The sequence below is a fragment of the Ochotona curzoniae genome, unplaced genomic scaffold, assembly GCF_017591425.1.
Source record: "Ochotona curzoniae isolate NIBS_2020 unplaced genomic scaffold, NIBS_Ocur_1.0 scaffold_2587, whole genome shotgun sequence".
NCBI classification, from domain to species: Eukaryota; Metazoa; Chordata; class Mammalia; order Lagomorpha; family Ochotonidae; genus Ochotona; species Ochotona curzoniae.
Genome location: NW_024467096.1, coordinates 8,150,857 through 8,222,379, shown reverse-complemented (window position 1 = coordinate 8,222,379; position 71,523 = coordinate 8,150,857). Strand labels below are relative to the sequence as shown.

The window sequence follows — 71,523 nt, the reverse complement described above, 5'->3', positions numbered from 1 at the left end:
TGACAATAAGAACATAAATTGGTACCCAAATGGGATGATGGTGCCAGCAGGTGAAGGCCTAGCTTGTTGCATCACTGCACCATTCCCACAGCTATGGGAAGTGAGATAGCGGATGATCAAATTCCTGTAACAAATGCTGTATTCTATCATTCACAATTTTTCTGCTTTCTTCATTGATTCCAAACTGGTGTAAGTGCCCATAATGTACATGATCAGACTTACTGTTCAGAGTGATTCTGCCGGATAGATTCCATTCCCCAATATTACAGATGCAGAAGCAGCCAACATCTCACGCTTAGGCTATGGAAACCAGAATCCGACCCCACATGTGTTCCTCTGCCCTGCTTAGGAGAAATGCAAGGTATTCGCCAAACTGCAGCAGGCAACACCTTCAGATAAACCATCCGAGTGGTTCCTGGAGGCTCTTTGACCAGACCTCCTATTCAATGGCTCTTCTTTCTGTACAGCCTATTTGGACTAATAATAAATTTCAAAATATGTTTAAGCCATGAAATGTTCCTAATATATAGGAAGCAATGTTATGGCACAACTTATTATACTCAATATCCCAATTGCTATATTTGCTGTAGCATAATTTTATTTCATATAAATATGTACACATAAATATGTATATGTGTGTATATATGTATATCATGATTAAGACATCAGTTAAGATACCTGCATCAGAATAGGTACTATGGTAGAGTAGGTAAAGCTGCTGCCCACCACACAAGCATCCTATATAAGTGCTGATTAATGTCCTGTCTGCCTCATTTGTGATCTCTAGCTCCATGCTAATGACCTAGGAAAACAGCAAGAGATGGCCCAAGTGTTTGGGTTCTAGCCACCCACGTGGGAGAGCCAGATGACATTCACGGCCCTTGGGTTTGGCTGGACTCAGCCCTGGCTGTTACAGCCATCTGCAGAGTGAAGCAAGGGTGGAAGATTTCTCTTTCTGTAATCCTTCTCTCTCCCTCTCAGATAAGTATTTGCATTTTGTATCAGATCGCCTGGCTTCAAGTTCCAGCTTCAGTCAGATTCCAGTTTTGTATAATACAAATCCCAGGAGGTCATGGTTCAAGTCCTTAGGTCTCTGTCACCGACATGGAGGACTGGCTGTACTTCCTGACTGCAACCCAGTGCCAGGATCTCCGCATCCATCCTAGCAACTTCTCTGAGAAAACATATTTGGTCTTCTTACAGCTCAACCTCTTGGTACCAGTCACCTTCCAACTCTCGGGCTCACTCTGCAAGTACATTCAAAACTTTATGTTGATCTTTTGCATGCTAAAGCTGAAGTATGGGCCTTTCCCTGAGAGAGTTACTCACTATGATGCCTAAGACCACCTTGATCTGGTTGCACTTTCAGCTCAGGTTCTGTCTGGGCTACCCATTGAGCTCTCCTAGTGGGAACACATTATTAGCGAGACCATCTTGGAAGACCATTGGGTTGTGTTCTCTAAAGGTGAAGACAAGGCCTCCTTTGTGTGAACCAACAATTCCCACTCCTTGGAAAAATTCAGAAATGTGTGCAGTGTAGACTAGAATGTTCTCAACAGCAGCACTTCAGATAGTTCCATGTTAGAAATAGCACCAGCTGGGCCCAACGCTGTAGCCTAGTGGCTGAAGTCCTCGCCTTGCACACGCAAGACCCAGAAGAAGCTCCCAGCTCCTGGCTTTAGGTCGGCTCAGCTCCAGCCATTGCAGCCACTTGGGGAGTGAATCAGCAGATGGAAGATTTTCCTCTCTGTTCTTCTCTCTGTATATCTGACTTTCCAATAAAAATAAATAAATCTTAGAGACAGAGACATAGAGACACAGAAAGAGACAGAAAGAGAGACAGAGACAGAGAGGAGAAAGAAAGAGAGAGAAAGAAGGAAAGAGAAAAGGAAGGAAGGAAGGAAGGAGGGAAAGAAGGACGGACCAGCTGAAAGCCAAATGGAGAGAGAAGTTCTGGAAGCACTCTGTTGGTAGTGGCAAAATGTGCCAACTGTGCCTCCCACCAGCAAGGAAGGCCTGCTCCTGTGTTGAGAGGGGGGAAGCCAGACCTGTGCAAGGAGGTCAAAGACTATTGGAATGAAATTGTGCAGGACCCAGGGCTACCCATGGGTGTGCGGGAGGGGAGGAAAGTAGAGAGGGTGTAGCCATTAAAGTCAAAATGGAAGTTATTTCAGATAAAGAAGAGTGTGAGTGCAAGGGTGGTATGGCTGTGATGGCTTCCCTAGGTGTAGGCTGTCTTTTATAGTAGCAATGACTTTTTAAAAATCTTATTTTTACTTTTTGCTTGAATGTCAGAAACTTCTATCCATTGGTTCACTACCCCCCAAATGGCTGCAACAGCCAGAGCCAGAGCTTAGCTGATGCAAAGCTGGGAGACGGGGACTTTCTCCGGGTCTCCCACATGGGTTCAGGGGCCCAAAGACTTGAATCAACCTCCTCTGCTTTCCCAGGCCATTGGCAGGAAAATAGATCTGAGGTGGAACAGCTTGGACTTGAACCAGCACTGCACGTGGAGGATTAACATACAAAGCTACCTCATCAGCCCAAGAAATTACTTTTAAAACATCACACATCATTGCACTCATAATTCTATATCAAGGGTGCAAAGAAAGCCTTGAGAAGCTCTTTGAGAAGGCCTAACTTCTCAAATGCCACGCTGGCTGTGACTTCTCTATTTTCTTCTATATTCACCCAAGAAACTACACTTTGTCCAACCTCAGCCCTTTGAACAGATTCATCATCTTTTTTGCAAAGAGGAGCATTAGCAGGTAACAGAATTGTCAAATGTACTACTAGAGGGTCTTATGCCTACTTTTGCTGCAGAGGGGGCCCAGGAATGGTCATCCCTTATGGCACCCCTGTTTAAATTCTGAGTCTCAGAATCTTGGGAACCTGGGGGAGTAACTGATGCCAGAAAGCACTTGGTCTAAGAATACAGTAACAACTATTTCACCATGCGATGTGTCTGTTTATTTTTCCTCTTGTAGAGGAAGAAAATGAGGCACAGAGCAGCTAACTTCCTTGCCTGTGACCCTCAACTAGCAAATTGAAAACCCAGCTGGTGAACAGAGACCTTTTGATCCTGCAACCTGGCTAGCTACCAAACCATTCCACTCTCCTGGCCATCATCTACAGGAGGGAACAGCACAAACTGAGAAATGTTGAACTTCTCCCTCTCGTCTGGTCAATATTCCTTTCTTTTCTCTTCTGCTGTCTCTTTATTCCATCCTCAGCTTGATATCAGCTGGCTGCTCCCCTCACTGTATTTTTTGCAGGATCTCTGCATGTGAAGTCTTTCAATGGCTTTGTCAAGTCCCTGACCGTGGCTGTGACCTGGATGGTTCTGCGTGGCTTGGTCTCCTGCCTTCCCTTACACACATCTGTGCCTGCCCACCTGCTCATGATCCCTGACTGTTCCTGGCTCCTCCACCTGCTGCAAGATCTCCCCAACCCTAGCGCTGTATTTTATTGGCTCTTTCCCCTGCTCACTTCACCCTCTCTTTGGTTCCATTCTACCTCCAACCCCCAGCATGAACAACAGATCCTCTGGCAAGCACTCTTGGTGCCTTCAGGCCAGAACCTCTCCCCACAGTGTCTGTGTATCACAGCCTGCCCTGGCCAGTATTTGCCCACCTGCAGCCCCCAGTAACTCTAAACTCTTAAGAATTGAGACTGACTCTTGTTTGCTTTTGGATACCTAAAGTCTGGTGTAAAACAACACTAGCGGTCCGGTTTCTATTCAGCAGCTCTGTGTCACGCACTTCAGCTCTTGTTCAGTGGTGAAGACTGACATGGCATCATGATCCTTTCTTGTGCTGGCAATTTGACCAGGTTCCTCCCAGAACAAAATGGCTAAAGCAGAATTCAGGTGCATGGCAGCCTTTCCTGGTTAACAGGAAGTTATTGATACAAGGAACTATTCACTGGGGGGAGTGTGAAAATGTGGCTGGCTGTCCACCTAAGAGAGAATTTTTTTCCTGCCCCATTCTGGGACTCCCAAGAATCTGCTAAGGTGAATAGGGACAACAAGAAGTGGAAAATTCCTCATCCACAGTTCACTGGGAAACTTGAACCAGAACCCAGTGCTTCCAGCACAGTCTGTCTCGTTTTGCCAGACAGACGCCCTGATTCTCCAGCGTGTTGGGAAGAGCAGCAAGCAGCTGCAGACACTTTCATGTGGCTCACCCCAACACAGCTTCATTCAAACCTGGCTTCGCCCCCAGGGCTTGAGGACTGTTTTTTTTCAAGGGGAAAGGCACGTGCATCACTGCTGGAGAAATAAACACGAGGAATTTCTTTTAAGCAACCGAAGCTTGCTTCCCTAAATAAATCATCCAGCATGATCCTGTGACCCAAGACCTGGAAGCGGTTTTGTCCTGGCCCTGAGCCGTGGCCTCCGCAGAGAGGAACTCTGTCCCATTTGGACACCCACGTGAACACACACGATGCTGCGTTTGCTCTCACTCCAATGGGCAGACCAGATGGACTTGCACGAGTCTACCAGCTGTGAGAGGCCGTTGTTAAGAACCAGGCAGGTCTGTAGCCACCTGGCTGCCTTGCAAATGAAGAAGGATGAGTGAGAGCTGTGCCAGGAGAAGCACGGAGACCTGCAAGCTCAGGCAAAGAGGCGGAAAAGATCCAACAAGCCTATGCCAGAGCCAGCAGCCATAGTGGAAACTGCCTTTGACAAGTCTCCTGGTTCACCAACGTCCAGATTGGACATCCTGCAGCAGGGGCTGCGTAGGCTTGTCTGTATATAACACCTGGGAACGGGACCCCATCACCAACCTAGTGTCTGGGGATTTCCTGGATCCCTGGATGGTGGTAACGAGCCCGACATCCAGGAAACAGGTGCTAAGCCCTCTGCTCTTATTGCCCAGATGCAGGCTGGTCCCAGCTTCCCTTCCAGGCTCCAATTACCTTCAGTCCACCCTACACTTGCCCAAGTTCAGACCACCCTTCTTTCCAGCCCCCTACCTGGATGTGGCCCTGGAGAGGATCTGGCCCTGCCCTTCCTTTTCTGTGCCTGTCCACACTCTTCCTTCCTCTGCTCCCCCATGTAGAGAGTGATGGCATCACAGTGGAAGCAAAAACACCTGCCTTCCCTGGAAGCCTGTGGCACTGTGTGGTCTCCAAAGGGCTCTGAGACATGATTAGGGTCTGAAAGTTTGGGACTCCAGACTCATTATAAATCAGCTTCTTTGGTTATTACATTTTTTCATGGAGACTATGATGCCAGGTATCTATGCATACTGCTGGTACATGCGGCTTAGAGAATTGCAAAACTGTTATAATCTGTTTCCTCCACATATCTGCGGGCAATTGTGGATTTAGACAAATGTCATTTGGCAGTCGCTTTGTAAGTGACATCTGCCTGAGGGTGGTCTGTCTGGCTTTGTGGGACCCAGAGAAGAGGGACAGAGCTTCCATGTCTGGTTCCTCACAGCAGAGGGACTGTCCAGTGGCTAGTGTGCCCCTGTTCCAGACTCTTACACGCTGCTCTTTACAGCCGCTCCAGGCCTGCGCCTCCTCTGCTCCAGCACTCTGCCTGGTGGACAGCGTGTCATGGAAGGAGCTCCAAGTTGCAGAAGAGAGAAGGGTCCTTGCAGAGTCTGCCACTTGCAGTGGAAGCCCCTTCAGCCTTTGGGATGTGGTCTGCTGTGGCAGCAGCGTGTGATAGTCAGTGGCCAGAAGATCCTCCTGGGGTTAGATCACAGAGTACCCAATGCTCTTCCCATTCTGACTGTATGATCAGAAGCTGGGCCTGTCACCTAAGCATACTCAGCACCAAGCCTGCCTTCCTCCTCTAAAACCTGGAGTTTTTCAAACCCCACCATGCCTTATCTCCATCATGCCTGCAGCCAGGCTTCTGGTTTGTGTACTTCCATTCCTCCTTTCTGTTCCCCAGATGAGCTTCTCCCGGTCCTTGAGAGCCTCTTCCACACAGCTCCTCCTGCTTTCTGAGCACTGCACTGCCTGCATATGACATTCCTCTTCGGGCGCTGACAGTGCCCTGCCCTTCATGCTGGGAGTGGCCGACACCATTAACCAGATCCTACCCATCTTATCTCAGCCCCTGGCGCAGGGAGTTGCTCATGAGATGCTACTGCTTTGAGCCAAGGAATTCCAAGGACAAGTTCTCCTGCATGAAAGTATTGACTTAAGCATTTTTTTAGGGTAAACTAGTGACAAGGACAGGGACCTTCTAGAAATTTTCAAATGACTAGGGTGCAGCGCCAGTGGCCTAGTGGCTAAAGTCTTCTCCTTGAACGTGCTGGGATCCCATATGGGTACCGATTCTAATCCAGGTGGTCCAGCTTCCCATCCAGCTCCCTCTATGGCCTGGGAAAGCAGTCAAGGATGGCTCAAAGCCTTGGGACGCTACACCCATGTGGGAGACCTGGAAGAAGCTCCTGACTCCTGGCTTCGGATCAGCACAGCTCTGGCCATTGCAGTCACTTGGAGAGTGAATCATCAGGCAGGATAGCTTCCTCTCTGACTCCTCCTCTCTGTGTATCTGACTTTCCAATAAAAATTAAAAAGAAATGGCAGGAGGGGCTACTGAAGGGACACAGGAGACCATCCTGAATCTCAAAGGACAGGAAGTGAGGATTCCTGCCTCTGTCCTTATGGGACAGAGGTTTCTCGTCACTGTAACTTTTTCTATACATCTCTTCTCTTGGCAGTCAGGGTTTCCCTATAATACTATGCATTTTGTCTCTTTCCTCATGTAGGCTTGCCTGTGATCCCTGCTTTGTCATGCACAGGCTTGCCTCTTGAACTATAACCTCAGGATCTTTCTGTTCAAGAATCCTGCTGAGTGTCTTTTAGCTCAAATTCAAGAACAGAGCTGATTGACTTGGCCAAGGCTATCCTTCAAAGTCATGTGTTCAGCTCTGGTCCAACGAATCAATCCAAAGTAGTGTGACTCTGCAGCAATCTGACATAGCAGACCCACCCACCCTTTCAGCCAGAGGCTAGAATCCCAGGGAGGACTGTGACCATCCCTACTAACTGGTTTTTGGTTGGGTTGCCTTCACGAAAGAAATATAATGCAGCAATGTCTACAAAAAAGCAGTGAGGGTGGTGGAGGCTGCCCTAGGGCTCCGCCATGGGGTTGCTCCCTGCCGTCTGTTGAGATGTGCATGGCTACTGCCAGCGGGCCAGCTGTGTGAGCAGAGGCCCACGTGGATCTGCAGCTCAGCCTTCCTCAGAATCTTCTGCTTGCATCTTTGTTTTCTTCCCAAGAGATACAGCTGACAGCTGCAGATTGCACCAACTTAGCACTGAAAATAGTTGGAAAAAAATAAGTCCTGAAAATTGTGTAAAGCTCATTTTAACTTTGAACTCAACCCGCAGTATGCTGAATCCAGGTGAGTGATATGTAGACACACCTGGCTGTAGCCAGCCCCATTTCCCTGATTGCCCAATTTCTCCTCAGCACTCATTTGTATGTTGCTCATCACCCATCTGATAAGTGTATTATATAATTAAGCCTATAATAGTTGCATCTGGACTGAGCATATATAATTTCCTTTTTGCCGTGATACCCTAAACAACACAGCATGGGGACTATTTACACAGAAATTTACGTTGTATAGGGCATCATAAGTAAACTAGAGATGACTTAATGTCTACAGGAGGATCTGTGCAGGGTATAGGAAGATACTGTACCTTTTATACAAAGGAGACTTCAGAATTCCCAGACTTTGGTATTCACAAAGAGTATATGTACATTTGACTGGATGGATATTTCTGGGCCATTGTCCCCATTACCAGTAAGTAACGTTAGCAGGATGAGAACTGGGGGAAAGGAAGAGAGAGAGATTCAGATCCAAGCAGCCAAGAGTGCCCTCACTAAAGCCCACAGGAGGGGCATGGGGCAAGGGGTTCCAGTTTAAATAGGTTCAGACTGGCTCCTCAGGTGGGTGAGAAGGTCCTGGTTTTGTTCTCCCAATAACTACTGGGTCAGCCTCAGCAGCCTAAGGCTTGCTCCTCCCTCACCATCTTAACAGAGCCCTTCACTGACCTCTGTAACATGTCTGTCCCAGACAGCACAGGCTGGGATGTCATAAAGCACAGCATAGATCTGACGGCTTCCAAACAGGGCAAGTTTATTTCTCCAAGTTTGGGAGGGAAATTCACGGTCAGGACGCCAGCAGGCCTGCATTTGGGTAAGGATGTTCTTCCTGATTGCAGGCTGCACACTCATGTTGTGACCTTCCATGGTGGCAAGATGGCTGAGCTCCCTAAAGTCTTACCAGGGCACCAATCCCACTGAGGAAGAGTGCACCTTCAGGACTTGGGTGCTCCCCCAAATAACCACCATCACATCAGGGGGTGATGATTTTAGCTTAATAATTTGGGGGATGACAGGAACATTCAGCCTATCGCACTGTGCAATTATTACCTGTTTTCTAGTCAATGGGTAAAAACGTTCAAATGGATAGTCACCCACAGGAGCACAGTAGATTGGTTGGTCGGGCCCCCAGGGTGGGTTTCTAAGAAACTTCTCATGCACTTCTGAATCTACTCTTTTAACAAAAAATATTTATTTGAAAGGCATAATTAGAGAGCTTTCATTTTCTAGTTTTCTCCACAAATGTTATAACATCCAGTGGTAGGCCAGGAGACAGGGGCATCTTTTAAATCCCCCATGTGGATGTAGGGCCCTAACACTTTCCTGAGCACCTTAGCAGGCAGCTAGATCATAAGTGGAACAGTCAGAACTTGAACCCGTGTGCCTATGTGACGCTGGGGTTGCAGGGTACAACACAGGCCCCCGCCTCCACACTGAAAACGCGTCTATCCCCTCTCACCTCCGAAGGGACATCTGTATGGTGACACGCTTCCCCTGCTGCGCACCCCACCGTTTTCTCCTGTCTTTAGGAGACTCATCCAGCCCAGTCACCAGGCCCTATCTGGGTTTCCTCATCCACTGGAACTTCTCAACCTCCCAGCAGAACCAGCCTCTCTGGTCTATGGCCTCTAACCTTTTCTTGTTTCTGTCAAGGAACAATGACAGTGCTTGTCATGCTCCCAGTGGGTCTCCTGATAAACCAGGATGCTCCTGCAGGCCAGAACCAAGCCTCTTTCATCCTCATGGTACTGGGCTCTCGGGATTTGTGGGACAAAGGAGAATGCAGGTTCTTACTCCTTATGGGACCCTGAGCCCTATCCTTGGGTCTCACTCTGTCCATCTGTGAAGTTTAGATGGTTTGCAAGTCTAAAAGATCTGCAGGAGAGTGTGAGGATGTGTTGGAGGGAGGTGGTTCTGTATGGTCCACGCCCCACACTCAGGACAACCTTCTGACCCGCCACAGAGAAGCAGGACACCATGTCCACATAGGCTTGTGTCCCCGCATACTGGCACCAGCTACATTCTCCCTGGACTGTGTGGCTCCCTCCTCAAGCCCAGGGCAATCACTTCACTGCTGCATCTGCTAGATACCTAAAGGTTGTAAAAGGAAGGACAGATTTAAAACCATTTTCTTAGGCTTCCGGTGTGGCTTGTCTCAGACCCATGCAAAACTCAGTGGTATGTGAAGCCATTTCCTGTCCCAGGCACCTCACTCAGCAGGTGTCTCAGCACCAAGCCAGGCTTGGCACGGGTTGTCAGAGGAGCACAGAGGAGGAGGGCCTGACTCAGACTCCAGCGAGAGGCTGGATGCTGAAGGTGAGCCCTGTACTGACTCACGAAGAAGAGTGTGTCATCAGATGCCACTGAGACCCTCAAGGAGCATTTGCTTGCAGTGAGTACAGCCTGGCCAGATACTGGATGCTAGCAAGGGCATGGAGCGCTCTGGGAAGAACAAACTGTCTGAGGTGACTGAAGGGCTAGATGTGTCTGCAAAGGCAAGAAACTAGAGCAAGATCAGGTGCTAGCCCAGGGGCTCTCAGGAGCCACGGCTCAGGAACTGCACCTACAGATGAAACTCCACTAAGAACTGGAAGTCAGGCAATTCATAGGCCCAAGAGCACTGCTCAGGCTCGGTCCATATCTTTCCACTCACCAAATAGCTCCCTCATCAGTGCCTCAGGCTCTGTGGTCCAGGAACTGAGCCGAGCTGCAGGAAGGCTTGCTGGGATTGTTCCCAGGCAGGCTTCCAAGCCTGGACAGCTTCTTCTTGAAGGTTCACCCGGCATTTGGCGGAGGGGCGGTCAAAGACCAGAAGTGACACCTGCAGCTCTCTCTGCTTCCTAAGCCGTCCCCTCACTGGGTTACAGGGTTCTTTTTTTGCTGTTCAGGGTTAGCAGAGCGCCTGGTGGGGAGGGAGCACATCCCAGCGCCAGATGCTGTCTTTGGGAGGCCCGAAGGCAAGGGCTCCATTGCGTGCGTGCTTGCGTGCAGGGTGTCCACTGCCCACAAGAAAGGCGCCAACAGGCGGCTGCCGAAGGGGAGCTGTCCCCTTCCTAGCTGGCGACACTGAACAGCGGTCCCGCTCCCCGCCCCAGGCAGACACACGCTCCGGAGCCACACAAAGGAAATGGCAAGAGAGTGAGTCACCGAGAGTCTGGTTGGCTGCCTGTGCGGCAGGCCCACAAGGAGAGCTTTGTGCGGCGCCCAGGCCCGGGATCGACCAGAGGGAGGCAGGCATTTCATCGCGCTGAGTAATGCACGCGCTGCGGAGGAGGCCCCGCAGGAAATAGGAGCGACTCCTGGGCCCCTGCTGTCTGCCAAGCACCGTGCTGGTGGGGCGCCTCCCAAGGGGCTTGGACAGAGCCACCTCCCCCTCCCTGCTGCTCTGCTGTAGCTGCATCCTGTTTCCCTGGTGTGAGAGGCTTGGGTCCTTCTGTTCTGTTCCAGCATGGAGAAGGTGCTTAGAGTTTGTGCATGGCTGGCTGGCTGGCTAGCACAATTCACTCTGGCAGTCGTGAAGGTGGGGCGCTAGCCCATGCCTTCATGTTCCAGTTGAGCAGCCAGAGATGGAATTCCCACAGTGACACCCTTCTTCTTCCTCCCCCACCCCGAGCAACTCAAGAGTTCATTTGCGCCCAGCTCCTGGGTCCTGCTGCCTTCTGCTGAGTGGCTGTCATCTGCTTCAGGGAACACCCAGAGGGCACATGGGGGAAAGAACCCCCGCAGGGAACCTGGCATGGGATCTGGTGGAGGAGAGAGTGAATCTAGGCCAGCAGCCAGCAAGACTCCAGATCTGAGTGTGCGTGCAGTCAACGTGGATAACACAGGTCGTGGGGAGTGCGTAAAATGGAGAAAGAAGGAGCGTTTGTTGGGCGTCTGCTGTTGGTCAGGCATGGATACTTAATCCTTTACTCAGCCCTAAGGGAGGCACTGGTGCAGATAAAGAAAGTGCTCTCTGGAATGTTCAGATGCCGGCTCTTACCAGGGCCTCCTTGCAGTGGGAGGCTGGCCGGATCATCAGGGGTAGGAACCATTCTCAGCCTGCAGACTTGCAAACTCAGTGCTCCGGGGCCCCAGCAGGCTGTGGACATCGCAGAACCAACTGAGTCAGCTTGCACTCACGGAGTTCCCCCACAGGCCAAGCCCCAGGACAGTCTGAGCTTTTCTCCCTCTGAGAAGCTGAGTGTTGAGAGGCAAGCAGGCTCACTGGAGGTGTGGAAGCTCAGCCAGAAGTTTAGAGCCAGCCCTGGGAGATCTGATCACCGATGAAGCCCACTTGTACTACCTGGATAGGCACGTATGTGGCTAAGCTCTTGGATGGGCGGCCCTTGGGCCAGGTGCACGGATGGATTCCTTCTAGGTGGCCTCCTATGCCCTGGCCAGCCGGGACCATTGTAGCTGGAAGTGAGACAACAGACTAGTTAAGATGAGCCACTGAAGTCACATGTTGCAGACCACAGCCAATGAGAGGCGGGCAGCCCACAGTCTCTGGCTTCTCCTTGACCTAGAGTGTCTCCTTGGGGTAAATGCTGTCCATACATGCCTGTAGTCACTCCTCGCCTCTGGTGTTTCCTCAACCTGAACAGAAACCAACTCTACTTTAAGGATCAAGATACCTTGCTACCATCTTCAAAACTTCCTATATTACCAGGAGTTTCATGATAAGGAGTCGAGAGGAAGTTCATTAGCTTGTCCCAAGTCACAGGATGGCAAGAATCAGTCCTACTGTGCCCTGCTACACATGCCCTTAAGACTGTTAACAGCGACAATAATAAAGACTGCGGAGAGCTCTAGAATTCTGATGTTTGATGGCTACCCAGGGCACTGGAGACGAGGGGCTGGTCTGCTCTGGACCTGGCATGTCTTCAGCCTGGAACAGGAGGGGCCACAGGAGCCAGTTACATCACCGACCTGGGGGACTCCAGTTGACCATTGGCACACCTGAATGGACATTCCTTACATAGTTGGGGCACAGACAGCCCCTTTGCCTGCCCACGTGTCTATAGGAGTATAAAACCCCTCAACACGTATCTCAACTGCCCTTTCGCCTCCCTCTTCCTTCCCCTCTGTGCGAAGGGGGCCCAGGAGCGGATTTTCCAACTAAGCTTCCATTACAACTCTGAACAACTTGCCGATATTATCCCACCAGCAGGCGGGGGGTCGGTGGTCATCATCTAACATTGTTATATTATTTCACATCAGGCTCACAGCAATATCATGGAGCTGTTCTTAGTCCCATTTTATAAGCAGGGCATGATAGTGCAGTAGCAAAGAAGCTAGATCAAGCTGAGTCTCTCCGTCAAGCTCTTGGCTGCCCCAGTCCAGGACAGAGCAAAGTGAGGCCTCTGCAATAACCAGTCCCCTGGGGAGCCCTTTGCCTGCCCCAAAGGAAGCAGCTGGAAGCTCACAGCCCACAGGGTTACCAAAGTCCAGAGTCTGGCCCCTGCTGCTACTGTTGGGTTAGAGATTAAGGTTTGTATCAACTTCCCGGAGAGTAACAGGTTCAGGCAGTCTGATAGATGATGACTCATCCCGCGAGGGGCTGAGCCAAACCCAATGAATTGATTCACCTGTGAGAAACACAGACCAAAGAAAGGTCTGTGTGATGCAGCTGCCATCGCCACGGCAGCCATGGCTTTCAAATCCTGTGATGGTAGCTGTGTCACTCTGCTCACTTGGATTCCCAGATTCAGCTTCTGGAACTGGAGGAGGGGCTCACACCAGGTTTGTGTGCCGTGTGGTGACTTCAATATGATGCTCCAATATATCCAAGACAGCAGTGGGTGCTCAGCAGGTGCTCAGCTGCATAGGAGACCATGCTTACAACTACCATGAGCATTATTGCCTGGGATTTCAGCTTAGACTCCTGGTAAGATCGCCCCATCCCAGGGAGTACATCTATCCATCATAAACAAATTCCAGCTCAAGGGCTGTTGGGAGAATCTAGATTAACCCCCAGGATGTAGGAGCCCAATGAGCTGCTTACCACTCACCCTTCCCACTCCCAGGGTCTTCCTCTCTGAACACCCCAATGCTGGCTTGGACTCAGAGCCTTGACTTGGCTTGGTCAGAGCTGGTCATGGCCCCAAAATCTCCTCCCGCTCACCTGCCAGCAATGTCACTTCTGATCCTGTGAGTCAGTCCTGAGTCTCAGGCTCACAGTCTAGGGCAGGAAACACTTGTTGCCCCTGCCCCAGAGGCTCTGGTCCAGGGTGCCTTCATGTGTGAGGCCTTCCCAGCTTTCAGTAACCCATGGTGATCATCCAGTGAGCACCTTCCAAGTGTTGAGACCCAGTGGGCTGCAGTCTTTCTGGAGGCTCGAGAGGAGAATGAGCAAGCCAAGAACCAAATGGCAGCCTCCAGTAACTGTAGAGACTGCAGCATCCTGGGCTGAGGGTTGATCAGGAGAGGTCTCCTGGGTCGGCGGCCTTTACTCTGTGGCCTGAGGAATGAGCGAAAGACTACCTTGCCAGGGGCTGAGAACAGAGGGTCCTGGGGTGAGGACCAGCTGGGCGGGACCTTGGTGTGTTTCTCATGCTCAGAAGGCCAGTCTGGAGCAGGCAGCGGGGAGGAGGGGAAGAGGAAGAGGCACACAGCTGGAGGCAGGCAGAGACCTGACTCCTCCGTGCACTGGACAGGTGTGGAGGCGGGAGGATTAGGCTTATGGCCTTTTTCTCTCTTCTGACATGAGGCAACTTTGGAAAATAGAACTCTGGACTTATGATGTATGTTATTCTATTTGAGCTGTTGTTTAAAAATGCCCTAAGTAAGAGATTTTTTGTTCTCAGGGTTGTGGGTGCTGGGAAATCCAGAATCTAGGTGCTGGTAGGTTCAGTGTCTGTGAGGACCATTTCCTGGCTCATGGACGATGCCTTCCAGCTCTGATTCCGCGTGGAGGAAGCAGGAAGGCCCTCTCTGGGATCTCTTGTAATCTAACATTCCTTAAGACCCAATTGCTTCCCCCAAACCCTGTCCCCAAATGCCACCACATTGGAGATTGAGTTCCAATATAGGAATTTTGGGGAGACACATGCAGTTCCGATGACAGCACATCACCCTCGTGTTAATAGAGAGGAGGAAAGACAGGCACGGAATGGAGAAAAGGAGGGGTACATCTCAGGAAGACACTCATCAGACAGGGTTGGTTGTTATCTTGGAGAGATGCGTGGTCTCAGTCTGCAGGTCTGTTAGGATACCACAGCTCAACGTTCACAACGCAGCATCCCATGTCAGGCCAGGTTCACACCACGGGTGGAGTCTAACTCCAGCGGCTGGTTTATTTTTAGACGTGATCCCAAACAAGAGGAAAGAGGTCAGGAAGAACAAAATGGAAAAAGGAAAGCCTATGTGAGAGGATATTACTAAGCTAATCCGGCCTGTAGGAGAGAAGCTTTACAGCCCTGGGGTCGCAAACAACTGTCCAGGGGTTTCTCTCACAGGTCACGGGTCCACCCCATGGGTTGCTAACCCCTTCCTGTTTCCCTGCTGGTCCATAAGTGGCAGAATAGGCAAATGAGTTTGCTCCAATATGCTACAGGCTGGTGGCAGAGAAATCCTAGAACAAGAGAAAAAATAAGGAGTCAGAAGCAATTGCAGCTGGAGAGTAAGGCCTGGCTGGGGTGAAACAGTAGACCAAGAGGGTGAAGGCAAACCTCCAGAGGTGCCCGGCCCAGCAAGCTGGGGAGGGGGTGGTCAGCCCTCCTGGGCCAGCAAAGCTGGGGTCCCAGCTCAGAAGGGAGTGTCCATTCACTCAGGAGACAGTTTCCAGTCAACAGGAGAGAGTCCTGACGGGGTGGAGATGGATGGGAAACTCTACCAATGTAAGATGCTGGAAAAACAATTTTCTTAGGAAGGCAGAAGTGGCATAAAAAAAGTTGAATGAAAGGGAGAAAACAGAGAATAAGGGAGGAAAAAAGGAAAGAAAAGTGGCAAGAATTTCCAAAGCCCCTTCCAGTTTTTAAAACAAGAAACAAAGCAAACAGGGGGTATTCTTTTTATAATAATTGAAAAGCCAACTCGCGCCTGTATAAAATACTTAAATACTCAGTGCTTAGATTTCTGTTCTCTTCCAGGTCTCTTGATTGTTGCCCTCGAGGTGATTACTGTTGAGTTTTTGTGTATTCTCCCAGTACGTTATGCACATGAACATTTATGCATGTTTCCTCCGGAAATCACAAGACATTATGGACCTTGCTTTTCCATTTTTTTCCTACTTTGAGAAACACTTTGTATGAGCATGCGTAAACCTACCTCCTGGCATGACTTCTTCCAAATGCAAGCAACCAATTTGCTTTGGAAGGAAGGGCACGTTTGCCATGCCCTCCTCTCTTTTTGTTTTCTCATTGACTGCAATGCCTTGTTAAATATTCTTATAAGTGCACACATTTGTAGGGTGAGAGTTATGTATCTTTCTAGGAGTAAAGTCCAGAATTATTCAAACTTGCAGTATAACTTGTCATGTTGCTTTTCAGTGATTCTAATTTAAATTTTTATTTATTTAAAAGACAAAGTAACAGAGAAAAAGTGAAAGTGGAGAAAGAAGAGGAGGAGAGAGGGTGTTTTTCTCTTGGTCCACTCCCTAAAGGCCCTCAAAAACGAAGACCGGATCAAGTCAAAGCTAGAAGTCTGGAATTCCACCAAGGCAGGAGGGAGAATCCCAGCTGCTTTTCACGATGCACGTGGGACTTGAATTTCAGCAAATGGGGTCTTGCCTCTCTCAGCCAGGGACACTTTGCCAGCCCTGGATCAGAAGGGAAGTAGCTGGAGGTGGAGCCAGATGCTCTAAAAGGGATGTGGGCATTCAGAGCAACAGTGTAACGTGTGTGCTGCAGCGCTCACTGGCCCTCGATGGTTCCCACCCCAGTGAGGAGAGAACTTCCCCACCCCCTCAGGGCGTTATGTTCTTTTTGAACCCAACAGAGGAACAGCCAAGATCAATGCTATATAATTTAGTTTAATTATGCTAACATTTTCACGCATATTCATAACCTAGTTACTGCTTCCTTTCTAAGAGTGGTCACTGTTGCGGGGTGCAAGTGAGATCATGCCAGACATGCCTAAGGTTTATTAAAGAGTCTTTATTAACCAAGCTTGGTGATAGCAGAGCACACTAGAAACAGCAAATCACAAGTCCATATGGCAAGCCAACCAATCATAACCCCAAGAGGAACAAATGATCATTACCCTGAAGTCCATCCATTAAACTGAAGACCTATGTCCCAGCTTCCCCAACAACATAAGTTATCCTAAGAGACATACAGTGAACAACCTGGACACACTTACAAAACTGCACACATTTACCTTTCCCTGGCTTCTCTGCCCACATTCCATTACTGCTAGGCCTCACCTCTCCTGGAACTACATACATCAGAAATACAAAGCACCTTAGCATTGCTATATTCACTGTCCCACCCAAGCAGTGAACAGAGGGTGAGGAATACAGACACACAGGAGCCACACTCAGGGGATACCTGTCCTCAGAGTCTGTCTGTAGGAAGCCAGAAAACAAGCTGGCACTGGGGAGGCCAAGAGTTGGAGTGCTAGAGTGACAGAAGCACATGACCAAGTGAATGAGCTGCTCCTTATCGTGAGCCTTTGCAGGGGCTTGTGAGGGGAGTGGTTACACAACAACACAATACCACCTCCTCTGAGGTTCCAGGTGATGATAGGTGAGCATCAGAGGTGGGCAGGAGGGAACACCTAAATGGTGGTAGGGGAGAGGCTGCCAAGCCTGTGATCCAGAACTAGCTGCCTGCCTCACCAGCCACTAGAAAGCTAAAGTCTCACACACACACACTTTGTATGCAGACTGTACTGCTATAAACCTTTGATAATATCAAATAAAATAAATCTTTAAAAAAAAAAAACACCTCTCTATTAATCTCAGGATCATCACTGAAATCTGTAGCAATCATCGAGCCAGATGACAGACAACAGGTGACAACAAGGGACAGAAGGTTTAACCTCTGCCTTAGCACTTACAAGTCTCAGAGCCAGGCTCCCAATAACCCAGGGAGGGAAATAACACCTCCCAAGTACGGCCAGGAGCCCTGGAGAGAACCACCCATCAGGGGCTAGGAAGACCTCCTGGAGGAGGCCAAATGGATGGGGTAAATAGGCTCTCAGTGTGTGTTGGGGGTTGGGGGTGGTGCTGCAAGCACCAAGGACCTAAGGTGACAGACAGCGCTACATGAATAAGGGGGAAATGGTATGGGGTGGGGTGGAGCTGGAATGAACTAGTCCTGACCCTCTTGGCTGGAGGCCAAGTGAGAATCTAGGACATTTCCGCTAAAATTGGGAAAGCCCCTTGACAACTTGCACAATCGAAGCAGTATGGTAGGATCACTTTTAAACCTCTACTAAGGATTTTGGACTTCATGCTGAGGAGTTTTCAGCAGGCAAGTGGCCAGTTACAGTTGTCAAGACTCAGGGTTGTAGCATCTGCATGATTTGCAAAGGTGTGGGAGGGGGCTGGCTGGGGATGGAGACCCTAACTCACTGGCAGCTTGCTGTGGACAGGTAAGAAGGTGAGAGGTGGTACCTTGAGCAGTGACTCCCACAAAGGGCACCGAGACTGATTGGATTTGGCAGGAAAGGAATGAAAATGTATTGCTTGATATACAGGGAAAGCTTCCATCCACCAAGGCACTTCCCAAATGCGGCAGTGTTTGGGGTTGGCCCAGGGCCAGAGCCAGGATCCAATCCAGGCCTTCCACATGGAAGATTACCTGGGCTCTCACCAATTGCCTCCCAGGGTATATGGGAGGAAGAAAGCTGGAGTCAGAAGCTGGAGCTGGGAATCAAATTCAAGCACTGTGAGACTGCCACTACAACCAGCATCCCACACGGGCCCCGCAGACTAATGGGACGATTGTGGTGCTGCTCGTCTCCCAGGTGGGATGGGCAAGCCTGGTAGAAAAGGCAAGTCAGTGGGAGCCCAGAGGAGGGAGCTGATGCTTTCTGGAAGAAAGCACTCGGAGAGGGGCAGGGGCCCCGAGATACTCAAGTGATCACATGCAGGAGACAGTTTGATAGCTGGGTGTGCAGCGCAGGGGATGCTGGTGACGATAACATCTGGGGACATTGTGGCCCCGAAAAGGCAACTGAAGCCATTAGCATAGATAAGGATGACCAAGGGTGTGGAGGAAAGCCCGATCTGAGGCTGCAAAGTTAATGTCAGTAACTAAAACAAGAAAATAAAACAAAAATACATTTAAGAAAATCTAATTCTACTTAGGATAATAACGAGATTATCCAGTGAAGTGCATGTGATGCACTTGAGTTGGCACAGACACAGGTAGCTCCCCTGTGGAAAGGGTCTGGGCTAGCTCGAAGGGTCCTCTAATATTCCCCCCAGCCCTGGATACCACAGGTCACATACTGTGAGTTCATCCCTTTGCTAGCTCAAAGCCTGTGGAGTCAGGAGGGAACTTCTAAGAGCCAAAACCTCAGAAAACAGCAGGATCCTCTCCTAAACTGCCTGGAGCGGGGTGGTAGGGAGGGGGTCATCTGTCCAAGAAGTGTGGTCTGTGAGGTCCCCGAAGGACACTGCCGCTTTACAACAACAGTGAAGTGTCTGCTGGAACAGCTCCTACCTGTGCAACCGCAGGCACCCCTGAGCAAGCTGAGAACAGCTGAGAAGTCTGCACACCACAGGCTGCCATCTCTGCAGAGGCTCCCAGGCTCGCTTAGCCACCCATCTGGGCTGGCTTTGGGGCATTCACTGCATGTTCTTCCCATCTCACAGGGTGGCATGAGTGGATTGCAAGGGGGACAGCAGGAAGCAGGAGGCAGCCTTGCCCACCAGCGCCAGAGCCTTCTTACTCATTGGATCAGTAGGATCAGTGCCTTCAAATGTATCCAGCACTTGACATTTTCATAGAGGTTTCACATACTGCACCTGCTTTGCCCAAAGCTGCAGAGCAGCAGTGGTTAAAATGGGGGATTGGAACTCAGGTCTTTTATTAATGTCATGCATCATTCATTCAATGATTGCCATTACCTGGGCACCCACTAGGTGTCCACTCTGTTAGACTTAAGATACAGGGATGTGTGAAATTCACAGACACAGTCAAGGGCACCTAGACAGTCATACCAGGTAACCTTCCATAACTTCCTTCTCCTGCTTGGATAGCAGCATCCTATACAGATCCCCGCCTTAGGACAACATGTGTATCTCTTCCCCTTTCCACTATTTCACCTGTTCTGAGCCCCCTTCTATGTAAAGCCCTCCTCATTCCACATTGGTTCTGAGTCTTCTTACTAGAATGTGCACTCCGGCAAGGACTCCTTTCTCATAGTGCTTTTGTCTGATGCCCCCACTGGCCTGCCCTTCCTCACCCCAGCAGGGCCCTTGATCTCCCACACGGTCCCTTCCATGAGCTCCTCTTCCCTTGACTGACCCTACCCTCCTACTCTAGGCCACTTCCAGCCTTCCCCTCTGAGATACAGGGGTGTAACCCCAGCTTTCCTGATGCCTTTAGAATGGAATTTTCTGGAAGATCTGGGGAGAAGAAGAGAACATATTCCCTTGACCCCTTCCATACACCAGTCTTTTCCTTTGTGCACATTTCCTTTGTCTCCAGGAGAACAAATATTCTCTGGCCAGATGAAATTCTCCAGGCTAGTGAGGGTCTCACCACCTTCCACCAGGGCCTCCAGCGCTCCTACATATGTATGCTGCTGCTGTTTTGAAAGAACTGGAGCTTTCAAGTGCCAGAGTTGTGTGGCGTCTGATGTGACATTGAAAGGACTTTGCTTCTCGCAGTCTCATTTTGTCCCTCTTAACCACAGGGCTCCCCAGCAGTGAGTGACTTGGGCTCAATGTTTCACATGGTTTGGAAGGAAACATGGTCTCCAGGCTGCTTAGAACAGCTCTGCTCTTGTCTTCTCCCCTTCACTGTCTGGATGAAGAGACAAACCTGGATGACAAATCCCACACTTAGATACGTGGGATTCCCTCTCTTCCTCCAACTTAGGCTTGTACTGAGCAATTCAGGCTTGCAATGCCTTCCTTCAGTTATCTGAAAGTAAGTCATCTCCCAGGAGGCTGCCCAGAACCTGGTACAAGCACATCTCAACCTCTGTAAAGGCCCCCTATGGGCACAGCGTGGGCTCAGCCTGGACCCCCTTCAATGATCTGGATGAACACTCTGTTCTTAGATTGTTCCCTCTCCCTTCCCACATGCCCAATATCTCAAAATAGAGTCTCTGCTTTGTTATTCACCTATTAACCAAGCCCTTAGGTGAGCCTAAGGACTGAGGGCTGGCTCAGCACGCTTGGCAGAGAGAGGCAAGGGCCCATCTGCTGAATTCCAAGTCCCCTGTGCATCCTGAAAAGTAGCTGGGATTCTCCTTCCTGCCACCTGTCTTGGCCTTTAGCCAGCCTGGAGGAAAGAGAAGCTTATTTTATGGTGAGTGAAGAGCTAGTTAAAAGGACATTTCAGCTACCTCCCAGCAGAAGACTTGCCTGTGGAGAGAGACTTATCAGACCAGGGAAATGTCTTCCCAGGAGCCTGGGAAACACATCTGAAATAGACACACCAGGGACCAGAGTGACCATTGGCCTTAGATAACCCAGCCCTATAACATTTCAGCATGCTAACTCCAGTGGGTGGGCTGGTTTCAAAGAAGAGTGATGATAAGAGCAAGAGCTCACCCTGTTGAGGAAGGAAGGGTAAGCTTCTGCTGCAGAAGGGGCTGAGTGAGCCACCAGCACCACTGATAGGCATGCGAAGAGTGTGACCCAGCTCAGCCGGAGCAGTGCTGGCAGGTGCTGGCCACGTGGGAATGACCCTGAGGGTGACTCAGCCCTCCCTGCTTGGGGCTAATCCTACTTTGAGTTCCACCAGTGTCTTCTGTGCCAGGGTACCCCCCTCCACCATCAGCAGCAGCATTAAAGTCCAGGAATCGAATAAGAAAGAAACAAAAAACAGAGGGGAGCCTGTGTTCTCAGACTGAGTTCTGGGAGGTGTAACAAAGGCTCAGCACAGTCTTGGGCAACAGCAGCACAAAGAAGAGCGTAAGCACCTCACCTCTCTCTGTCCCGGAGCCACCTCCCTCTCAGTTCTGTGCTAGCTTTAGTACAGGGCACCCTGCAGTGTTGGACACATGTTGTCTCTGAGCTGTCCTAAAGGGTGGGCATTAGCCATGTGTGACTATTGGGCTTCTGATTTTGTAACTAGCTGCACACTGCTGCATTTTAATTTTCCTTCATTCTAATTCCTTTACATTTCTAGAGCCATGGGTGACTATGCTAGCTGGTAATGCAGCCCTGAGCGATGCCCAACTCCATTGGGGATCATTATCATCTTGCTTAGCATTACCCATGATGCTCTGAACCTCTGAGTGCCAGAAGTTGCTTTGTAGGGGCAGGGATGGAAAAAACACTCTGGTGCCTTTCTCTGTGCCATGCTCTATAATCAGATCTCTTCTTTTTTCTTTTTCAAAACCAACTCATGGTCTTTAATTCCACTTTCCTGATTTCCAAGGGGCCTGGGAGTCTGACAGGGTCTGAGGTGGGGTGCAGTTGTCAGAGGGCTAGCATGAAGCAGCTAACCAGGCCTGGATTGGGCCCCATGGCTCCCTGCCATTGCCCTTTCCAAGGGCTGGAGCTGGTCCATGCCTTCAAGAAACTCATAGACCCTCAGCAAGTTAGAGAAATCCCTTAATCCACCTCGAAACCAAACACCTGGCCAGGCCCGGGCAGCAATTTTCTCTGACAAAGTGTTCCCCAACGTGAAATAGCAGAAAGAGCAGCAGCATGGTCAGCAGCTGGGAGCCTGTCAGTTCCACAAATCCTGGGCCCCCACCCAGGCTGCTGAATCAGAAATTCCCAGGGTGGAGCCGGCAACCCATGTTTTAATAAACCCACTCCGCTCTGATGTCCTCTGCAGTGTGAGAACCACAGCTGCAGAAGATTGCACACCAGTGACAGATGGGAGCAGAGAACAAGGGCGGACTTCTCAGAAGAGTTCAAAAGAACCTGCCCGTGTATATGCAGAGGAGTTCACTAGGCAAAGGAAGGAAGGGAGGAAGGAAGGAAAGGAGGAAGTGAGAAAGAAAGGCAGGAAGGAAGGAAGGGAGGGCAAGGGTGCCAGTCAAAGTCACACCTTGAACGGTCAGAGCTGTGGTCTGTGACCCTGCTCATTTCTGGTGCATACTGAATGTTCTTGGAATAACCATTTTTTGTTATTTTATTTATTATATTTTGTTAAAACACTATTGACATTCTGTGTTGTGGAGTCAATGGCCCTGCATTTTTTTTTTTTTTGCAGTGCATTCTTTAATGCATCAAACTAAATGGCTTTCTGGTTCAGAAACATGATTTTGGCTGCACTAAATTTGTCATTCAAAAGTGAATGAAAGATTATCTTTTGACAACTTTATGAAGTTTGATCAAGTTGACCTGATGAATTCACCCAGCTTCTTTGCTTTGAGTTCTTTAAAGAAGTGTGTAATTTCTAATGCAGACTTCTGTTCAGGGGAATCAACAGAGAGGGGCTGACACCCTGCTTTCATGTTCACCCTCCTCCCTGGACATTTCTCTTTTCCCAACAATGATATGTTTTTTCCTATCAGCTGTATGTCACCTGTAATCCATCCATCCACCCTCTTCCCTGAGCTCTCCCCACACCCTTCTTGATTTTGCAGTAGAACACCAGACAACCAACTTTGATCAAACTGTACCAAGTCAAGGGTGGAGCTATCAGCAACGAGAGCTTCCCTCCCTCCCTGCACTTCCTGTGCATGCATAACAGCCTGAAATCTTGTGCATTCCTGGAAAAGGCACAGGTCAGACAAAATAAAGCACAAGGGCCAGCTTGGCCCGTTGTATCAAACTCTGTGTGTGCTGCTTCTCATTTTCTTGGCTATCTTGTGGGAGTAAAGGTGCACAGTTGAAGTTCAACAAAACAATAACCTGCAGAGTAGAGACAAATCTTTATATTAAAAAAAAAACAACAAAAAATAAGCATCATTTATCTCAAGTTTATCTCAAGTCTCCTTTCTGATCTCTTAGCTTTCCAATCCCTTGTTACCAAGTTCCTGTATTAAAGCTCCTCTGTTTGAAATATCTAGAATGGTTTTTGTTTTCCTGGTTGAAAAACAATTAATAAAGTAATCCCTTATATCTTGCTGCAGTATGAAAACCTATTCTGATGTGTTTGGAGATACACACACACACACACACACACACACACACACACATATCTCCAAGGTACCCTTGTGAAAAAAAAATTATTTTCTGTTGGGTTCTTAAACTACATATAAGCTATCATGCTACTTGTTTCCTTATATTTCTTTTTTTATGCCAGAATTCGTTATACTAATATCTATTCTATTCATGTTATTAGTTTTTTCCTAATTCACTCACTCTGACTGTGGCTGCTAGTGTATGGTATGGTATGGCACCCATTTTCCCAGAGACGAACTTTGAGATGTCGCCACCTCTCTGCTATTCATAAACCACATGAAACTGGCTTAGATGAGAGCTTTCCCAGCCCCAGGCCTTCCCTCAGGGAAATGCATCAACAGCGACAAGGGTGCTCTTATGAATGGTTGTACCTGCTGTGTGTGTTCCAATTTCCTCACTACCTTTTCAGTATTTATTGTCTGATACTCTGGCTTTTACAAACACAGTGACAACCAATGAATGCCGTCTTAGCCTTTGTATCTCTATGATGATTAGTGAGATCAATGGTCTTTGTGTATTTGTTAGTTTTGACTTTCCTGAGTGACTCAGTTGCTCATCACAGCTTTTGACCAGTTTTCTTTTGGACTTCCTCTTTGTTCTTCTATCTTGGTGCATGAGTTTCAGGTTCTGTAGACATCTCTTCATTTGTGGCCCTGATTTAGCCTTTATCTAACATATTCATTGTGGAACACAAAAATGTGATATCAAGGTAAGAAAGTCCATCAGTATTTTGCCCCTAAAGTTTGTGCTTTGGGGGGTCTTTGAGACTCTTTATCTTAAGGGCTTCTCTCCTCTGGCTTAGTTTTACAGTTTTATAAATTTGCATTTCCCCATATTGCTCTTCAACCCATCTTTAGTTCACTTTACTGTCCGGTGTTGAGTGGTCTCTATTGCCAATGCCCTCTGATAGCTCCTTTTTCTCTGTAGAAAATTGAGGCCCTCCTCTTGGTAATAGAATTAAACTCCTCCGATAAACAAACTTAACCCATAATCTAGATGTTTTATGAGAGGTTACATTAAACCAACCCCAGATAAAGCAAGACAGGGGAGCAGGCATTTGGCCCAGTTGTTAAGATGCCCCTTGAGATGTCTACATTCTTTATCAGACTACCTGAGTTCACAGTCCCAATTCCAGCTTAGTGCCAGTCGGGAGAAAGTAGCAGTTAGGTGGGTCCCTGCCTCTGATATAGAAGATCTAGATTGAGTTCCCAGCTCCTAGTTCAGCCCTGGCAATGTGGGACATGAGCCAGATGAGCCAGCAAATGGGGTAAGAACTCTCTTTTAAATAAAGAAGTTATTTAAAAGAGGACTAGAGAGTCGATCCTGTGTTTCACAATGTCGTTTGCTTCACCCACACAGCTCCCCTGATCTCTGATTACTCTGCACTGAGGCTCTCTGGCTTTTCCCTTCTGGGAGTGCCCTGTCCCCAAGCCCAGAGTCTTGCTTTCATACGTGGTCCCTGTGCAATGTCCTGCAGGCTTGCTTAGGCCTGCCCCCGACCTGGCTGTTGTGATCAACTAGAACTCCTTCCCTGGGCCATGTTCATCCCAACCTTTTCAATGCTTCATTAGCCCTGAAGCTGCTCAGGACACGAATCAGCCTGTGCTCATTAAGCTCAGTGAGTGAGTGCGTGTGTGTGTGTGTGTGTGTGTGTGTGTGTGTGTGTGTGTGTGATCATAAACACCACCTGCCTTTCACCAGTCCCAATCTCATTTGTGAGTTCTCTAAGGCAACCAGAGCTGGGAAGATTTCTTCCATTAGCAAAGGGAGAAACAGAGTTTTCATCTCAAAATGCAAGCAGTTGCCCAAACTCATTCTTGGAATAAGAAATGGTTGGGGCCAGATGCCAGTCTTTTGGGTTCTAAGTTCAGTGCTCATCAACATGCCACATTCTCTCAGTCTGGGCACTGGGTCTGTTGCTACAATTGCAGGGATTGTTGCTCAAGGGCAAGGCAGGGCTTGAACTTGCAGATAGCACTGGCCTCACCCTTACCCAAATGAACTGCAGGCACAGAGGCCATTTCACTTAGAGCTTGGTCTTGAACTCCTGCCCCTTGGCCCCTGCCTGGAGCACTTGACATACCGCCTGGCCACAGGTCAGGGTCCTCTGGTAACACTGGGCACATTCTCTTTCACAGTATTAATCATTAGTGTGATTAGAATGCCCCCTTTCCCATTGGTCTTAAAGCCACTTCCCTCACAACCAGGGCAACACCCTAGCTGTCTTGTTTCTGACTTCTCTTAATGCCAACTTCTGTACTCAGTATCTGTGCAATGCGTGAATGAAGAACTGTTTGAATGAATGAGTGAGTGCTTGCCCCCCATATCTTTTCAATCACTGCCCGGGAGCCTGTGCTAAGTGAATGCAGCTCCCCATGTTTGCAACGTTGCTGTACTCCATACCTCTAACTTCCCAACATTCTTGCCACAGTACCCCTATCCCAGGTGCCTTTACATGTGGCACACAGCTTTGGGCTCAGCATGGAAGATGGTTTGCCAACCAGCTGGGGACCAGTATTAACACAAAAGCATTGTCTCCTGCTTAGCTTTTGCCTGTTCCTTCCCTCCCCTCCCTCACCAACCCCATCTTTCCTAACTCTATCCCGGAACACCCCTGTGTCCAAGAATTCCCACATCAAGGCCTTCCTCTGTGGCTCCTCCAGGACCCAGCCTCATGGTCTGCATAAAACAGACTCTCAATAGATGATGGTGAATAATGAACTCTTTATTCCCCCTTGGGAAGCCAATTTTTATTCCATCTCATAGATATGAGTGGAAAACACAGCAAATTGGTAAGTACTTAAAAAAAAATGTTTTCCACTTCCAGTAATGTGCCCAACCCTGCACATGGAGAGAAATGTCAGCTATTAGACAACAACACATCAGGGGTAAGCAATATTTCCAGAATATTCTTCTAGAGAATCCAGATCCCAGCTAGGAAAGCTTTCCAAGACGGGGAGATTAAATGCTCAAGCAAGCAGAGGAGCACTCATATGCACACATACTCACTGCCATGGGCACAAATATCAAGTCAATTTAGTATGGCAGAGGGGTTTGAGAGATTTTTGGAATCAAGTGGAACAGCATTCAAATCCTGCCTTTATTTTTCTCCAAGTAAGCTTTTGGGGGTAAGCTACTGCTCTAAATTTGTGTCCTCATCCATAAACATGAGTAATTGTACTTACTTCCCAAGGTTGTGCCAAGGGGTCAATGGAACAGCTGAGCAGACCTCCAGCATGGCAGGGAGGGGCAGGGACATCAGGGCTGTTACTGGTGTGAGGACAGTGGAGTGAGCGCATCCGAAGTTGTGCATGTAACCAATGATGATGAAGGAAAAGAAAGATTTTGGAAGACATAAGCTGAGAGTTGAGTTCTGAAAAAGAGGTGAAAATGTATTTGTTTCTTCTGAGTAAAAGAGAGAGATGCAGTTGGTAGGAGTTACCATCTCCTGGTCTGCTCCTCAAATGCCTGCAGCAGCTGGAGCTGAGCCCTACTGCAGCGGGAAGCTGAGAGCCAGAAAGGCAATCCAGGTCTCCCACGTGAACACCAGGGACCAAGCAACCAGAGCCCCAGCCTGCTGCCTCCCAGGGATTGCCAAGCAGGAAGCTGGGAAGCCAAGTGGCATCAGGACAGTAACTCTAAGACACGGGCTGAAGGCATCACAGCCAGCAGCTTCACCTCTAGGCCAAAGGCCAACCCAGACAAATATTTTGACAGAAGGCAGTGTTAGAGGAAGGTATGAGGGCCATTGTGGACCATGAAGGAGCCAGACCTCCAGTGCCCCCAGTGCCAGCTCTAGCTGAGGGCATGCTGAGAATTCCAAATGATGGGGAACAGTCTTACACTTATTGGGATCCTATGCAGTCACTTGCTTATGTTATTTTTATTTTATCTGATTTTACTGGCTTTCAATTGAAGTGGCCTTAACCATTCTGCCCAGCAGCTTGAGGAATCCTGCTGCCAGGAGGAATGCCAGGCTAACTACAGCAGTGATCCCTGCCCTAGGGCATAGCCTCCCATCTGGCTATTTTCTCACCTTGGGTCAGGGTCTCACCTGTCCCTGAGGTTCAACTTTTTCCTCTTGTCTGCTGCCTTTTCAACTTATTTTTTGTTACTGTTTTAAAGATTTATTTATTCTCATTAGAAAGGCAGATCGACAGAGAGAAGCAGAGACAGAGAAAATGATCTTCCATCTGCTGGTTCACTCCCCAAGTGGCCACAACAGCCAGAGCTGAGCGGATTCAAAGCCAAGACCAGAGCTTCTTTCAGGTCTCCTACACGGGTGCAGGGTCCCAAGGCTTATGCTTTCCCAGGTCATAGGCAGAGAGCTGGATGGGAAGTAGAGCAGCCAGGATATGAACCAGAGCCCATATGGGATGTTGGTGCTTGGAGGAGGAAGATTAGCCAGCTGAGCCACTGTGCAGCCCCTGCCTTTGCATTTTAATAAAGTTCAGAGGCAATCTGTTGAAGTCTCTCACAGCTGGGGGAAAGTAGTTGTTTAAAGTTCTTATCCCAAATTTGGGGATTTATTGGAACCTTATTGGAAATTCTGGCTCCAGGGCCTGTCTCCAGATCTACTGCCACAAAGATTCTCGGTGAGCTAGGAGAAATCAAGCTTTCCACCTGCTCCTGGAGTGGTTCTGGACCCACTAAAGTTTGAGGAGCAAACTTTTGAGCAAGAGCTCAAGAGTTGTCTTGGGTGTGGAGTCCCGAGAGGGTCTGATTGGCGCAGGAGTAGTCACTTGCCAAGCCCTGGCCCGCGGGAAGCAGGGTACCTAGGATGATGCTGCTGAGGTCCCTTCCTGATAGCACACAGTGGGTGACACGTGGTTTCTGGGAGCAGAATCAGATTGTCAGGTACAAGAGGACAGAATCCAATGTAGGCTGGCTTACCATAGCCAGCCAGTTCTCACTGAATATGGGTAGGAAAAATGCAGATGAAAGCCGTCAGAGAGACGAAAGGCAAAGGCCAACTCCTCTCCAAGTGGCTGGAGGAGTTCAAAAACAAGGGAGAGTGGTGAAGACGATGGGATGATTGGGTGTCATAGCCAAGGCCAAAACGAATAACCTTAGGTAATAATTTTAAGAAGCCTAGCTCCTGGACACCAACAGGAGCAGGGCACTGCATGCATCTGAAAGAAATACATAGGTTCAAAGAGGTGTCTGTGAGAGCAGAAACGGAAGTCCTGAAGGCACTCCGGTCTGGGGAGCACCCGGCTGATCCCGTATACCTGGCACAGCAGGACGCTTCTTTGTCCAGAGGATGGTGTGGGGGTGCTGTGCTGCAGCACGGAGCCCTGGAGCTGCACACAGGACATGAGTGTATGCAGTGGAACAGCGAGGATCCAAAGGGCAATGCCAGCTACATAGCCAAAGCTGGGCCAAACCTGAGCCAGGAGCTTCTTCAGGATCTCCCGTGTGGGTGCAGAGGCCAAGGCACTTGGGCCAGCCTCCGTTGCCTTCTCAGGGGCATCAACAGGCAGCTGTATGGGAAGTAGAGCAGCTGGGACTCAAACGAATGCCCAGAGGAATGCCAGTGCTGCAAGTGGTGGCTTTATCTGTTCTGCCACAGTGCTGACCTCATGCTGATATTTTAAGAGAAATGTTGGCAAAATCAACTTTCAAGATAAAGCAAAATGCTTACGGCCTCTGAGTCCCAAGTAGAGACATTGGAAAAATCTGAAGCCTTGGAAAAATTGTTAGCATTTAGTAAGAACCTGTTAGGGGACAGGCGTAATGTCCAACAACAGTTCTCTTAATGTCATCTCACCTAATACATGAGGCAACCTGGGATTTCGGCCTTACAAATAAGAGTTAGGTGACTTGCTAATGACCACACAGACATTACATATTCAGATGCAAAGCTTAGACTCGATGTTGTGTTCACAGAGTAGTATTATTTGAGTGGCTAAGATTGAATTATAAGCGTTGCTGCTAGATGCTATTAGAAATAAAAGTTTGGGGCTCTGTTCAATGGATCAATGGCTAAATCCTCACCTTACAAGCACTGGGGTCCCATAGGGGCACTGGTTTGTGACCCAGCTGTTCCATTTCCTATCCAGCTTCCTGCCTGTGGTCTGGGAAAGCATAAGCCTGGCAACTGCACCTGTGTGGGAGACACGGAAGATGTTCCTCGCTCCTGGCTTTGGATCAGCTCAGCTCTGGCCATTGTGGTCACTTGGGGAGTGAACCAGCAGATGGAAGATCTTTGTTTCTCTCTGTGGATCTGCCTTTCCAATAAAAATAAATAAATCTTTAAAAAAAAAGAAATAAAAGTTTTGTAGTACTACATGTACCTACATTGTTGAACAAGTAAATACAGGAAAACAACCTTGCATTTCTCTGTGGTGTCTTTTTTTTTTTTTCATAGTAGAGACTTACTGTATACAGCAGGCATTTTGTATTGCTTAATGAGTGAGCTTGCCTACAGACACACATGGTTATGATACACAGTATGCAGCAGGGCAGGCGTAGGGCCTGAGACTGAAGATGCCCATGCCCCAAAAGAGACTGCCTGGGTTGGAGTCCCAGCCACATTCCTGCCTGCAGCTTCCTGCCGATACGGATCCTGGCAAGGAGCAATGATGGCCAAGTGACTCGGTGAAAAGACCTGGATGGGGTTCCGGGATCCTGGCTTTGGCATCAGCTGGGGAATCGTTTCACACATTTGGGAAGTGAATCAGAAAATAGGAACTCTCGCCGTCTCTCTGCATCTCAAAAATAAGTAAAGGCATGCATATATATAAACAAAAAGCAGAGATCTTTAATAGTCTAATTCATTTTCAGCTGGCCAAGTCTACTTGACCAACAGTGGCATAAAGCACTCTTGAGGAACAGGGGAACAAGCTGTACAAACCATCTCATGACAGGACAAGGTTGGGACCTTGGGACGTGGTATACTCTGACAACAACAAGGTCAAATGAGGATGGGGTGTGTGAGGGGGAACTAGGGGGAACTAGGCTGAGGGAGCAGATACTTATCTGCTGAAGTTGAGACACACAGTTACCAAGGCTGCAAAGCCACAGCAGGAGATGCTAGTGAAGGGCAGCCGACACGCTGGGGAAGGTGGGAGCCTTCAGCAATGTTTTCTTAGAGAGCATGATTCCCTGACAGAGTGTTCACTTGGCATGGATTGAGGTGGCATCTCCTGAGAAGTGCTCCAGAACCCAAAGCTGCCAGTTGAAGTCTTTCACAGCTGATTAGTGCTCCTAGCTGCAGGGCCGGCAGGAGTCCCTCCTGTCCTTCACACTCCGTGCCCAGCATCTCTTAAGCATTCATTGATGTCCTTGCTCATGTACTTGGAAGGCAGAGAAACGGAGATGGACAGCTTAGACACCAGAGAGCTTGTCCCACCTCCCAGGTGATGCCCCCACATGTCCACAATGGCTGGGGCTGAGCCAGACCAGACTCACAGATTCAATTCAAGCCAAGGTGGCAGAGGCCTGAATACTTGAGGCATCTGGACCCCAATACGGATGTGGGCACCCCAGTAGCGACAACCACTGAGCTAAACCCCAACTCTTGGGCAGCATTTTATTTACTTAGTTTTAAAAATCTCCTTTAAAAAAAATTGATTTTATATGAAAGTCAGGATTGCAAAGGAAGAGGAGGGAATTGAAGTTTTCTGTCAGCTGGCTCTCTCCCAAATGAATGCTACAGCCAGAGCTGGGCTGATCTAAAGCCAGGAGCTTCTTCCAGGTCTCCTACATGAGTGCAGGGGTCCAAGAACTTGACTATTCTCTGCATCTTTCCCAGGCCATTAGCAGAGAGCTGAATCAGAAACGAAGCAGCCACGACACACAGTGGCACCCACACGGGATGCCAGTGCCACAGCCTGAGGATCAGCATGCTATACCACAGCATCAATCCCTGGACAGCATTTTAAAGCAGGCATCTTCAGTGGCAAAAAAAAAAAAAAAAAAAGTTATTATTCCAACCTGCTGCTGGACCCTGGGCAGCTTCTTGCCATGTCCAAAGAACTCCCTTTCTGTGTAGCGCCTGTGAGCTGCATCCACTGCCACACGTTCACCACCTAGCAGTCTGCACATCTCTTGACCATTTGGAAAGCGATGAGGACAGGCCTTATCTCCCTGCTCATGTGAGCACTTCCCATTGTGCTTACCAGTCAGCTGCTGCCAAATTAGTGCTTCCTACTGTCCCAGGAAGTGCTGAATCATACAAATTCTGAAAACAACCGTAGCCTGTAGAGCCAGTTGTCCCTTCTTTGGCTTCTGACTGGCATTGCAGACACATGCCCTCCACTGACTGCAGGCATCCACAGAGTGTCTGGTACATGCTGTTTCATAAGTAAACAGCGGTGGATTGATTGGATCGCGTCTCTGAAGGACGCACACACGGAGCAGAAAGCAGTCCTCAGATAAGAAGTCTACAGTAAGGTTGGAATGGGCAGTGCACTGACCTTCCCGGAAAACCCACCATGCCCCTGGGTCCCACAAACAACCGGCAGTCTTCCATCACCCCAGAGACCGGCATTCACTCCTCAGGAGATCAGAGGGAGGTGCCTTTTAAAAACTTCAAGTGGACTTTTACAATTCTCTAGCTTTTTTTTTTTTTTTTTTTTTTTAAGGAGAAGCTTTGTTTAGGGCAACTTTGAAATGGAATTTGGCTGTAAATAAGGGCACTCTGCTTTGTCCCTCCAGCCATACGGAGGTCAGAAGACTGCCGGTCCCGGGCTTCCTTTAGTAAGGAAGATGTGCAAATGAGGAATTAAATAGCAAAGTCAGACCTCTCGCCTGGACGCTGTGGCCTCCCGGCTTTTTAATGGGCTGCTTTTCCATTTGGGTTGAGATAAAGTGGCTCCAATTATTTTGCAATCCTTTAAAGGAAAAGCTATCCATAAATTAAGCGACAGTCGCCTCGCTATTACCCAGAGAACGCGAGCTATCACCTTCAACGACTTAAATCTCATGGCACCGAGTGGGACCAGACTCCCTTCTGTCGTGTTACAAAGGGCAGGCTGGGCAGCACAGAATCTTGGAGCTAAAAAGAGAAGTAGGCGTAGATATAAACACACACCCCACTAGCAAAACTCAATAGTGAGATCAAAGCTGAACTGGCCCCTTCACAGAGTTCCTGTTCGCGGCTTTTTTTTTCTCCCCCCTCCCCTTCTGCATCAGAATCAACGTCAGAAACTGGGGTCCCTATTCAACCTCAAGATCAAACAACTCCAGCACATCTGCTGGGGTAGGGTGTGTGTGTGTGTGTGTGTGTGTGTGTGTGTGTGTGTGAAGGCATTTGGTAATTGGTGGGGTGAGTGGAGAACAAGAGTTTGAAGAGCAACGTAAAGGCAACACACCTCGCAAACGCACTCCTTCTGTTTATGGAAATGAGGGGCCCGTGGGCGGGGCCTGTGCAGCAGGTTGTGGGAGGTGAGACCAACACCCCCTTCCCTCCCTGTCACCGACTTTCTCACAGTGCTTCCCCAACATGGCGAACGATCCTGGAAAGTTACTATTTCCTCTTTTTTTTTTTTTTTTTTTCAAATGAAATCCTGCCCCTGCCTTATTCTGAGAGCAGGAAGGACTGAAGCCTACCCCGCAGTCTCATGCATACTTATTTAGGTATGTACATCTGTAAGGGGAGCAGTGGGCAGAAAAGGGACCCACTGGTGAACAGGGATCTTCTGTGAAAAACTAGGTTCTGACAAGGCATCAGAGCAGGCTTCCTGGCGGTGGTGACCTCAAACACGGCATTGAAGGGTACAGAAGGTTTTGCTACAGAAGTAGATGGAGCACATGCCAGACAGGGTGGCGGGAAGGAGCCCAGTGGAGCTGAGAAATCACAAGCATGTTTGGGGTGCAGAGTCCTGGGGTGTAGGGGTTGAGATTATGTGGAGGAGGAAGGACAATGTTGTAGCTATTGCTTCTGCACCATGCTGTTTTTTTCTCCCCTTCAGTCTCAGATACCCCCTGCCCTCTACCTGTTTCCAAGCATTGAAGTTCAGGAGCAATCTAATGTCCTTTGTCCTAAGGACAAGAATGTCTGACAAGGTCAATCTCCATGTTGCCTGTAAGCATCAAGCCCAAATGAGCCCTGGGGACCAGTGCACCTGTTCTCCTCTTGCACCTTCTCTGGGGCCTTTGCCAGACACCAGGAGCCTGAGCAGTCAAGGGCCATGGTTCTGTTTTTCAAGGGCCGGCCTGCAGCACCAGTCAGTCCAGCAGAGCAACCCTCCCACCCACACATATCAGTGGCTTCAGGAAATTACTGTTTGTTGCTGAGACCAAGTTCAACGCACATCAGGAGCCCTCTGGGTTAGTTTCCACACACAGCCTTGGGGATCCAGACCGCCACTTCCATCTGCCACTGACCTGCACCAAGACCTTGGCCATATTATTTCTCTCCGGTGACTTCAGACTCCTCAGAAGACAGAGCCAACAGTCCTTTCCCCCTCACCAAATAAGGTTATCCTATCTGTGAAGCGACAATTATAAAATCCATTCACTTGTATTAAATCCTTACTATGCCAAAGACATTAGGCTTGCTGTCTTATAAGAATGATTTCATTCAATCCTTAAACATTGTCACATGTTTGTTCTCTTACCCTTATGGTCATTCAGTGGCCTTCTTTCTAACATTAGTCTGTGAAATACCAGGGGCTTTCAAAAAAGCCAAAAGAAGAAGAAAAAAGAAACAAACTCTGCATGGCTTCAAAAAATATTCGCAGCTAAGTAAATCCATCTTTTAATTCCATTTTCTATGAGCTTTTTCAAATGCTATCATGGAATTATAGGAGCATATTCAGTGACCATATTAAGCAGGCTCTCTTTTCTGGAGCTTGTACTTGCTGTCCCCCCTTTCAGGATGACTCTGCCCAGGTGTGAGCCCAGTACTGCCCTGCTTTGGCCCGGGGGTCCAGCGGCACAACCTCTTATCAGAGACCATGCTGCTGTGTGCTCTATGTACCTACAGGGTCACCTATTCCCACCATCCTTCTTGACTTCTTTTATTCTCTTTATTTTACTGCTCATGACAGTGTCTTATCTATTTTTTTTTAAGCAAGATTTATTTTATTTATTTGGAAGGCAAAGTTACAGAGAGAGACAGAGAGAAAGAGGTTCCATCTGCTGGTTCACTCCCAGGATAGCTGCAATGGCTGGTGTGGGAACCAGAAGCTTCTTCCGGATCTCCCACATGGGTGCAGGTGTGTTAACAGGGAATTGATCAGAAGTGGAGCAACAAGGACTTGAACTGGTGCCCATGTGGAATGCCAGAATACAAGCAGGAACCTAACCCTCTAGGCCATAATGTTGGTCCTTCACGTTGTGTTTTTGTGTGTGATCAGGCCTTGGTCTCTGCAGCTGCCTTGTCTGTGGATTCAACTGTTGGTCAAGCAAGGCCCATGATGAGTATGTCTGTACTACACATGTGCCAGATTTTTTTTTTCCTCATCATGTTCCTTCAACAATACAACTATGTATATAGTGCTTACATTATGTTAGGTACTATAGGTAACCTAGAGACCATTTACAGTATATGGGAGATTTTGCCCAGGTTATATGCTAATACAGTGTCATTTTATATAACAGACTTCAGCAGTATGGGGTCCACAGGGGAGGCCAGAACCACGCTCATAAATTAAAAATCAACACTACTTACTACCAGTGTGTCCCCCCCCCCACCAACTCTGAACTCCACGAAAGCAAGGACTTTGCTTGAAGTGGACCTTGCAGTCTTTTCAGTGTCTGAAACAGGGCTTAGCACACAGCGGATGCAGCACACAGTAGGTGTTCCTTTTGATGTTTGTGATATTTAGGAGACACAATCCCTGGGCTGCAAATGCCTGTAGGAAAACGACCCTGCGCTGCTTTTCTTTGTAGCAGAGCTGTTCCCAGGTTACATCTGCAGGCGACTGAGAGAGAGCAGCCACTCGACGCTCGCTCAGGGTGAGGAAATCGACCAGCTGCAACCTGTCAGCTCTCTCCTGTGGAAAGGTTCGAGCAGACGCGTGCTGCCTCTCCGCCGATGCCCAGGCGCCCCGGTGGCCGTGCAGGCTTTAATCAAGTTATCAGATGGCGTCTGCGTCTCCTGGCTTCTGTCACTCCTGAATGAGAAGAAAAACTGTGCAGACAAATTTCTAGCAGCAGGAAGTTGGGACTCTCCTGCGCGGCGGCCTGAAAAGCACCTGCAGTTAGCTCTCAGCCTCCCTCCTGTTCCTGCTGGGAGCTGGCTTGTGCCGCCAGCTTCCGGATTGAAGGATTCTCCGCTCGCTCGCTTCCAGTAACCGCCCCCGCCCCCGCCGCGCCTCTCTGAGTTACTGCTCCTCCGGCGCCAGCGCAATGGCCATTCCGGATCCCAGGACACCTGGGTTTTCCTGAGTTGCTGTGGTCAAAGCAGAAGGGATGAATTAATCCCCACCAGCCAAGCCTGTCCTTGGTCAGGTCCTCGGGCTAATGGATGCTCGACTGAGTACCAGGAGAGATCGCTTTGAAATACAAGAGCCCTCCTGGAAGGAAGGGCCATGCTGGCCTCTCTATATGCCCAAACATATTTCCCTGGTAACTAAAACGAGCAAAACCAGAAAATCCTTTCCCATCTGAAAAGAGCTTCAGCCCTTCCTGAAAGAATTTTGCTGGAGAAAAAGAGCTGAGATGATCAAAATACTGGAAAAGTTTAATGCCATAAATCTGATTAATTTACACTGTGACACTTTGAACAAAAACGTGGAGGGGTCAGTCTTGCCTGTGTCTGACCTTTCACCTCTAGCCGCGGCCATCCCTGTGGGGGCTGGAGTGCCTTGCACAGCTTCCTGCTGCTCTCCACAATGAGGCTGGACACAGCTCTCAACGTGATGGAGAACATGTCCAGAGCCAGCCCCCTTTGTCCTTTCTGCCTGCGGAGTGGAAACTTTCCAGGCCAGCACCTGTACGGAGAGAGCTCCCCCTAGAACGCATTGCGATGCCCTGACTCTACTTTCCGAGGAAGTGAAAAGGAGTTCGCTCTTGGCCTTTCAACCTAAAGGCACCAGGCGACTGCCTCACTCTGTAAAAAAAAAAAAAAAAAAGGCGTAACAGCATAGGTCTCTGGCACAGGACACCCTTAACGCTTGCTTGCTCACAGGGTGAGTGACTGAATCACCTTCTGGGGAAGCCCTCTCTGCAAAGATGCATCCTAGGACAGAAACTAGAGAGTTTCCAGATTGAAAAAACCCAGAGGATGCTGTTCACAGCTGTCATTTAAACCTCATCAGTGTGCGTCAGGGATGGAAACAGATGAGCCTCCTTCAGCTAACCACATCCATCTCTGATGGAGCAAGAGTGTGTAGACCCGGTAACTCTGGGGTCCTACGTCCCAGAAGGGGGATGCTGTGAGGTTCCCCTGCTCCTGCATACTGCTGTATGGTGTTGCCAGCAACCATCGCAGGTTCCCGGAGTACAGCCGTGGGGGGCGGGGGGGAGAACAGTGAATGGAATGGCCCCGGAAGCATGCGCGTGGCCAAGCGGTGTAGCTGCGGCATTTACCGTTTGTTCAACAGTCATCTCCAGATGGACTTCCCCCGCACTTGTAAAGTCACGTTTCTCCCTGTCCAATCTGGAGGCACCTCATTTTGCTGATTCAGCGCTTCACACGCCTGGCAGAGGCAGCTCCACACAGCTGGCAGACATGGGAGCTTGGAAACGCTCCCCAGATCAATCGACTTCAACTCCCCGCAGATTTACGATAGCAGCAGATGGGCCCAGGTGGGCTCCTGTGAGAATCCCAGGCAGGCCCAGTTCTATCTGCACCCGAAACGGTGTCTAGGCAGGAGGCTGGGACATACTTACCCTTCTCAACTCACTTGGAAACTGCTTCAAGTGTGAAAGGAATTTATGGCCACTGAAAGGTCTACAATGGGCAGGCCAGAGACTGGGAAAGGATCAGGAAGAGAGAGGGAAAGCAGGGGAAGAGAGGAAGAGGGAAAGGAAAGGAAAGTGAACACAAGAAAGCAAGGAAGGAGGAGGCACTTAGAGCATGTGTGTTGAATCAGCTCAGAGCATGATTCTGCCATATCAGCCTGGTCTCCCCAGCTGGACACTGGAGCCCGGTCTCAGGAGAGTTGATGGCCTGACAGGTTACCACCAAGGTCAGTCAAAAGTAAGACATAGTAACAAGTCTGCGTGTGTTAGCCCAAGGGGGCTCCTTAGTCATAGTCTGATATGAGGTATGACCCGGCAGGTGGATTATCTGCTGTAGGTGGTGATTTTTTTGCTGTCCAGATCCATTTTACATGGAGGCCCAAGACAAACCAGATCACAGTACTCCAGGCATGGCCGAAGTGGGAAGGAGAGATGGCCAGGAGGTCTGCCCCAAGGGACTTCCCCCACTTTGTCCCATCCACACCCCAGTTCCTCTCCGCTGCCCTACAGCAGGCTTGAAGAGCCTCTCCAAGGTCCATGTTGGCAGAAGGCCCCTAGAGTTTTAACTTCGGGAAGGGCCTGGGATCAGAACCAAAGCTCCTGTCCTCAGCCACGTGCTTCCCCTTGGACCAGGCCAGCTGTGTGTCTGGGAACCATGGCTTGCTGCTTCTCCAGAAGAGGAATGGAGGTTGCCACTGTTCTAGGAGGAGCACTAGGAGGCAAGCCCAGGGCTCGTGTCCTTCCCCAGCCTGCCCGGGCACACATCTGCAGGCTGCAGCTGGAGCATACACTGTGCACTCGGCTGAAGTGTCGTCACACTCCCTCAAGGCCCCGACTCAGACATCATCTGGGGGCCATATGTCTGGCGTCTCAGAGATTTCATTGTACGTTGATAATACCAACAATGTAATAAGGGGAAAACTGAATTCAGTTATGCATCCTGTGCCTATTTGGGGGTTTGATTGCGATTTCTTGAGATTATTTTAAACAGCAAAATAAAAGAGAATAACACAACAGCAGAACACATTATTTTCCAACCAACTTCCAGCTTGATGTCAATGTTAGGCATCTCCTACACAGAAGATTCTGAACACATTCGCATGTGTTGATAGAGAGATCATTTGGATAACTCAGTAGGATTTGAACAGAGGGAAAGCAGGAACAGAAGAAATTCCCTGGCTCTCAGCAATCATTTCTTTGGAAGATCATCCAGACGTCCAATTGAATACCAGATGTTGGCATATGGAGAGACCCTGAGTTGACAGTTTGGCAGGGAATATAAAGAAACCACAAATGGCATCAAAACAAATGTTCTAGAAAATACTGTTGCAGTGACCAATTGCAGAATAGTAGACCAGTTGTAGAATGTTAGAAAAACCACAGTTGATCACCCATGGAGCTTGGGTGATGTAGAGTGCAGTCTGGGCCTAAGAAGGTTCCGGAAGGGTATCTGAGGGTGAGGAAAGAGAAAATTCTTTGGTGAATTCCGCAAGGCAGCCAGTGGTGGGGGAAGCAGGCCAGAGAGTCAGGCTGGCCCTGTGATGTGGCTGCAGGGCTAAGAGGAAATGGCTCTCCCAACCTGCTATTACAGGAGCTGTGGTTGGGCCCATCCTGATGGCTTGGCCCTGGCTGGCAGAGAACACAGGAAGCTGGCTGACCTCAGCCATTAGGCCAAGCGGGAATAGACAGTTCTCCAAGTGCTGGCCCTGGGACATACCACTGCAAACTCATTATGGCAGCTGCCTGTTTGGGCTCACACAATCCTTTCCCAGCTAGAGAGAGGGCTGCTTTTCATTCTCTTTCTCTGGCTAGAAATGCATTTGTTCACGGGCAGTGAAAAAACACAGATCTTATGTTGACAAGTGAGTGCACACAAGTGCCCCACACCCCAACTAAGACACAAAGCACTTCATCATTTCAGGCACTTGTTGTGTGTACCCTCCAGAGCAGTGTGCATGAGTGGGGAGCAGACTCTGCTCTGACTTCAGCTTCCTGTTTCTGCAACTTGGATTTGTGATTCTAGCACCTTCTATAAATGGAATCCTATCATGTATCCTTTTTGTGCCTGGCTTATTTCATCCAGTTTGGTTCTGAGATACAAGCAAGTTACATGGATCTGTAGTAGCATTCTTATTTATTTCAGAGTAGAATTCAATTATATGGTCATGTCATGTTGTGTGGGTTGTTCATACACTAATGTTGAACATCTGGGATATACCCAGTCTTTAGCCATTGTGGATTAAAACTGTGATGAATATTTTTACATAAGTCACTGAGTGGTCAGAATACGTTATTCCTCTTGGGTAGATAACCAGCAGTGGAATTGCTGAACTATAAGGTAGATGTATCTCTGTTTTGTAAAAGCAATGACCAAATGGGTCTCCAACATCATGTAAAAGTCCACACTGAAAGTGTGGTTTTGGGGTAGGCATTTGGCCAAGCAGCTGATATTCGCTTGGGATGCGCACATCCGAAGCTTAAATCCCAGCCTTGCTCCTGAACCCAGCTTCCTGCCAGTGTGCACTGTACAGGAGCAGCAGGCACTGGCTCAAGCACTTGGCTCTCCATCTCCGCCTGGGAGGCCTGGATTGAGTGTCTGCTTCCTGGCTTCAGCCCGGCTGAGTCCCAGCTGTTGTGAACATTTGGGGCTTACACTAGAGGGTGGGGACTCTGTTTACCTACTTCTATTTCCCAGTCTCTGTCTCCCTGCCTTTCTTTGCTCCTCAAATAACTACAAGTAAATACTTTGAAAAATTGTGAAGAGCAAGGCAGTTCCACTGATGAGAAGGCTATGGGACAGTGCAGTGGTGGACACACTCATCTAGGAATTGTGACATCTGAGTTACATTTCCACTCCAGTCTGCTGTCCTTTTCCCCTGTCCTGTGACATGATTGAATAGACGTTTAAGAGTTTTTCTTACTCTATTGTGACATAATGAGTATCCCACTTCATCCCTTTCTCTGAAAGCAAAAACACATTGACAATTACTTCTTTAAAAGTCGTGCTCTGCTTTGCAACCTATTAGCAGTTGTTCTGTCATAAAACAACTTTAAGCTGAACTTCAGTTACTCAAAGCTACATGTAGTAGAAAATCTAATTCTGATTGATTTAAATCAATGAAGAGGATTTAGTGGCTCATGGAGATTTATGGGCACAAGACTATACCAGTCAGCCAGTCAATGAACCATTTTACTCACCAGCCCTCCGATGACAATGGCGTGACACCAGTTTCCACTTAAGTATGTGGCGGCGGGGAGGCAATGGATGCTTGGTAGGCAATCAGTGTCCACACAGAGTACTTTGTCACAGATAAAGAAATTTATCATTGTCCACACCAGGGGTTAATAGAATCTTAAGGATTACCTAGAAGATTCAGAAGCAAGAGCGATTTGGAAAGTGTGGCAGGTTAAATAGGATCACAAATACTTTGGAACTCTTCCCATCAAATGGTAGAGTCCGTCTCCCCACCTATCTTAATCCTGGGCTGTCCCTCCTTGGACCAATAGAATGTGGCAAAAACAGTATTGTGTGTGCTCCACAGCCCAGACCTGAAGTCTCCTAATGTCCACTTCCAAGGGGACTTCAAAAAGGTCATACAAAAATGAAATTTAAAGATGTTTATTTTCTTGCAAAAAAAAATTTGAAATCCACACAAGGTATTTTTTTTTTCATATAATAGGCATTTCCCATAACCTTTTTGAAGGTCTTTTGTATCAGAAAACTCGGGCTAGCTGACTGGGTGACACAAGACCACACAGAGGGAGACCAGCTGCAGATCTGCCTCACGATCCTCCGGCTCTAGGCAGCTGTCACGTGACTGTGGTGATGCAACTGACTTAAAGCAAGACCAATAGAAGAGGGTGTGGCCAACCTCAGCCAAACAACAGATCTTGAGGGGTCATAAGTCATCGTAATCGTACGCTACCAGTTTGGAATGGTTTCTTGTAGAGCAGTAGACGAGTGAGCCAGGAAGGATCTGTAAAATTCTTCTCTGCAGAGCCTCTCAGATCCACTCCATTGCTGAGGGGTGAGGTAGCCTCTTCTGATGTTGGAGAGCACTAGTAGGATGTTTTCCTGTGTACTAGCAGATTTGGCCTCACTGATGCTTTCCCATTCAGCTGTATTAATCAGATTTTTTTTTTTTTTTTTAGTTTTAACTCAATTACCAAAGAGGATCCACCTTAGGAGGGAAGAAGGTTTAGTTGGTTTGCAGTTTAGTGGTCCACAGTCCAAGATCCAGAGAACCCATAATTCTGGGCTCCGGTGCAGGTTGTATAGGGCAGCAATCACAAAGCAAGCCAGGAAACAGAGACAGGCACAGGAAGCAGACTCTTCCTCCATGCTCTGTGGGATCTCTCCTTATAAGGTCACCGGGAGTAGATCATGAGACTCTAACCTGGCGACCTAACCTAATCCAACCACTTCCCAAAGACCCCCGCCTCCACCTTCAGATGCCATCATTGCACAAAGCCTCTACCCTCTTCCAGCAACTGCTAGCATTCATCCCTTCATCATTAGCATGAAATTTGGGGGTGTAAAATGTTTCATGAGTTTAGGGAGCCAAATCCTGTTCAATCCATAGCATAGGGCTCTCTAGTCACTGGAGTCCCAGAGAACAAGCAGAACCCTTCTGTTTATTTGCAGTCACTCACCTACCCATGAGACATCATCTTTCTACAAGCCAAACAGCTCTAGATACCAAACCTTTTGTTTGCAGGTGGAAGCATAATGGTGAGCCTAGAAGGCAATGACCAAAGGATGTCATGAGGGTTTCATTAAATCCTGGGGCCACAGCCAGAACTTCCCCCACACTGGACACCAGGCAGTGTGGTCAGCATGAAGGTAGACATCTAAAGACAGTTTGCTGGGCTCGTGGAATGAATGGAACCTGAAAAGAGGAAGGAAGAATATTTGAGGAGGAAAGAGTCTAGAGGCTGTACGTGTGTACGTGTGTGTGTGTGTGTGTGTGTGTGTGTGTGTCTTTTAGAATGTGGCATAGAAAATACGAGGTATTGAACAAAAAAACAGGAGGGGGTATACAAAGCAGAAGAAATAGTAAGCAAAAAGGCCACCCTTATTACTTTTTAAATAATTTTATGATACAGTTCCATAGGCCCCAGGATTCCCAGTGGGCTAGGTTTGCTTAGCCCTTGCCCAGTCTGCCCCTTTCCAAAACCAACCTATATACTTGTCAATGGATGGGGCTACCTTGCCCAGCTTTCCAAATCCCTAAGACTGGAACATGTGCTAAACAGTGGGAGCCATGGCCCCATAGGAGAGTTTCCCAGGTTCCTCCGCTAGCCCACTCCCAAACCCAGGTCTCACATGCACCAGCAGGTGCTACGCCCTTGCCCAGCGTAGCCTGCCCCTCCATCTTGGCCTTGTATGAGTTGGAGGATGTTGCTGGCCAATCTGCTTTACACCCTGTTTTAGAATGCATATGCAAGTGCTGCAGCTTGGACCTGCTCAGCCTATTCTCGGCCCCAGTACGTGTGAGTGTTGGCAGATTCCATATTCACACCTAATTCAGCCCATCACCATCCAGCTCTTGAGTTAACCAGTGGGACTTGTTTTTCCACAGGGTTGAACCCATTTATCCCCCACAGACTCTACCCCCAGAGCTGGTTCTCTCACGTGCTGGTGTCATGGTCCTGCCTAATGTGACCTATCCCCTGTTCCAACATTCAATCATGTACTGGGATCTAGCTCTGATAAACAGGTCCACAGCCATAGCTTTCGTGTGGGCTGGCGTGTGGCAGTCAGTGATGCTCTGCATTAACAAGCCCATCTCAGGACTCCCATGTGGGTTTGTGGATCAATCTGATCCATACAGATCTTCAGGTCTCTCCCCTCCAAACCACCAGGTCTCAGTCCCCTCACTTACCTGCGAGTACAGTGGCCCTGTTGTTGGGTGTCCCTCAGGATTCATTCCTCACTTCCACATATAGTGGCCTTATCCATGATGTCCCTAGGCAATAATTCATCACCCCCAAGTCCCCAGGGCTCATCAGCAGGCAGCCAGCAGGCAAAACCAGAAACCCAATGGACATACTGGCTGTTCAAGTTAAGGTGGTGCTGACTGCTTTTTAAGCAGTCAGGGTAGACTGTGCCCCCCGCCACCACCACCATCAGCCAAAAGTGACCGGTGAAGCGGAAGTTCCACTTCACATGCCTGGCACACCCCTACCCTTTGATCTTGGGTTCAGAGGACTGAATTCAGCCAAGCAGGGCAGAGCTGGGATTCTCTGGCTGCTGTATCAAGATGCAGGTAGAAGCTAAGTATGGCTCGGCATATTGACTCTTCCTGTGGACTCTGTGCACTGGAGGAGCTGGGAAGGAAGCAGAGCAAGAGAGATGGTCTGGCTTCCACTATCTGGCTGGCTTCTCTCTCTCTCTCCCCTCCTGCACCTTGTCAAGCAATGCTGGACCACTGTCGCCCAGCTCTGGTCTCCCAGCCAAAGAGGAAGCATGGCTCTTGGGGCTGTGTGTTACTCACCACACTGTGCAGCCAGTTGGCAAACAGGCAAATACAGTAAGTATTCACCATCATCGCACAGAGGCTGCTCTATGACATTTTCACATGGGCTCCCTTTTCGGCTGCCTCCCTCAGTCAGTGGCCCAGGCACCACAAGCAGACCTCCAGAGTTTGAGAACCTGAGGACCAGTACCTGGAGTGCATCCTGCTGGGGTCCAGGGCACTAGGTGGATGGACATGGAAGGTGCATCTAGCACTTGCTCTTTGTGCCTTACTGATCGAGAAAGAGGGGACTTCCTTAGGTGCCTCTCCAGGCTGACCTCAGGCTTGGCAGCCCAAAGGCAGGCAGCTATGCAAAAGGAAGGCAAATCCTCGGGGCAGGGGGCCTCCACAGGGATATAGCAGCAGCATTGGGAATAATGGTGAGAGTGCTAACTCCACAGGCAGCAGGCAAAGGCCAGCCAGCCAGGAGCAGGGGTCCCACCTCACTGCCTCTCAGCCTTTGTCATAAAAAACCTTTGCGTTGGCTTCTTTTCATGTGTGGGTACTGTTATCACGAGCTCCTGCCCATCTATCAGGTGTAGGTTGCCCTGAGACCTTACAATTCCCCACTTGCCAATTATTAGTTTCAATCCCTTGGATCTGGAAGTGAGATAATAAATTAGCAAGTGATGACAACTTAAACATCGCCACCACCAACCCTCCTTGCTTTAGAAAGTGTTTCTAGTTGCTAGCTACTCAGAGACTACCACCTGTACATATGGGGAAGCAATGGAAAATGGCCCAGGGAATTGTGTGGGTCTCTGCGACTCAAATCAAAAACTAGGACGGAATTCTTTGCTCTTGGCTTCAGCTTGACTTAGCCCTGACCATGGCAGCAATTTGGAGATCTCTCTCTCTCTTTCTCTGCATTTCAAATATATTAATGCATCTTAACACAAAGAAAATATATATGAAGAAATCATGAGCCTGGGACAATGACTCAATGGCTTAATCCTTGCCTTGCATGCATCAGGCTCTCATATGGGTGCCAGTTTGTTTCCTGGTTGCTCCACTTGTCATCCAGCTCCATGGCTATGGCCTGGAAAAATCAGCAGAGGTTGGCTCAAAGCCTTGGGACTCTGCACTCATGTGGGAGACCCAGAAGAAGCTCTTGGCTCCTGTCTTCAGTTTGGTTCAGCTCTGGCTGTTGCAGCCATTGGAGGAGTGAACCAGCAGATGGAATCTCTCCCTGTTTCACCTTCTCTCTATACCTTGCCCTTCCAACAAAAACAATAAATCTTTTAAAAAGTCATTGTGAATCTTTCGATGGAAATTCCGTGACTGCTTAATGAGAGAAATAAGGGTTAAGTCAGATCTCCAAGGTCTGTGGGGGTGCAGGTGAGTGTGAACCACCAGGGAGAAAGGCCCTTGGGGTGGTCACAACCACAATGATTACAGTGTTCAGACTAGCAGACTAGAGGAATAGAAAGACAGCTTTTGTACTGAAGATGAAATGATCACTTTCCCCAAATGGCCACAATGGCTGGATCTGGACCACTCCAAAGCCAGGAGCCAAGGGCTTCTTCTGGATCTCTCATATGGGTTCAGCGGCCCAAGCACTTGAACCTTCCTCTGCTGCTTTCCCAGGCTCATTAGCAGGAAGCTGGATCAGAAGTGGAACAGCCAGGACTTGAACTAGTATCTGTATGGTATGCCAGCACTGCAGGTGGCAGCTTTACTACACCACAGCACTGACCCTGAAATACTAATTCTGAAACATTTGACCATCCCACAGTTCTGTGAGGACAAAAAGGGAGACACACTCAAATTTTAGCATCAGATCTTGTCTTGACACCCCAAAGACATAAGTATGCTCTGGAAACCAAGATTCTTGCAATGCAGAAACTGAAGACCTGAAGTGTATACGTGCATGGCTTATCCACAATCAAAGACATTTCTTTGCTTGGCTGTTCACATTGTGAGGCCTCCAATTAGAGGGCACCAAAACCCAATCTGCTTACTCCAGGCCAAGAAAGGGCTGAGCACTCTCAGGGCCTGGGGCGTGAGATGTGTGCCGAGCCTCACTACTGCCTCCACCTGCACCCACCTGATAAGGGTTAAATCAGACAAGCGTGCAGGAGCTCTGAGATCTGTGAGGGGCCCCCACGCTGCCTGTGAACCGCAGGGAGAAAGGTCGGCCCCCTTGAGGTGTTCCTCACCTTATCTTGATGGCCGGGGTATTCCGTGCCCTTTGCGTAACCCCCAAAGCCTTGAGTCTGACAGCAGACCCTGCCAAGCTGTCTCCAGGCTGCTGCCGTTACAAGTGCTTTTGCAGAGATTAGGCTGTTTGATAAACAGATAAACTTGGAGCTGGAAGGGACTTTAGAGTTTGTCCAGCTCAGCCCTTTTGACTCTTGATTTTTTTTTTTTTCCTAAACAGAAAAAGAAGTCTTGACTCAGAGAGAAGGCAAGAATTTTTCAGGGATAGCCAGTGATTTAGGTACAATGGAATGGGCACAAGAATCTAAGCTCAGGTAACCCCACACTGGCCAGCTTCTCAAATGTGCCCACAGTGTACCTGCTGCCATGAGCCACATACTTCCTCTTCTACCCACGCTCAGTGCCCTCTGCCTCGCTGTTGCTAACCCCATCCTGGGCACATCATTATTTTTACAGACCAGGGCATCTACCACACAAATGATGTGCCTCCCAACACATACATACACACACACACACACACACACACACACACACACACACACACACACACACGCATTCCCTTGCCACAGCCTCAAGGGCTGTACTTTTGCCCACCTACTCCTATACCTCAGCCTCATTCCACTTCACAGACTTGCTGTCACAGGCATGACATGACAGGGCTCAGGAGCACTGCCCAAGGGCCTAAGCGTCCCAACACCCCACTGGGAAAATATGGGTTCAATCAGCACCTTATATGCAAGACCCTGAAGGCCAGAGTGCCTGCATTCCTCCGTGGACACAGCCCCTACATTCCCATTCACTTCTGAGACCCAGCTTTATTGTTCTCACATCTACCTCTGTTCACGTCATCTCCACCTTAAAACTTCCATCCCTCCTTCTGCCATCTCCACCTTGTGATGCCCCCTTGCTCATGCTTTCTGACCAGCATCATCTTCCTCCACCTCTCTGGAGGCACCTGTCACTTTATGCTCCTATTGGCAGTAGTTGTGGGCACCTTCTCCACCGGCTGCTACCCAAGACCACCTACAGGTGACAGCTGAACCTCCTGTCTGGTCTCTGCTGTTATCCCACATTCACGTCCCATCATTTCAATTTCATGAGCTCTCACATGCCTGAGAGTGAACTCCCGCTAAGGCTTGCACACACATTCTCTGACCACTCCTACCTCCACCCACTTAGCCCTTCCCTGCTCAGCCCACCGAATACATTGATTTCACTGGTGTTCCACAAGATGCCATTCCTACACCTGCCCCATGGGCTATTGCACCCTGCAGCTCAGAGGACCCATTCACCTGCCGGGCTCTCTTTCTTATCTCCTTGAGATCTCACTTTGTTATGAAAGTCTTCCATAACTGTCCCACAGAGGAAGACAGCTCCACAGGACAGGCAGCAAGGCCAGGGAAAGGGCATCTCATGAGTCAGCAGGGACCACTGAGCCTGGAATCTGGATCCTGCAGCTCCTTCTTCAGGGAGGGTGCTGGCCAGGAGGGCGCAGTATCTATTCTTCCCAGGGCCCGAGCAGCTTCTGCTACTTGTGGGATGTGTGGTCACTGAGAGAGGGCTTCCTTTCAAAACATTCTTTTTTTCCTTCACCAGAGGAGGAAAGAGGAGGCAGGGAGCCTGGGAGGGTTGGCCTCCAAGGTCCCTTCTGAAGCAAATAATCTTTGGTGGAAACACCGAGCTTTGCAGTCCAGCCTCCCCATGCCCACCCCGGGGCAGAGCCAAGAAATGTGAGGGCTAAAACAGACGATTCTGTAGGCCCTTTGGGGAGAAAAAGAATGCAAAAACTTCCCACAGAGGATGAGGTATAAACATGGATATTGATTTAGAAAGTTGGAAAATATCATAAGTGTCTTAAAAATCCAGGCAATAATTTGGGATTTTTAGCAATAACTTAGCCCACCTTTGTAATACTTTTTTTTTAACTTTAAAGTTGTAATGTTGATGATTTCTTTTAAGCATTTTTGGTTACCGCTTATAACAATATCATTCTCCATAGAGATAATAAGAAAGATAATTTACTCACTCCTTGAGTGGGATTCATTAGAATTTGCTGATTATTGAAAGCTGGGTGTATAAAATTCATGATTTCTCCCTGTATATGGTTTTCTATAGTAATCCCACAAGACTGTACCTATAAACACAGGAACTCTATTCCACACAATTCCAATTTTAAATTTATTCTATTTTTTTTTTAAAGATTTATTTATTTATTGGAAAGTCAGATATACAGAGAGGAGGAGAGACACAGAGGAAGATCTTCTGTCTGATGATTCACTCCCCAAGTGAGCGCAACAGCCAATGCTATGCCGATCCGAAGCCAGAAGCCAGAAACTTCTTCCAGGTCTCCCACACAGGTGCAGGGTCCCAAAGCTTTGGGCCGTCCTCGACTGCTTTCCCAGGCCACAAGCAGGGATGGGAAGTGGAGCTGCCAGGATTAGAATCGGCACCCATATGGGATCCCAGGCATTCAAGGCGGGGACTTTAGGCACTAGGCCACTGTGCCGGGCCCCCAATTTAAAATTTAAAAATATACTGTGTTAATAATGATAAATAAGATTTCAATAAGTATAGGTCTAATGGAGAGAACTTAAAGCAAGCATCGTGAACACTTCTGTTTGTCATGTTGTACATGTTTCATGGCTGGCTTACGGCTCCTTCCCCCTCCCCTATAAACCTTGCCACTCCTCCATCACCCTTAGATGCTGTGTTTTGTTCACTCCTTGCTGGGAACTATGGTCTGTAGTTCTATTCCACAGCAACAGATGAGTAGGTCCCATGGGGCTAGTGTTCCTGGAAGTTGGCCCTACACCAGAAAAGATACAGATAACTTCTTTGTGTACAGAAGGGGCGGCAAACCACATACATGTATTGATTGCAGAAAATCCAAATTACAGTGTCCCTAACTCAGGGATCCCTTAGCAAGAGTGCTCCATTGCCCTGGAACCACCTTAACCCATTCAACAGCCCTAGGGAAGGGAGATGATGGGCGGGACGCAAGAGTGGAAACTACAGAGTGTTCCTAACCCATTGCGGTTAAAACACCTACCCAATTTTTTACAAACAGCATTGGAAATATGTGAAAGCTTAAACTTCATCATGCCTGTGATTCAACCCTATGCTTAAAGCAAGGTCCTGCGCAGCCGCCTACCTCTTCCTGAGGAATTTCGCAAGTTTATCTGGTGAGTTAAGCCAAGGGAGACGGAACTTCCTTGAGTTCACAAGAGTTGATTTTTCCCCTCCATGAAATAACCTCAAAAAACCCCAGGCAAGAGCTCAGCTGTAGAACAAAACCTTGATGAGTTCAATTACAAGGGATTACACAGGGTCCCACTTAAAATATTTTGGCCTTGTGTTTCCTTCTCGATGGTTAAATCACTCCACGGCCGTTCATAATCCTCACGACATTCTCGTAAAATGGGTAGCTAGCAGGGATTAATCTCCACTGGTGCTGAAACTCTAGCTCAAACAGGGCCAACGTCTGGCAAATGAAATATGATCAGCAAGTTTTATTAGGACGAAAGGGAACCAAACATGGAGATCCTCAGTTCTGTTGTTTTCTGTTTACCTCTAAAGCCATCTGATGTTTTGCATAATCAGGGCACATAGTTTGTTAGCAATAAAAACTGGATAGATGATAAGCGCTTTTAGGAAAAGGTAAAATTTAAGAACAATTAAGCATCATCAACCACTTTCTTTACATATCTCTTTTTAATCTTCTCTGAGAGATTACAGAGTAAAATGGCTTGAAGATGAAAGAGTGTGATTCTCCATTTAAAGAGCAGGGCACTGTTTCTGCTGGCCAAGAGGTTGTTGATAGGCATCTGAAGATAAATAGTTAATAAAGGTGTTTGCATTGCAACATCTGTTGCCATCCTTGGAAGCTGGGACTTAATTGCGGACTGGGACATCAAATTTTCTGAGGGTTTGTAAGACAGAGATTGATTGGGGTCACCAGGTTACCCAGAAGTAAAATCCCAATCCTTATCTTTAAAATGCAGTGTCCAATTGATTCTCTCTGGATCATTACACACAGCACCGGAGGCAAAGCCAGCGGGGAGAAGCAGTCAAGCAGCATCCTTTTCAAGACACTTCCAAAATGCACCATAATTGTGCTTCTTAGATTTTGGCAAAGAGTCCCAAAGCAGTGTGCCTGCCAAGGCTTAGGGATAGAAGCAGCCATGCATATTCATTAACACACCTCTTAGACTTCCATCCGTGGCAAGGAAGTCCTCACTTGTAACGTCCTGTCCGCAGTTTTGCCTTGGAGCCAGGACTCCCAGTGCCAAATCCACAGTCAGTGACAGCAGAGTGAAACCTTAAGCTGTAGGTCATGCAGTTCCCCTGCCATTAACAAGCTATAAACTCAGAACAAGTGAGATGGTTCTATGACCAAGATGTGATTAACACTGGTCTCCAGGGATGGCCCTTCAGCTGAGCCACAAGTTCTGGTCAGGCTGTGTCCCTAGGTCCCCCATGAAGGCTTGACCAAGTTTTCTTTATTCCTGGGTTGCTTTGCTTCCATCTTTAGGTGGGTGAAGTAGGCTATGGAATTGTTCATATTCTTCTCAGTAGATGAACTTGAAAGCCCATTTTATTTGCTTTCATTGGTATCTGTACTCTAGGTTTTACCTAAGAGTTTGGGGACTATGGCTCCTAAATTTGAAGATTCACCTCCCCAAAGACAGCCACTGTCAGTACCAAGGCCCTAGGGACCAGTAGGTGTGGTTCCCTCATTCTAAATCTTACCGTGCTGGTTCAGTAGCTTCTGCAGAGAACTCATGAACGCATCTCTAGAGTCTCTACCTCAGGAACCCCTAGAAAGATGGCATCACCAGAAGACAAAATACTATCCCACCTCTGGGGGCTGTAGAAATGGAGCTGTAACTTCCAGAACTTGTATTAGAAAAATTGTATTCGAGTTTTCCTCCTTGGTGGATGTGTGAACAAAAAGCCAAATGACTCCTGGGACCTGGCCACCGGGGAAGCCTGCTATGTAAACCTTTTTGACTGTAATAGTTTAGGAGCCAACAGTCTCTGGGACAGTGACCTCTCAGAAAGGAATGTGTGAAAAATACCACGGGAAGTTCAGTCTTACATATTATGTTTAGAAAAGAAGAGAAATGCTCTGGAATGCCTACGAGCTGCTTTCTCTTTGGAACACTTGAGAGCACCTACAAGCGGGGATACATACAATGAGAAATGGCTTCCCTGAAGAAAACTACTGACTTGGACCCATCATCAATGATCCTTTGTTATTAGAACTAAGTTGGTTTAACTTCCTTTATCTTTCATGACAACCGAAATATACACTTGGAATCCATTTCAAGGATCAAAAATGCAGCATTCTATAAGAAGTGCAAAACGCTGCAGCTGTTTTGGGATAGCCTAATGAACTAACTCCAATGCGATAGAGTTGTAATGGAGAAGAGTATTCCATCTTAAATTTGCTGCATTATTTTAATTTGGAAAACTTTTATCATTTGCCCAGCAGTCATCCCAGCCTCAACAAGTTTCTGGAAAGAGGTGGGAGACACAGGCCCATCTTCAGCCTGGCTCTTGGCTCCTCGAGGCACACACACACACACACACACACACACACGTGTGCATTTGTTCAAATTTCCGCAAAACTGTTCAAAATCCTCTGTTCTTCTCTGATCACGTCGGGACTTTGTTGCCTTAATTAGCTCCTGGACTTTGTCAGAGTTTCAGAACTAAAGATCGCTTATTTGCCTTTAAAGGCTAGGATGTTGTCTGCTACCTGGTAATCCAGTAACATATTTATGCCAAATTCTATTATAGTCCAAGAAAGAGAAGTGTCCTACCAAGGAGGCAGCTTGCCTTTCGCTTCCCTCTTTTCTTTCTTCCCAGCTAGGATGCTTCTGGCTGGCCCACAGCTAAGTTTGCAGATTGTGCCAGGCAGCCAGAGAATGGCTTCTTAGTGCTTGTGCTAATCCTCCTCCTTACTAAATAAGCAAGTCAAGCTTTTGGAGGTTGGGGTGGGAGGAAAATTATATAATTTGAGTTAATTGGTTTGGGGCTACTCAAAACCCCAGCTGCATTGAAGGGAATTGTTTGGTCTTCAAGACCCAATTAGAGACATTCACTGGATGGAAAATAGATTTTATTCCTTTCCTCCCCTCCCCCCCAAGTCTTGGTCAAAGGACTTTGCCTCCATTCCATACCAAAAATACCCTTTCTTCAAAGCCCCTGCAAATGCATCTTAAAAATATGCCTTGAACTAGTTAGAACTAAAGGCAGGGGAGGAATATAAAGACAGGCTAACTGATGAGTTTGTTTACAGAATCAAGAATGTAACCTCTCATGATAAGACAGGAACTCCTTTTCAACAACCCTCCAGGTACTACGCAGTGTGTGTTAGCTGACCAAAGTGTTTGAAAAATGACCTACCTCTGTCTTTTTTTTCTCTGTCTCTAAGTAGAAATTGGTTGGACAGTTTTCAGAGGCTCACATTTCCTAAAAGTGAGACAAAATTGTGTGTGATTTCTATTTGAGCAAACGAGTGAATGAAGTGCTGGGTAAGGAATGCCCATAGTGATGTTAATTGGTAAGCAACCACAGTTTGAGTCTTCAGGTACCACTGCAGGTTTAAAGCCAACTGACACCTGCTGGCTTGGTCGCTCAGTAGCTTACCCAATGATAATTGATATCCCCAAAAATTATGCCTCAAAAAAAATGTTTTTTCATTTTTTGTTTTGAATTTTATGGTACAATTTCATAGGGTCTGGGATTTCCCTACCTTCTTCCCAAGTTCCCTCCCCATGACTGATTTTCCCCATATTATCACAATAGTGTAGTACTGCATAAGCAGTCATAAATCCATCAGTTTGTTATTTAAGTGTGCCTTGACATTGCTGGTGCAGGCAATGTCAGACAGACCAGCATCCCATTGTCTAGATGTGTCCAGCAGTTTCATTAGGAGTCTCCCTTTTATTTGGAAGTAAGGACACATCCTGCATTGTGTCTTCACATCTGAATGTGATAGTCGCTACTACGCCATCACTGTACATTCCCTTAAATGAGAAGCCATGAAACAAAGTCAACAACAGGCATGAAGTTAAAATAAAAAATTTACAGCACCATGAAGTCAAAAAAATGCACCACTGAATAACCAACACATGGGTGAAGAAAAGGAAACACAAAAGCCTCTTGGGTAAAATGGTGCCACTGTGCAATCCAAGAGCCAGTGATGAATTTGACAAGAGAAAAGAAACTATTTGGAAGAAGCAAAAATGAAAACAAAACATCAAAACCCATGGATTGCAGCAAAATCAGTATGAAGAAGGTTATTGATCTTACAGTTTGCATGATGGCTGCCTTGTATCAGAGAGAACAGATGGTATTTGTGCTTTAGGATTGGCTTAGTTCACTTAGCGTAATGGTCTCTAGTTGGGACCATCTAGTAGCAAATGGTAGAATTTCATTCTTTTTAATGGCTGAGAAATATTCCAAGGAATAGATGTACCACAGCTTCTTTAGCCGCTCCTCTTTGGATGGGCATCTGGGTTGTTTCCATGTCTTTGCTATTATAGCTTGTGCTGTTGTAAATATAGGATTACAGATCGATCCCCTTTCCATATGTTGTTTTCATTTCCTTTGGGTAGATTCCCAGCAGCGGGCTAGGAGGGTCATATGGCAGGTTTATTTGGAGTCCTCTAGGCGCCCTCCATACTGACTTTATGTTGATTGTACTAGCCTGCACTCACACCAGCAGTGAAGAGGGGCAGCTTTCTTCCTGCATCCACACCACCAGGTGTTGTTTTTAAAGATTTATTTATTTTTATTGGAAAGTCAGATATATAGAGAGAGGAGGAGAAGCAGAGAGGAAGATCTTCCGTCGGTTGATGCACACCCTCCCTCAAGTGGCCACAATGGCCAGAACTGAGCTGATGTGAAGCCAGGGGCCAGGAGCACCTATCTTCACAGAAAAGCTACTCAGCGCAACAGTGCTCCATTTCGGTAGCTGCAGGAAGAACACCCCTGCACAGGGCAGAAAAAGAAGAGCTAAGCTCCCCAAAGAATGATCAGTCACAAAGAAATGTTGTGAAATGAATGAGGAAATTATAGAAATAAAAATTAAGTCGATGAAAACAGTCCCAGCACAATAGTCTAGTGGCTAAATCCTTGCCTTGTGTCTGCTGGGGTCCCATATGGGTGCTGCTTTCATATCCTAGCTGCTCTGCTTCCCATCCAGCTCCCTGCTTGTGACCTGGGAAAGCAGTGGAAGATGACCCAAGGCCATGGGACCCTGCACCCATGTGGGAGACTCAGGAGAAGCTCTGGCTCAGCTACAGCTCTTGCGGCCTCGTGGGGAATGAACCAGTAGACAGAATATCTTCCTCTGTCTCTTCTTTTCTCTGGAAATCTACCTTTCCAACATAAAATAAAAATAAATATTTTTTTGAAGCATAAAGTCTATGAAAGCAAAGAAAGGTCCAGCTGCACATGCTAAGGGGTAAGAGGACATGGAAAGCTCCTCTGCTTGAGTTTTTCAGATTAAAACAAGCTTCCGGATGGGTTTTGCAAACTCAGGGTAGGGTGTAAAAGCTGTGATTCCAGCAAGTGCAGGAATCACTAATAGCCTTCAAGACTCTACCTCCATGTCCTTTTACTGGGGACATAATTCAAAACATGTGAAACCAAAGAAAGAAAAGGGTGGATATGGAAAAACTTGGGAGTGAAGTTGGAAAACACTGAACAGTGACAGCAAATGCAATTCCAAGTATTAGTGGGAAACAAATGGAAACTGGGTTTGGAAAGCTGGCTCAGCACCTGCACTACCTAGGCAAGACATCAGTGCATAATTTCAAGTCCAAGAGGCATCACCCAAGGTCTGCGACTGGGAAAGCAGGATCAGAGCTCTATTTTAACCAGGTGTCCTGGCATCAGTGGGCTGTGTGAGAAGGGGGCCCTAGAACCTTAAGTGAGGATGAATTACCACCTCCAGATATCATCCCAGAGTGGGATAAACATACAGGTTAAAACAAAACAAAACAAAACAAAAAAACTTCCCAATAAGGAACCAAGGCAGGCTGGTGTCTACAGCCAACCAGAGAACTCACTCTGAAAGAAACAGGATGCTTTCTGAAGACTTATGGCAGCCACAACTGAGGGCATACTTTTTGCCAGAAACCAGGCTGGCACTTGGGATACATCATCATTGAAAGCAAAAACTACAGATCCTTTCCCCATAAAGAAAGTAATAAACTCCTTTTTTTATAAAGATTTATTTATTTTTATTACCAAGTCAGACATACAGAGAGGAGAGACAGAGAGGAAGATCTTCCATCCGATGATTCACTCCCCAAGTGAGCGCAACAGCCGGTACTGCGCCGATCCAAAGCTGGAAACCAGGAACTTCTTCTGGGTCTCCCACGCAGGTGCAGGGTCCCAAGGCCTTGGGCCGTCCTCGACTGCTTTCCCAGGCCACAAGCAGGGAGCTGGATGGGAAGTGGAGCTACTGGGATTAGAACCTGGACTTTAACCGCTAGGCCACGCCGCCAGGCCTGAAGTAATAAACTCTTGCGAGGTGCATAGAGCTAAGACCTCTCTGAGAACAACAAAGATGAAGGGCCAGTTTTTTTTTTTTTTAAGATTTGTTTTTAATTATTTTATTTGAAAAACTTGAAGGAAGATCTTCCATCATTGTTCCACTCCTCAAGCGGCCACAACACCCGGAGCTGCACTCATCTGAAGCCAGGATCCCAGAGCTTCTTCCAGGTCCCCCAAGCAGTTGCAGGGTCCCAAGGCTTTGGGCCATCCTCGACCACTTTTCCAGACCACAAGCAGGGAGCTGGATGGGAAGCAAGGCTGCTGGGATTAGAACTAGCACCCATGTGGAATCTTGGTGTGTGCAAGATGAGAACTTTAGCCACTAGGCTACTGAACCGGGTCCAGAGGGCCAGTTTCTAAGGAAGAGCTTCCATGAGGACAGTCCTGCGCTCTGGAAACTGACAGCTGCCAAGTCTAAGGACAAGCATATGGTAAGTCCTCATGAAAATAGGGAGCTTGTAGAGCAGCAAGTAAAACTCAAGCAGGTTGTGCACTGCTAAAGCAGCAGCACGGTATTGCAAGGAATGACATCAGGTAGGGAGGGGCTACCTGGAAAGCCAGAGGATGCCATTAAGTCAGAAGCAGGAGCAGCCAGGCTAAAGGGAGGTGCAATTACGGGCCTGAACTTATTTCATAAGGAAATAAGGCTGCAACTTGCGAAGAGGACCATTTGGTACAGTGGTTGAGACACTTCTTGCGATGTCCACAGCCACTTCTTGCGATGTCCACGTTATCAGAGAGTCTGGATGTGGGTTCAGGCTCTGATTTGATTCCACCTTCCTGCCAAAGTGGATTCTGGGTGGCAGCAGATGACGACACATGCACTTGGGTCCCTATTAGCCCTGTGGGAGATGTGAATTGAGTTCTGATTCCTGGTTTCTAGTTGGTACAGGCTGCTGCATGTGTTTTGGGAGTGAATCAATGCATAAGAGATTCTCTCCCCTCTGCTTTCCAAATAAAATAATAGTAACAACAACAACAACAACAGTTAAAACAAGGTAATACAGCAGGAAGCAACCAGAAACAAAACACTGGAGCTCTGAATCAGGACAACTCAGCCCAGCCCCTAGTGCAGGCATCATATGGAGATGAATGTGTCAGGTTGTCAGGGCACGGTGCCCTTCCACAGGAACAGTCACCTCCCTGCTCATCGTCCTGAAACTCCGCTTACCCTGCAAGCAGCTGCTTCTAGTCAGCTTTCCTGGGGCGCTTGCCCACAGGGAAATGGTGGCAAGAAATTGCTGACTTCTCATGTCTTCTCAAAAAAAGAGCAATTCTTCCCAATAAGGGCATGAGTTGGAATTTTCAAGTGTCCATCAATTGTCTGTATGGCAGGCTCTGTGAACAGAATCTCCTTGGGGGTTGCACAAGAACTGATCCCTGAAATGAGCCAACTTGGCCAAAGCACAGCCAGCCCTTATAAGGAGCAATATATTCCAGGTCATATCAGGAGCATGATTTTTCGGTTACTTCCAATCATCTTATGAGGGATCTACTACACTTCTGAGTACATACTGATCTAATGATCCTGCTCCGATGTGGCAGAGCTGGGGGTGAAGGGCAGGTTCCTCTGACTTCCAGCCGTACTGCTGGTCTCCCAGGACACTCCCACTGCCTGCTCCCAGGCTACGTCGGGGTGGACTTTTGGTGAATGATCACTGCATTTGCACAATGACCTTCTGCTTGCTCTTAGACCACGGAATCCTTGTTAGAATCATTAGGAAGACAGAGGAGGCCCAACCCCTCCATCCTACCAGGAGGACACAGAACCGCAGAGGCAATAGTGGCTAGTTTAGTGACATTCCTGATATGAGAGAGACTTGTTCTTGCAAGTCACATGCTCTGACTACCAACCTGGGCCCTTCCCAATGGTTCTTCAGGAACAGGACCTCCTTCTCATGCACGCACAGGTATGCACATATTGGCATAGCCAATGTGTGCAAAACAGCTGTTGTATCCCAAGTAGATGGCCAGGATAGACTCTGGGACCACAATGAAGAGCATCGGATCAACTACCCACCTACCTCTGCAGGTGGTCTGGTCTCAGCTTCCCAGGACAGTCTCTAAGAATGGAATAGTAGAAGCAGGGGGTGGGAAGAGGGGACAGAAAGGCAGAATTGTCACAAAATCTAACTCTGGCTTCAGGCTGCTCTGGCCCAGCATTTCCCTTAAGTGCATCATGTTTAGGAATGCATTTATACCTTCCAGCAACTCCAACAGGTAGGCCCAACCCTTGCCTCCCGTCACTGGACAGGGAGACAAGGAGGGCAGAAGAGTGTTCTGATCGCTTTGCCCCTGGACAAGTGGTTGCTTTTGTGCCACACTGTTTCTCTAGGTGATCAGATCCGAACATGTCTTCTCCAAGGCCTCTGGTAGGTCTCGGTCCCAGCATCTGAGAGGTTAGGCAGTTGAACTTCATGATCAATATCATTCTCTCTGATTCTGTAGAAATATTGCCTGCCCCTGCTTAGGATTTTATGGATGCCTTTTCAGCCTTATGTTCATGATGCATTCAAAAATTGAAAGCCCTAACGAAGCTAACAAAAAGGCCACCTAACACTTCTTCTTACTGCTGAGAAAGAGGCAGTGTCCCCAAACAGAACCCTCTGGAATTAATCCTGTCATTAGAACCTGCCAGGAGAGGGGGCGGGCACTGTCTCTCTGGGGTCCTAGTCAGGCCCTTGTGGGAGCAGCAGTTTCTGAGTTTTTCTCATTAACCCCTCACAGGTGCACCTGTCCTGCTGTAATTGGACTGATGTCAGCCAGGCCCCCAGGGAACCCACAGCTGGGGAGCTCAGCCTGGACACTGGCTAGCTCGCTCTCTGTCTCTCTCTTGGCCTTTTTATCCCCCTCTTTCCCCACTTTTTTATTTTTCTATTTACTGGGTCAGACAATAGGGAAGAGTACACCGCTAAGATGCCTTTGTTGTTTCTGCTCCTTCACCCCCCTTTCAGCCAAAGAAGTGGAATTCAAAAGCAGAACCCTGGGACATCCATCTTACAGAGAGTTAAACAAGGACAGCAGGTTATAGATGGCAGATAGGGCACATTTGTCAATACACAGTTACCAGAAAAAAGCTGCTGGAGGATGCCCCATAGCTGGCACCAAAACCTCACCCAATGGTGTTTCATCCAGGGCAAGCCCCTGGCAGGGCAAGGCACGGTCTCCAGGGTACAGCAATCACCACAAGCCAGCAGGGTCAGTACATCCTGCCTGCCAGTGGGAGGTCAGCTGCTGCTGTGGGTTAGCCTCGTCTCTGCAGGATTCTGGCCCGTGGCTAAGCAGTGAAAGGTGGAGATGATTCAGTCCCTGAGAAAGAAAAAACTACAAGCCAAGCCCATTTGTCTTCTACCAAAGTTCACTGAGCACCTACTCTGCCAAATGTGGCTCATCGTTCTAAGGTGAAAAAGCAAAGAAAAATCCACTTCCTTGGGGCCGGCACGGAGGTGCAGTTTATTAAAACATGGCTGCAATGCCAGCATCCTATGACTGTGTGATCATTGAATCCCCAGATGTTCCACTTCCCATCCAGCTGCCTGTCTGAAAAAAGTGGCTGAGAATGGCCCAAGTATATGGACTCTTGCCGCCCATTTAGAAGACCCAGATGGAGTTCTGGGTTCCTGGTATTGGCCTGAACCAGCCCTGGCTGTCACAGACATTTGGGGAGTGACTCAGCAGATGGAAGATCATGTGTCATTCCTAATGTCTGTATCATTCTGTCTGTCAAATAAATATGTGGCTCTTTAAGAAAATAGATGCTTTTCAGAAATACATACTAGCTGAAGGGTTAGACAATAAATAGATGCTGCCAGGTAGTGATAAAGCTCTGAAGGAAAACCAAGTAAGGTCAAACGGAGAAGGGACAGAAGAGGTGATATTTCTGACTCAGTGGTCCAGGAGGTGACAGTTGAGTAAAGAAGCAAGTGAGTCGCATGAGTGTCTAGGGTAGACTGTCCAGGATGAGGAAACAGCAGGTGCAGCACTCTGAAGCATGAGTAGGCTTGAGCACCAGCAAGAAGGCTGCAATGAGCCCAGCCCTTCAGCTCCTGGAGCCGGGCACTTGGAAGAGGTGGGAGCAGCGCATACAAGGCTGTAACACAGGCTGCTGGGAGGAGCTGCCTGGCCACAGTGCTGAGCTCCTTGAAGGAAGCGTATTGTGTTCTATAAAGCAGCAAACCACCACTCATTCAATTGTGTGTTAAGAGCCCTACTCTTTAGTAGCTCCCAGGACACCCTCCACATTCAAATTAAGTCAGTCCCTGCTCCCCAAAGACCATTGGTGAGAGAATTATTGCTCCTCCTTATTGGCTTCAAGGAATAAGTATGTCGGTTAAGGTGTGCGTGTTGACAAAGGATTAACAACTGGGTCTCAAAGGATGATTAAGCAGATAACACATACACAATTGATAGATGCACAGTTGATTGATTGAATCACTTTTTGAGAGTTTTTTTTTTTAATTCATCTGGGACAGATGAGGAATTTCCAGTCACTGTTTCCCTCCCCCCAAAGCCTCTAGTAACAGGTGCTAGCTGCCAAGAATCCAATGTAGGTTTCCCACTGTCAAGGGCTGGACCTATCACCTGCTGCCTTCCAGGGTGCACATAAACACAAGGCTGGCATGGGCAGCATAGGCAGAGCCAGGACTTGAACTCCAGATATAAGATCTCTGCATGCTAACTGGGGCTTGACCACTTTGCCACATGCTCCACCTCCATGCTATTTTGAGAATAATAGTAGCTAGTGAACCCTGCGTGCTCTATTCTATCTGTCAAGAAACTCAGTACATTCTGTGCAACTGGACTGAGTATTTGGAGGACAATGCCCAGAAAACGTAATAAAGACATAACATGGATGGAGGCGATGCAGTGGTTCAACATGGTTAATCCTCCACCTGCAAGTGCCAGTTTGCATATGAGCACCAGTCTGTGTCCCTGCTGCTTTGCTTCCGATCCAGCTTCCTGCTAATGGCCTGGGAAACAACAGAGTATGGCTCAAGTGCTTGGGCCCCTGCACCCATTAGGGGATCAGAAATAACTCCTGGCTCCTGGCTTTGGATTGGCTCAGCTTGGGCCACTGCGCCCATTTGGGGAGTCAACCAGTAGATCAAAAATCTTTCTCTCTGCTTCTCTCTGTAAATCTCTTTCAAATAAAAATAAATCTTTAAAAATAAAACACACACATTGGGGTCTGCTCACCACAAACCCACAAATCCCTACCGTGTGTAAAATTTACTAGCCACACATTTCAAATCTGAACACATCTTTTCTAACCCTCGCACTAGTTTCCCTTGAGCCAAGCTTCTGAGTTATTCCGCACCACTAGTGTTTGTTAAGGTTGTTCCTTTCTCCTTGAGTTCCTGTCCCTCATCTCTACCCATCCAATCAACGTCCAGATCCAAGAAAAATCCCGGGCTGCTCTGAGCAAGCAAGGCCCTCTGTACCTCTAGCATTCTGATGGAATGTTGCTGCCTGCTGCCTTGAATTATAACCTTTTTAAGCCCCTGGAAGACAGGTGTATGCTGTCTGCATCTTGAGACCCGGCTCGCGTGTCCTGCCCATAGAGGGAAATGACACTGCCCACCCTTCTGGCCTCAGGGAAGATACGCTGGTGATGAGTGACTTGGAGGTAGCGGGGACTGAAATGATGTGGCAGGCTTTGCCATCAACAGCAGGCACACAATTTATCCTGTCTGCATGCTTGGTTGGTCCTGGTGGCTAAAAGGAAACTTGACACTACCAAAATTTCTAGCAGGTAAATAAATCATAGCGAGGCCACGGTTGCTTTACAAGGGGACAGAGTCCACAGCCAGATCTTGTAAACCACCGGCTTTAGGTGCAGTACCAGCTGTCCGCATCATGACAGGACCAGAATCCTCAAAACATGCACGGGATGAGGAATGGAAGCTCCTAAAGACGTGCGTCCTGCTGCAGTAATGACCCACCCTTGTGCAGGTTGGTGACACGCAGGAGCCCAACATCAGGAATGCTACAGGAAGGCAACCTGGTGTCACCAGTCACCAACTGTGTGACCTTGAGCAGGTCGCTTGGCTTCTCCACCCTCAGCTTCCTCCTCTGTAGTGTGAGAATATGCACACAGGCTCAGCACACCGCAAGGTGACTGTGAGGATGTCATGAGTTCATGCATGCTGGGAGCAGTGCCTGAAATCAAGTCACCATTCAGCCAATGGCAGTTATTATCAATACGGCACTGTTTATAGCAATGGATGTCATTAGGGGAAAGATGTTTCTGGAAGCCACCTTTTTTGCAGGAAGAAGGAAGCTGGCAGGGAAGGACCCAAGAGAACAGAGCACTGGTGGGGCAAACAGGACTCTGATCCACAGTCCTACCTCTACCCTTAACCCCACCACCGGAGCCTCAGCCACTCCATCACCTGGACCTCAATTTCTTCACCTGTAAAATGGGGCTGCTAGATTAGATCAGAGTTTGCGCAACTAGGATAAGCATTCAAAACCTTTTGGGAAGCTTTAAAGATAACACTTGGTTTCTCTGGCTTCACTTCTGCTTGTTAAGTGGGGCCCTGGCGTTGTGGAGCCCAGGAACATGACATTGTTTTGCTTCCTTCCTGAATCCAGGGTTCATGTACACAGTAGCTGCAGTATTCAGGAGCTGTCAGATTACCCAAAAGCCCCAACCTCAGGCCCTTTACAGTCACCATTCCTTTTGCCTCACCAGCTCTTGGCCAAGTGTCTCTTTGATTTGTCCTTTCTGTCACACCTCTGCGTGCAGGTTCCTTCCTCAGGGATGCCTTGCCATCGCCCTGTATGACAGTGACAGACCACTCCTCCAGCCACACTCCAGCCTCTTTGTATGAGCCACTTCTCCTTGTGGCACATAGTACCATGTGACATGAGAGATGCTCCTTCTTCCTTGCTAGAATGGAAACTACAGGCTGGCAGGTGCCGGGCTTTGTCCCACACTGCATGCTGGCTGCTTGGGTTATCGGGCCCTGGATAGGACAGCCTGGCAGCCAGCAGCCAGGTTTTGGTTTAAGAGATGCATAACTGCAAAAGACAAAGGAACTCAATGAAGGAATAGCAACACCGCTGCTCAGCCTTTCCCCACCAGGCAGAATGTGGAGGTATGGAGAACAGCAAGGAAGAGAAGGCCAAGTGGACAGTGCGTTCAACAAGGGTGCACAGCCTCCGTGGGCCCCTAACGTGTCCTGTGGGCCCAGCTTCTTCTGAACTGGTGACTCTTTTCCCAGGAAGAGGTGGACCCCTCCAGCAGACTGCCTTGGAGTTATGTTTCAGAGTTTTCCCTTGCACTCATTTTCCAGGTGTTTACTTTCAGGGTAGATAATGACAAACTTTCCAGCAGTTGCTTTATAAAAGGCTGGGGGGATTTTCCTGATGGCAAGCAGGGAACAGTGTACACCAACAGACATGATGTCATCCATTTCCAAACAGTGTTTGAACTTGAAAATCATTCCAAAAGTATTTGGGGGTGGAGAGAGAAGATAAGTGATTAATAAAATGTATATATGTAAGCCACTATCTTAAAAATGTAATGTTTCTGAAATATTTTTCAGATACGATTCTGTAGGGGCTAGTACTATATTTCCAGATTTTTTAGGACAATATAAAATCAGTGTATTGACGGAGTCAGCATTGTGGCACAACGAGTTCAATTGCCACCTAAGAGGCTGACATCTCCATAGCAGTGCAGCCCAGCTGCTCCACTTCCACTCCAGCTCCCTGCTGATGTGCCTGGGAAAGCGGCACAAGATGGCCCAGATGGAGTTGCAGGCTCCTGGCCCAAGCTTGGTCATAGTGACCATTTGATGAGTGAACCAATACATGGAGATTCAATATCTCTCTCTCTGTCTCTCAAGTCAGTAAAGAAATCTTTACAAACTGAAGAATAAATGTGCTTACCTCAGTCCTCCAGCTTACCAAGATGCTTTCAACATCTTGTTTGCATATTTGGACTGTATTACTCAGCTGCATAGATTTCTGGGGAATTTTTAATTACCTATTTAATTGTTGGCCTCCACAAAAATGCTCAGCTTAATTACCTACCATATCAACAATCTTGGTCCTGACTACTTTGCCAAATCTGAGTTGTCTTTTTGCGTTCTCAACAATATTTTCTCAATACTTTGGAGAAAATACCTGAGAGATCAGATTATCCGCAAACCTAGAGCATAAACATTTCCAACATAAATGAATATTCCCTGTAGAAGTTCTGCAGATCAGTCAAGTTTGGCAAACATTGAGTTCACAGAAACTTTCAACACAGCCCTGTCGGAGTCTTTGTGGGGGTAACGGGCATGTGACACTCATGCAGAAAAGTCAGCTGAGCACTTCCCAGTAGTACTGGGTCATTGGATCAGAGAACCTCGTCTATTGCCATTTAGCTTACTGTGGAGCCCACTTTCCTCAGCACAGACTCCAGGCTGAACTAGAGACAACCACTAGGGGCTGATTGTTTAGAAAATACAGCTTGTGTGTTGCTGTATTAATAATAATAAGAAGGCAGAGTTATAGTGAGAGAGTCTTCCATCCACTGGCTCACTCCTCAAATGGCTACAACAACCAGGGCTAGCCAAGCTAAAATCAGAAGTCCAGAGTTTCTTCCATTACTCTCATGTGGGTGCAGGGTCCAAGCACTTATTCCATTCGCTACTGCTTTTTCAGGTGCATTAGCAGGGAGCTGGATCAAAAGTAGAGCAGCCTGGTTCAAACAGGTACACATATGGGATGCTGGTATCTCGGATGGTGGCCTAGCATACTATGCCACCATACTGGCCCCATTGTTGAGACTCTTGAAAGGCAAGTATTACAAGGATTAGTGAGTAATTTTGCCTGAACTTATCAAGAAACAATCCTTGCTCTTTACTAAGTACATGGGATTTGAAAGACGTAGCAGATGTGTCTGGTGTGAAGGGCTGGTCTGTGTATGTGAAGTTCTCTTTTTGGCTATGATGGAGCATCCTGGTCTTGGACATGCCCCTCACTGAAGGTGAAGCAGGACAAGCTACGTGAGATAATTCTTTGCAGGGGCTGGGCAGAATTGAAATGTGGTCCTTGAGGGAAGTGAACCCAAGAAGGGAAGCCCCAGTGGCAAGCTGGCCTTCTGCCTGGGGCAGTGCAAGCAGGTGGTGCTCAAGGTGAGTGTGATGAGCATGGTTACCAAACAGCTGCAGAGCAGGTTTGGGGGATGCTACAGCCACGGGATCTGTAGGCAGTGTTCTGGAGAAGAGACAGGTAGGGAAAAGGCTGCTGGGTTTGTTTTATTTATTTGCTAGGCAGAGTTAGAGAGAGAAATAGACAAAGAGAGAAGTCTTCCATACGCTGGTTCACTCCCCAAAAGACTACAATGACTAGGACTGGGCAGGCCAAAGCCAGAAGCCAGGAGCTTTGTACAGGTCTCCCACATGGGTGCAGTGGCCCAAGGACCAGAGTCATCCACCATTGCTTTCCCAGGTGCATTAGCAGGGAGTTGGATGGAAAGTGGAACAACCAGGTCTTAAACCAGCAGTCCTATGGGATGCCAGCATAGCATGCTATAGCTTAACCCATTAGGCTGCAAGCTTAAAAATGGTTGTTTGTTTGTTTTCATCCACTTGAAAGGCAGAGCAATAGAGAGACACAGCAACAGACATGCCAAGCACTAGTTCACTCCCCAATGGCTTGCAACAGACATGACTGAGCCAAGTCAAAGCCAGGAGCCAAGGATTCCAACTGGTTCTGCTTTGTGGGTGTCAGGGACTCCAAGTGCTTGAGCAATCATCTGCCTCCTCCTAGGGTGTATTAGTGGGAAGCAAGAAGAGGAAACACAGCAGCTGGATTTGGAATTGTTGCCTCCACAGCTGTGAGTCAAACCTGCCTTCCTTGGGCTTTATCCAGCTTCGGGCCTTTGGTTATAACAAGAGAAAACCGACTCATACTCTCCCTCTCTCCAAATTGATCTGCAGGTTCAACACAACCAAAAGCAATCTTTATGCAAATTTTACTAGAAATTGACATTGTTCTAAATTTTTTATAATAATTGTTTAGGTCTTCTATAACGTAAAAGACCTGAAGTGGCCAAAATAATCTTTAAAAAGAAAAAAGAGCCTCACACTAATTGATTTCAAGACATTAAAAGAAATATACCACAGCACAGTAATGTAGGTTCTAGCATAAAGATAGATAAAAAAAAAAACAGAATAAAGAGCTCAAACTAAAGACATACGTAAACAGTCAATTGAGTAAAGACAAAGGCAGTAGATGAGAGCAATTCAGAGGAAAACAAAACTCTTCATCAAATGCGGCTTGAAGTATTGGATAACATGTTTGGGAAAAAAATAAACTTCAATCCTTACCTCGCATCATATGTAGCACATTGAATGAATGATGGATTTAATCATCAAATTAAAAATACAGAGCTGAGGCCCAGCACAGTGGCCTAGCAGCTAAAGTCCTCGCCTTGAATGCCCCGGGATCCCATATGGGCACCGGTTCTAATCCCGGTTGCTCCACTTCCCATCCAGCTCCTTGCTTGTGGCCTGAGAAAGCAGTCAAGGACGGCCCAAAGCCTTGGGTCCCTGCACCCTCGTGGGATACCCAGAAGTTCCTGGATCCTGGCTTTGGATCGGCATAGCATTGGCCATTGCACTCACTTGGGGAGTGAAACATCAGACGGAAGATCTTCCTCTCTGTCTCTCCTCCTCTCTGTATATCTGACTTTCCAATAAAATAAATCTTTAAAAAAAAAAATTACAGAGCTGCCATGAGAAAGTTCAGGACAATGTCTTCATAATCATGGGTCAAGCCAAGATTGCTTATGTGAGACCAAGAAAGCACTGGCTTTAAAGCAAGAGTTTTAAAACTCTGACTTCATTAAAATAATGAACTTTTATCATCAAAAGACACCACTAAGAAAATAAAAGTACAAATCACAGACCAAAAGAAAACATTTGCAATGAATGTCTTAGAAAAGACTTTCATCCAAGCTGTATGAATTCTTACGCATTAATAAGACAAGCCAATAAAAAATGGTCAGAGAACTAAAACTTCATGAAAGATAAGCAGATGGATAACAAATACATGAGAAAGTGTTCAACATTGTTAATCACCCAAAAATGCAAATTAAAACCGTGCTAAGATCATTCTTTCCATTAGTAGAGCTGTTGCTAAGATGACAATAGCTAAGGTTTGCAAAGAGATAGAACTATCAACACTTACTGTATTGCTGCAGGAAGGAGAAGGTGTTAACAGAGCTTTACAAATTGCGTGTCAGTTTCTTAGTTAACTAAATACCTAACTTATATATGAATCGGCAATTCCACTCTTCATTGATTAGCAAAGGGAAGCAAAAAAAAGCCCACTTAGTCTCATACAAAAATGTTTGTCGGGGGAGCCCGAGCGTGGTGGCCTAGCAGCTGAAGTTCTTGTCTTGAATGCACCAGGATCCCATACAGGTGCCGGTTCTAATCCCGACAGCCTTGCTTCCCATCCAACTCCCTGCTTGTGGCCTGGAAAAGCAGTCGAGGCCAGCCCAAAACCTTGAGACCCTGCATCTGTGTGGGAGACACTGGAGCAAGTTCCTGGAATCCTGGCTTCAGATCAGCGCAGCTCCCACCGTTGCGGTCACTTGGGATGTGAATCAGCAGACAGAGGATCTTCATCTCTGTATCTCCTTTTCTCTGTATATCTGCTTTTCCAAATAAATAAATAAATATTTTTAAAATATAGTTAGGGGTTGGTATTGTAGAGGTTAGCCACCATCTGCAGTGCTGCCATTCCATATGGGTGCTGGTTCATGTCCTAGCTGCTCCACTTCTGATCCAGCTCCCTAGCAATGTGCCTGGGAAAGCAGCAGAGGATGGTCCAAGTATGTGGGACCCTCCCCCCCCCCCCACTCAAGTGGGAGACCTAGATCCTAGATGAAGATCCTGGCTCCTAACTTCAGCTTCACCCAGCCCTGGCTGCTGCAGCCATTCTGGGAGTACCCCAGAAGATAGAAGACTTCTCTTTTTCTCTCTCTCTCTTGCACTGCATTTTCATTTCAAGTAAATGAATAAAATTTTAAGAAAAATAGAATGCCTAAAGTGGCTCCATAGCTAGCAGTCTCAAAGGTGAAACTATCCAATGTCCACGAATACAAGACTGGACTTTTGTAGTGCGGCCACACACCAAGTACCACTTTTGTGTAAGACAGAATGAGCCGCTGGTACACTCAGTTAACATCCAAGAAGACCATTTTGAGTGAAAGGTGCCTCATGCACAAGGATGCACACAGTGTGTTGTCACTTGTGCGAGATTCAAGAACAGCTAAGACAAACCTATAGTCATAAAGGAGAAAACAGGGCCTGGGAGAGCAGGAGATACCGGCTGGATGGGAGCAGGAGACACTCGACGGGGTGGAGATACTGTCTGTCTTGATCGTGGTGTGGACTAAAGGGACGTGACACACCTGATACACACTTGCAAACTGTTCCTCTCAACGCATGCGCATTTTAGCTCAAGAAAAGTGGGGAGAGAAGCAAAGCAGAGCATGAGATGTTGTAGCAAAGGAAAGCGAAGCAGGGGTTAAGTCCCTGCTGGGGACACCTGCATCCAATACTGCCACGCAGATTCGATTTCTGCTTCCCTCCACTTCTGATTCTGCTTCCTGCTAACCTGCACGCCAGGAAGCAGCAAAGGCTTACTCCTTTGCTCCCTTCCACTGGAGTCTCACATGGAGTTTCTTCTCCCTAGCTTTGGTCCAGCCCAGCCCTAGCTATTGCAGGCACTGAGAAAAGTGAGCCAGCAAATGGAAGGTCCCACCCCCACCTTAAATAAAACAAGATTTTATTTTTTCAGGCACACATTCACACGCCCCGAGACTTTAGCTCTGCCCATGTACGCAAAGCTGTTCTCCACTGGGCCAGGTGGCACCATGTCCCCCACCGCAGCTCCGCAGGAGTACGTTATCTTCACATCTCATTACGAACAAGATCTTTGTTCTAGTCACTGCGTTCTCTCCTGGGCTTGATTGCCGAAATGCACGTCTGGAAAAAGAGGAGAAAAACACTAATTCTGAGCTTCACACTTAGCAGAATCCAAGACAAATGGTTCACTGTTGACATTTTTGGTTCCGTTTCCTGCCATGATTCTCTCGGAGAAGGAGGCTGGCGAGACACCCAAGTCTTCTTTTGCCGTGCACCTACGCCTGATCCCAACCTGGGACATTTGAATCAAATGTTTGATGTTTTCCAAAAATAAAAGAATAGTGACTGCTTTTCTTAGAAGGTAGCTCTGTGGCTGACTTGACCATACCTTCCCATGAAGACGGCCAAGCGACATTCTCAACAATAGCACTCTGCTTTTTCTTACAGGGGACTGGTCACATGAAAATGTAGCCACACGGAAATGAATCTCACCCCACCCCCTTCACGTCTGTCCTTGGTTTCCATGGGAGAGGACTAATTACCTTTTTAATAGCTTTAATTGATGGGCTTACAGATCATATCTTTCAGTCCCACTTGTGAATTGAGGAATGTGGGGGTGGGGTACACGTCTGGCTCCCCTCCCCCCTGTCCGCAGGCTGCAGTTCCACCTCCCCTGCAGGCAGAGGGATTCAGAGCCCAGCGAGGCCCTGCCTTGTGTCCCTCTGTTTGTAAGACTACCTGCCGCCCACTGTGTGCCGACCAGGAAGCCCCTCTTTGTCTTGGCCAATTGACACAGCTGCACACTCGGTAAATAGGCTCAGATGTTGAGCTTTTGTTTGGAGGATCTTTTCAGATTAATGCAGAAACCTTCAACCAGAGCCAGGATGAGGAGAATGGAGCTGGGAGCCATTCACGTCCACAACCGTTTTAGGGGAGTATTCAATCCCCTGTGCATTTTGGAAGGAACCTAGAGGGAAGAAGCTCCCCCGAACTCGGCAGCCTCGGTGTCTCCTGAGGTCAGCGTGAAGAGAGGGGATGACCCCATCTCCAACCCCCACTCTCCAAGGAAAGACTCCCTGACCAAACACCACAGAATCCTTGTCTGCTACAGCTGATGTGGTCTGATTTCCAGATCACGGGAGATAACTGATAAATGCCGTGAGAGAATCCATGGCTCATGGGAAACCACCTTCACAAAGTGGCAGAGCGGGCAGCAGGGCAGCCTGGTGCTGTCATATTCTCGGGTGCTCCTTTGCCACCCTGTGCTGCACAGCCACCATCAGCAGGGCTGTTAACTGCTGCTGTCTTGGGGGTAGGGCCCTCTCCTGGTCCTCCTGCACCTGCCATTTCAGAATTTGAGTGACAGTTTTGTGATTGGAAACAACTGGCCTTTCTGCCTCTCTCTGGCTTGCAGACCCATCTATCTCAAGCTACACACTGGGCACAACTGCTCGCCTTTGCTTGCAGTCCCGTGTGCTGAGGAACGAAGCTTGATGTTGGTGGAAGGCACTTGGCCTTGGACTCAGAGCTGAGTTTTCGTGTCCTGCTTCTGCCGCTTAACAGAGGTCTTGGTCAAGTTTCTGCTCTGAGCACAGAGCCTCTCACCATGACAGTTAAAGCTGATGGCTAATGTCATGATATCCTTGGGATAAAAATTTTCTCACTTGTGACAATGAAAGGAGAGCATTGTACAGCATGCTATATTTCCCTCTTTGGGTTTCTGCTTTCAAAAGGTGCTTTTTTTTTTTTTTTTTTTTTTTTTTTTAAGTCATCAAGAAGAAAAGTGCCTGGGCCAGCACTGTAGCATAGCAAGCTGAGCCTCTGCCTGCAGTGTCAGCAGCCTGTATGGGCTCTGCTAGGAGTCCCAACAGCTCCATGTCCCACCCAGCTCCAGACTAATGGTCTGGGAAGGTAGTGGAGGATGGTTCAACTCCTCGGAACCCTGCACCCATGGGGGAGACCTAAAAGAAGCTCCTGGCTCCTATTTTCAGACTGGCTCAACTACTGCAGTCAATTGAGGAGTGACTCAGCAAGTGAAAGATCTCTCCTATGTCTCTTCTTCTGTCTCTGTAACTCTGCTTTTCCAAACATAGATAAATAAATAAATAAATAAATAAATCTTTAGAAAGAAAAGCACCTGATAAACTATAAAGCATGCATGTTTATGTATTATGCGTGTAATAACTGCTAAAGAATAGCGGTTGCTGGAGAGTTCCACTTCTATCCTTGCCACTGCCTTCTCTCTGCCATCTACAGCGCCTGGGCACTCATCCCACAGCTGCAGGGCACACATGCTCACTTAGCTGGATGAGGCCTGCTCACACAGCAGAAGGATGCAGAGCCCAGTTCTAGGACGAAACAGAAAACCACTTCCAAAAAGGTGACAACTTCTTTTTTTTTTAAAAAAAAAAATCTATTTATTGGGTGTGGGGAGCAAGGTGCTGAAGCCACTCCCCAGAATAGGAAAGGCCATCGCAGGATGGCGGCTGGCCCAGGGCCAGGAGGTGGGGTTGATCTCACCAACAGGCAAACAGGAAGTCACAGGGATAGACTGATGCTCTTTCTGCAATTATGTCATTGCTGCTGGCCTATCAGGTAGCGTCAAGTGGATCCACGGAGAGAAATGATTGGTGGAGAACGGTATAAAAGCAGCAGGTAAAAGTGAAGGAGGGGGAACAACGAGGAGAAAGACTGGGAGAAGAACGATGGACGGAATTGGAAGAACGGGGCAGCAGAGAGGGGAAGAGGGGCTAAGATCTTCAGATGGAAGAACTAAGGCGTACGGGGAGGAAAAGCGGCAGAGAGGGGTACAAAAGCAGTACAGAAGCAGTAAGACCTACATACAGTGACAAGAACGGGGAAAAGCGGCAGAAACTACGAGGAGAGGAATGGGAAGAAGGGTGGCGGAGAGAGGGCTGGAGAAGCGGGGAGGAAAGCTAAGACCAATGGGGAAGAGGCAGCGGAGAAAAGGATTTAAACATGGCT

At 47.9% G+C, this 71,523-nt stretch overlaps 2 long non-coding RNA genes across 4 annotated transcripts; both read right to left on the bottom strand.

Moving 5' to 3' along the window:
* Nucleotides 1–14,612: 14,612 nt before the first annotated feature.
* On the bottom strand, nucleotides 14,613–31,819 carry LOC121171226. 3 transcript variants are annotated; one of them, XR_005886104.1, is made up of 4 exons: nucleotides 31,676–31,819; nucleotides 28,328–28,464; nucleotides 26,738–26,925; nucleotides 14,613–14,915 (listed from the first exon to the last, which is right to left on the bottom strand). It is a non-coding gene; the product is annotated as an uncharacterized LOC121171226 (long non-coding RNA). The 3 variants fall into 3 exon arrangements; XR_005886102.1 differs by lacking the exon at nucleotides 31,676–31,819 and adding an exon at nucleotides 31,491–31,570; XR_005886103.1 differs by lacking the exons at nucleotides 14,613–14,915; nucleotides 31,676–31,819 and adding an exon at nucleotides 31,491–31,570 and having other exon boundaries at nucleotides 26,632–26,925.
* A 4,775-nt stretch (nucleotides 31,820–36,594) lies between these two features.
* Nucleotides 36,595–41,642, bottom strand: LOC121171189. Its single transcript, XR_005886097.1, has 3 exons — nucleotides 41,577–41,642; nucleotides 40,608–40,773; nucleotides 36,595–38,859 (listed from the first exon to the last, which is right to left on the bottom strand). It is a non-coding gene; the product is annotated as an uncharacterized LOC121171189 (long non-coding RNA).
* Between the last annotated feature and the right edge of the window lie 29,881 nt (nucleotides 41,643–71,523).